Raw genomic sequence first — 72,089 nt, forward strand, 5'->3', positions numbered from 1 at the left:
AGGATGATAATTGATCTCACAATCATTATCCTTGGTCAACTCCAACCACCTTCTTTGCCTCATGTTCAGCTCCTTCTAAGTAAAGAAGTACTTCAAGCTCTTGTGGTCTGTGTAGATCTTGCACTTCTCGCCATACAAGTAGTGCCTCCAGATCTTTAAGGCAAACACAACCGCTGCCAACTCCAAGTCGTGTGTAGGGTAATTATGCATGTAAGTCTTCAGTTGGCGTGATGCATAGGCAATAACGTTGCCGTTTTACATAAGCACGCACCCTAAACCCTTTTTAGAGGTGTCGCTATATATCATGAAATTACCAGATCTCGTGGGTAATGCCAACACATGAGCAGTTGCCAAGTGCTTCTTCAGCACTTGGAAACTTACCTCACACTCATCCATCCAAATATAGCGAGCATTCTTCCTAGTAAATGCAGTGAGTGGTCCCGATAGCTTCGAGAAATCCTTGATGTAGCGTCGATAATAACCAGCAAGTCCTAAGAAACTTCGGATCTCAAATACGCTGGTTGGCCTCGTCCATTCTACCACTACGTTGACCTTCTCTAGGTCAACCGCTACACCTTCTCCGAAAATCACGTATCCGAGAAAAGGCATGCTATCCAACCAAAACTATCACTTCTCGAGTTTAGCATATAACTGCTCTCTTTGAAGCCTCTCGAATGCTTTCCGTAGATGCTCCTTATGCTCCTCCATCATCTTTGAGTAGATTAGGATGTCATCAATGAAGACCATTTTGAACTGATCCAAAAAGTCATGAAAGACTCTGTTCATCATGTCCATGAAGACAGCTGGCGCGTTAGTTAGTCCATAAGACATAAGTAAAAATTCGTAATGTCCGTAACGAGTTCTAAAGGCTGTCTTAGGAATGTCCTCTTCCTTCACCCCTACTTGGTGATAGCTTGAGCGCAAATCGATCTTGCAAAACACTTAAGCCCTTTGTTGTTGATCTAACAGGTCGTCAATCCTTGGCAGAGGATACTTGTTCTTGATCGTCACTTTGTTCAGCTCGCGGTAGTAGCTACACATCCTCATCGACCCGTCATTCTTCTGCACAAACAACACTGGTGCTCCCCACGGTGATGTACTAGGGCTAATAAATCCTTTATCCAAAAGTTCTTAGAGCTGTTCCTTTAGCTCTTTCAACTCTGACGGTGCCATCCTATATGGTGCCTTCGATATAGGATTAGTGCCTGGCACTGTTGTGCAAATATTTACCTAAATTAATAGGCAAATAATTATACGTTTAAACTCGCAAGTGCACAGGGTCAAAACAGTAGCATAGAGTGCAAGTACGAGCTCATTCCCACGAGGATTGGTAAATTTTGCTTAAAATTAATTTCAGTAAATAAAGCAAGATAACATGTTGATTTTGATTAAATAATGATAAAAGGTAGGACTTCAATATCCCCCACTAATTATGCTCAAATAATAAATCAATATGCCAATGCTTTAATCATATTATGAATACCTAATGTTTGCCAACCTAAGGGCATGGGTGTATACTCCTTATGCTATAGATTTCCCTAAGTAACAAGTTAGGCATGGGTGTATACTCTAACTCTTTTCTTTCTTAAAGGATTTAGCATGGGTGTATACTAAGTTGTTCTTTAAGAAAGCATAAATCTATGAAAATCGACAAACACACTGAACCTAGGGCATGTGTGTATACTCCCGGTTTTCCATGTTGATTAACCTAAGAACTCGTGAGGAATTCTTTTGTTACTCTATTAGACCTAGGACTAGGTCATCCAAATTAATTTAATTAACTAATCCATACCACATGCATATGTTGATTAGGCAAACACATATGAGGAATTCAATAAAACAGGAATTAATCAAATTAAGCATCACAATATGATTATCACAAAGGCACAAATATTGAAATATTAAATAAACATAATTAGGGCTTCATTCTGGCCCTACTTTGTAGTTTAGTTACACATGAGTTTGATGTTAAACATCTTCATAAAATAAAATAGAAAGGAAAAGAATAAACCCAAAAATCGAACTTGGAAAGCTCCAATTCTTCTTGGAATGTTGTGTCTATTTTAAATGTTTAAGGGTCTATTTATAAGACTTAGGAATACTCTAGAAACCCTAAAAATTGTAGGGTTTGAGCCATAGTTCGCATAGGACTTAAAACCCTAAAAAAGACACTTTCCAAAATAGGGCTGCGGCTGACTTGCCCTTCACGCACGGGTGCGCCTGATCCCAACCCGTGCGCGATCGATCACAGGATTGCGATTGATCTCTTGTGTTAGGCGCTCAATCGCAAATGTGATCGAGGCTACTTCTTGTGCGCACGAGCGCCTTGCTCGTCTTGGCTTGGACCTCTCTGGTAGTGCGCTCGAGAGCAGTGATAAGTGCCAAAACTTTCAGCTCAAAAATTGGATTAAGGTGATTCAAGCGGCATTGAAAAGCTAACTCAAAATGCTACAAATCATTGTGAAATATCGTTTTCCTAATTAAGACTGTCGCTATGCCAAAATTACCCCGCAAGATAGGAACGCAACTCTGGACGAATCCTATTCTGATTTGGACTTAGGTTTTCTTTATCCTAATTGGACTAGGACTTAAATCTCTGAATTTCCTAGGATTACTAGGGCTTCTAGGACTCTCCTAAGCCCTATCAATAGACCACTAAGCCTCACAATTCAATAGACAATTTCAAGGAGACAACTTTGGCGAGAGGAATTGGAGGCCACTTCTAGGAGCAGTTTTTGGTTCTTTCTTTCCCTTTTCTTTTTAGTTTATTTTAATTATGTGTAACTAACTCTTAAGGAGGGCTAGATTGAAGCCCTAATTATGTTTATTTAATATTTCAATATTGGCGCCTTTGTGATAATCATATTGTGTTGCTTAACTTGATTAATTCCTGTTTTCTTGAATTTTTCATATGTATGTGATTGGTCATTATATGCATGTGGTATAGATTAGTTAATTAAATCAATTTGGATGATCGAGTTCTTGGTTCAATAAAAGTAACAAAAGAAATCCACACCGGGTTCTTGGGTTAATCAACATGGGGAATCGGGAGTAGACACCCATACCCTAGGCCTCATGTGTTTGTCGATTTCCACAGATTTATGCTTTCTTAAAGAACAACTTAGTAGACACCCATGCTAAATCCTTTAAGAAATAAAAGAATTAGAGTAGACACCCATGCCTAATTCGTTGCCTAGGAAAATCAATAGCTTAAGGAGTAGACACCCATACCCTTAGGTTGGCAAACATTAAGCATTCATAATATGATTGGATCATTGGCATATTGTTATATTATCTAAGTAAGATTAGTGGTGGATATCAAAGCCCTACCTTTACCTTTACCTTATCGTTATCTTTATTTCTTTTCCTTAGTATTTATATCAATTTCGTGACAACTTTGATATTTTAATTAATTCTAAATAAAATTAACAATCTCCGTGAGATCGATCTCGTACTTGCTGCACTATACTATTATTTTGATCTTGTGCACTTGCAAGTTAAAACGTACTAAATATTATTTATTAATTTAGGTAGTATTTGGCATAATACGCAATAACCTTGCGATCAATCGCACTATCAGAACCTTTTGCTTGACTCAACGCTTCTAGCTTTTTCTCAATTTTATCCTTTAAGCTCAAGACTTCCAGAAATACTTTATTTTCTTCCAAAAGCCTACAAAACACAGTAAACACATAAAAGAACTAAAATATCATAAACTAACAAAACTAAGGAATTAACAAATATAAGCTAAGGGCTAAAATATGAATATTTTGGTACTTAACACACTCCTAAACTTACATATTGCTAGTCCCTTAGGAATACAAAACTAAAAACAAAATGAAAAGCAAAAAGATAAATCCATCTTTTGTGGGATATACGATTGCATTTAACATATGCAATAAGCCTTTTAAATCCCTCGGAATTCCTTAGAGGATGAGTGAAGTCTCATGAGGGTTTTCTAGGAATGTTACCCACAAACATTATGTAAGAGTTCATGTTATCCAAAACTTGAGTGTCACTTAAAACCATGATTCTCATTTATTAGCAATCTTAAAAAGGTAAACTCCATCTTCATAATGAATTGGAATTTTAAAGTTTAATTACTTACAAAAGACAGGTTAAGGCATCACATGTTGAAAATAGTGTAAAGTGAACTAGCACACAAATATGAAGCTTCCACTTATTTCCAATGTGCAATGCCTCACTATCTCAAAGTTAACTGAAATTCCCACTAGAATGAATAACTATGGCATAACTTTTTTTTTTTTTTTTTTTTTTTTGGGGGTCAGGTTGTGCAATGTTTAGTTCCCTTAAGCTTTCTAATTGACCCATGTAGTGATTGTTAAGTCAATGACTCCTAAGCCAAATGTTTTGGGGCATTAGGTATAAAACACACCTAAGGAGTTACTAACTCGAGTAAAAAAGGCTATAAAACCAAACTAACCATGACATTAACCAAATCAAAATTCTTCACCTTTTGACGTGAACACTCAATGCTTTGAGGCAAGAGGTCTAATTACATAGTAAAAGCTTATCAATGATCATTTTTTTTGATCATATATATATATATATATATATATATATATATATATATATATATATATATATACGCCAAAGTATCCATCTAATAAATCATTCAGTTTCACCCAAGACATAGAAACACACATAAGACTTTCATGTTATACACCACAAATTATGCGCTAACGTGCTTGTCTAAGATCAGATCAAACATGTGAACTATCAACTGCCGAAAGCAAGTAACCAGACTGAAAAACTTTATCATCAGATCATGTGTTCAAAATTTTAAGCTCACCAATGAAATTGAATCATAATTTTTTAAGATCAACCAAAATTTTAAGACAAACGATATATATATATATATATATATATTTCTTTTCACAAACAACAAAAACAAAATAAAACTGGGATAAAGTGTATGTAAATATCCTCCCATACCCCCAAACTTAAATTACATGTTGTCCCCAATGTGTGTGTAGTATGGAAAGATCTTACCCGGGAGATGGATGAACTGTCTGGACTAGCATGGCTCATCGTACACCCCCAAACTTGAATTTAAGCACACTTGTCCTTCAAAACAAACTACTAACATAACAATGGAAAACAAAAACTAAAATAAACATACAAAAATAAAATGAAAAATAACATTAAAATAAAAGGATATGATATGCGGTGCCCCCCATAAGCGCTAAGTTTAACATCTTCTGCCCGACTGTGGTTCTGCTTTAGTACTACTATTTTGCATCTTGGATAGACTGGAGTGCCAAATCTTCATCTCTTGGTACCAATTTCACTTCAAGATATGGCTTAACTCTGTGTCCATTCACCTTGAATGTCTCATTTTTTTTCTGGACTATGAACGTCCAAAGCTCCATGAGGAAACACCTTGGTGACCACACAAGGACCAAACCATCTAGACTTAAGTTTACCAGGGAAGAGTCTTAACCTTGAATTATAGATCAACACTTTTTGTCCTACATGAAACTCCTTCCTGACCAGTTGCTTATTTTGATAAACCTTGGTTCTTTCCTTGTAGAGCTTGGTGTTCGCATATGCATCATGCTTTAATTCCTCAAGTTCATTTAGCTGCAGCTTTCTCTTGTCACCAGCTTATTTCATGTCGAAATTGAACTTCTTGATGGCCCAATACCCTCTGTGCTCCAACTCCATTGGTAGATGGCATGCTTTCCCAAAGACCAACCGATATGGGGACATACCGATAGGCGTCTTGTATGCAGTCCGATAAGCCTATAGTGCATCATTCAAGCATAGAGACCAATCCTTCCGGCTAGGATTCACTGTCCTTTCTAGGATACTTTTGATCTCCCTATTGCTTATCTCCACTTGGCCACTGGTGTGAGGATGGTATGGAGTGCCAACCTTATGTGTGATCACATACTTCTTTATCAAAGAAGCAAATGCATAATTGTTGAAATGGCTACCTCCATCACTGATTATTGCCTTTGCGTCCCAAACCTAGCAACGATATTTTCTTGCAAAAACTTCACAACCACTATGTGATCATTAGTCTTTGAGGGGACAGCCTCTACCCATTTAGACACATAATCCATACCCACAATAATATATAAATAACCATATGAGTTAGGAAATAGACCCATGAAGTCGATACCCCATACATCAAAGAGCTCTACCACTTGAATATTTTACAATGACATCTGATTTCTGGATGAGATGTTCTCTGTCCCCTGACATCTATCACAAGAGCTGCAAAACAAAAAGGAATCTTTAAACATATTAGGCCAATAAAACCTAGATTGTAATACCTTAAGAGCTGTTCTCTTGGCCCCAAAGTGTCCTCCACATGCAAATTGATGGCAATGCTGTAATATGCTCAGGTGCTCCTCCTTTAAGACACAACTTCTAATGATTTGATTAGAGAAGAATTTGAATAGATAGGGGTCATCCCAATGGTAATGTCTACGTATAGCCATTTCTTTCTTGACTAGAAATACCTGGAGGAAAAACCTTGGCAGTTATATAATTAACAATATCTGTATACCATGGAAGTTGGACCTTAACTGCAAACAACTGTTCATCTGGGAAGTTTTCATTCAATGGAAGCCCATCTCCTTCTTCTTCATAAAGTAGCCTAGATAGGTGATCTACAACCACATTCTCACTGCCCTTCTTATCTCTAATCTCAAGGTCAAATTCTTGTAGTAATAGTACCCATCTAATCCATCTAGGCTTTTCATCTTTCTTAACAAACAAATATCTCAAAGCAGCATGGTCAGTGAATACTATAACCTTAGAACCAATTAAGTATGATCTAAACTTCTCCAAAGCAAATACGACAACTAATAATTCTTTCTCAGTAATAGAATAATTTAGCTAAGCACTATTCAATGTTCTAGAAGCATAATAAATAGCATGAGGTACCTTATTGATTCTTTGACCTAAGACAGCTCCTAAGGCAAAATCATTGACATCACACATAAGCTCAAATGGAAGGTTCCAATCAATTGCCATCATTATTGGTGCAAATGTGAGCAACTTCTTCAATATGTTGAAAGCATTCATGCATTCTTTAGACCATTCAAACTTGGCATCCTTGGCTAGCAATGCACAAAGGGGTCTAGAAATCTTGGAGAAATCCTTGATGAACTTTCTATAGAACCCGGCATGTCCAAGAAAACTTCTTACACCCTTCACTGTCATAGGAGGAGGCAGTTTGGAGATGATGTCAATCTTGGCCTTGTCCACCTCAATGCCCTTGTTGGAAATGGAATGACCCAACACAATGCCTTGTTGAACCATGAAGTGGCATTTTTCCCAATTGAGCACTAAATTGCATTCTTCACACCTCTTGAGGACACTCTTTAAATGATTTAGGCATTCATCAAAATTAGAACAAAAAACACTAAAATTATCCATAAATACCTCAATAAATTTCTCCACTTTGTCTGAAAAAATGCTCATCATGCATCTTTGAAAGGTGGCGGGTGCATTGCATAATCCAAATGACATCCTTCTATAAGCAAATGTGCCAAAAGGACATGTGAATGTGGTCTTCTCTTGGTCCTCTGGTGCTATTTCAATCTGGTTGTAGTCACTGTACCCATCCAAGAAGTAGTAGTATCTATGGCCAGCTAATCTCTCTAGCATTTAATCAATGAAGGGTAGAGGGAAGTGATCTTTTTTGGTCACCTTGTTCAGTCTTCTATAGTCAATGCATACCCTCCAACCAGTCATTATTCTTGTAGGTATCAGCTCATCGTCTTCATTCTTCACCACTGTGATCCCACTTTTCTTTGGAACGACTTGAGCTGGACTTACCTACTTACTGTCTGAGATGGGGTAGATAATGCTAACATCCAATAGTTTCAATACGTCCGCCTTGACTACCACCTTCATGTGTGGGTCGAGTCTTCTTTGTACATCCCTGGTTGGCTTTGCTTCGTCTTCAAAGAATATTTGATGCATGGATTTGGCTGGACTTATCCCTTTGATGTCAGCAATGGTCTATCCCAAAGCAGTTCTATGCTCTCTAAGAACTCTCAATAGCTTCTCTTCTTCCCCAAAACTTAGATTTGCAGCAATTATTATAGGTAGTGATTTGTTCTCTCCCAAGTAGGCATATGTTAGATGCTCTCACAACTGCTTCAAGTTCAATTTTGGTGCCTAGACAATAGAAGGGACAAGAGTAGTATTAGTAGGCACAAGAGTTTCAAAGGGAGGAATGTACTTACTTGAACGTGGTGGAGAGGCCTCAAGGAGGTGCACAGCTTCAATGATGTCATCAGTAACATCTTCAAGATCTGGCTTAATGTCCTGCTATGTGAAACTATGGGTGAGGGTGGCCTCCAATGGATCACTATGTTGGACCTGGAAAACTTGATCAACAACACTTTGGATCATACAAACATTAAAGCATTCTAAATCATCATGAGGTAATTTCAATGCATCAAATATTTTGAATTCTATTTTCTCACCGTTCACCTTCATACTCACAATACCCTTTTTTCACACAAATTTTTGTTTCAGCAATTCTCATAAAGGGTCATCCTAAGATGATAGGAAAAGGCAATAGCACAGGTGATTCTTCCATATCTAATACAATAAAATCAGCAGGTAAAATAAATTCACCTACCTTTACCAAGACATCCTCAAGTATACCTCTTGGTCTTTTAATGCTTTTGTCTGCCAATTGCAAGGTGATTGAAGTTGGTTGAAGTTCCCCCAAACCCAGTGTCTCATATATAGTGTATGGTAGCAAATTAACTCCTGCTCCTAGATCCAGTAGTGCCCTTTCAAAAAGATGGTCTCCTATTCTACAAGGAATGGTAAAACTACCTGGATCTTTTAGATTCGGTGGTAGTTTTCTTAACAACACCGCACTTACCTCCTCTGTTAAAGCCATTGTCTCATGGTCTTAAAACTTCCTTTTATGAGTGCAACAATCCTTTAAAAATTTAGCAAATGAGGGAATTTGTCTAATTGCATCTAATAAAGGAATGTTAATCTCTACTTTTTCTCAAAGTCTCAAAAATGTCAAGAAGTTGTTTTTCTTTCTTTGGCTTTACTAACCTTTGAGGGAAGGGTGGTGCATTCACCTTCTCCATTTTATTTACCTTGGATGTTAAGGCTTCATCTAGAGATGCTGGTGCTGTCTTTTCAGTTTTTATGACCTTGTCATTTCTAAGAGTTGTTACAGCTTTTAGTTGCTGGTGACCGCCTAGATTAGGTATTGTTTGGGATGGAAATTCACCCTGCTTTCTTTCACTAAGCTCCTTAGCCATTTGCCCCATTGGTACTTCTAGTCTTTGAATGCCTTGAGCGGTTATTTGAATGGCTTGATCGGTTCTTTGAATCACTTGATCGGTCTTTGCATTGACTTGTTTTTTGATCAGTCATAAAGTCCTGTTGCGTAGTCACCAGGGTGCGTACCATACTCTCCAGGTCATTCTTCTTTGACGCTTGAATTGATTGACTTGCTTGTTGGGAGTTCCTCTGCTGTCCTTGAGGGTTCAGAGCATTTTGATTGTTACTCCATGAGAAATTGGGGTGGTTTCGCCACACTGGATGGTAAGTGTTGGAGTAGGGATTGTTCTTGGGAGGATAATTATTCTGTCCCACATAGTTTGCTTGTTCTTGATCTGCAGATGAATACAAGGGGCAAGTCTCAGTAGTGTGATCAAAATGAGAACATATGGCACATACCTGGGGTTGGGCAGCTGGCTGAACGTGAGAGATGTTCTGAGTATTCATGGCGTTTACAATCATATTTAATGTCTTCTGCATGACAACCATCTGATCTTGCACTCCGCTATTTACTTCATACATGCCCTTGCTCTTTACTCCTTGCCTCCCTCTCGATGAGAATTGTTGGGAGTGTTCACTCAATGTCTCAAAGATCTCTATGGCTTCCTCACTGCTCTTTTCCATCAGCACACCTCCACAAGCTGAATCAACAACACCCTTGTTAATATCATTTAAACCTTCATAAAAAGCTTGTACCTAATGATCTTGAGGTAGGTTGTGATGTGGACACTTGAGAAGTAGCGCATTAAAGTGGTCCCATGCTTCGAAGAAAAGATCTCCATCTCTCTATTGAAAAGATTGAATCTCCCTTCTAAGTTGCCTTGTCTTTTGAGCTGGGAAAAACTTTTTTAGGAACTTATTGGACAACTCGTCCCAAGTACGAATGGAATCTGCAAGCAAGGAATTATACCATAACTTAGCATTATCCTTCAAGGAAAAAGGAAACAAGACTAACTTGATTCCCTCAAAATTTAGGCCCTGGATGTGCTGAAGCTTGTAAAGATGAAAGAACTCTCTAAGGTGCAAATGTGGATCCTCAGTAGCTGTGCCCTTGAAGTGAGTCAAGGCATTGAGTATTTGCGGGGATATATAGTAATTGCCTTCCGCCTTTGGTTGATAGGCGATGCATGATGGCTGGTTAGGGTTTTTTAGGATGAAAGACTGTTTTGTAACTCTTCGCGCTGGTGGTGGATTCTCTAGAAGATCTTCCATTGTTTCCTCAACTTCCTCTTCTTCTTTAGTGTCGGAGTTGTCTCTAGCCCATTGTTGAATGGTCCGCTCAATTTCTAGATCGAGTGGAAGGATGGTTGAGGCTCGAGATCGACGATCTTGCACAAGAAAATTTGTCTCTGCAGTCATAGCAGCTTTAATGCTCCTATCCGGATACTCCCTAGAACTGCGCTCGATCGTAGATTAGAGCGCTCTATCGTACTGCGCTCGATCGCACTCGGTCTCTGTTCGATCGCAGTAACAGAATGTAGGATGTCGTAGATGAAACAGAACAGAAAATAGATAAATAAAAACGAAAAATATTTTGGATTTTTGATAAAAACATAATTAAAATTAAAAATTAAAATAACTAAACTGCGGGAAAATAATTCTAAACAAAATTTGACACAATGCCCGGCAACGGCGCCAAAAACTTGTTGTACAAATATCTATCTAAATTAATAGGCAAATAATTGTACGTTTAAACTCACAAGTGCACAAGGTCGAAACAGTAGCATAGAGTGCAAGTACGAGATCATTCCCACGAGGATTGGTAAATTTTGCTTAAAATTAATTTCAGTAAATAAAACAAGATAACAGGTTGAATTTGATGCAATAATGATAAAAGGCAGGGCTTCGATATCCACCATTAATCATGCTCAAATAATAAATTAATATGCCAATGCTTTAATCATATTATGAATACCTAATGTTTGTCAACCTAAGGGTGTGAGTGTATACTCCTTAAGCTATAGATTTGCCTAAGCAATGAGTTAGGCATGGGTGTATACTCTAACTCTTTTCTTTCTTAAAGGATTTAGCATGGGTGTATACTAAGTTGTTCTTTAAGAAAGCATAAATCTATGAAAAATCGACAAACACACGGAACCTGGGGCATGTGTGTATACTCCCGGTTTTCCATGTTGATAAACCCAAGAACCCGTAAGGAATTCTTTTGTTACTCTATTAAACCCAAGACTCAGTCATCCAAATTGATTTAATTAACTATTCCATACCACATGCATATGTTGATCAGGCAAACAAATATGAGGAATTCAATAAAACAAGAATTAATCAAGTTAAGCATCACAATATGATTATCACAAAGGCGCCAATATTGAAATATTAAATAAACATAATTAGGGCTTCAATCTAGCCCTACTAAGTAGTTTAGTTATACATGAGTTTGATGTTAAACATCTTCATAAAATAAAATAGAAAGGAAAAGAATAAAAAAACTCGAACTTGAAGATCTCCAATTCTTCTCCTTGAAAAATTGTGTGTCTACTTTGAAGGCTTAAGAGTCTATTTATAAGACTTAGGAATACTCTAGAAACCCTAAAAATGTAGGGATTGAGTCATAGTTCGCACAAGACTTCAAAACCCTAAAAGAGACACTTTCTAGAATAAGGCTGCGGCTGACTTGCCCTTCACCCACAGGTGCGCTCGATCGCAAGACTGCGATCGATCTCCTGTGTTAGGCGCTCAATTGCAAATGCGATTGAGTCTGCTTCTTGTGCACACGAGCGCGCCTTGCTCGTCTTCGCTTGGACCTCTATGGTAGTGCGCTCGAGCGCAGTAACCCTGTGATCGATCGCACTATCAAAACCTTTTGCTTGACTCAACTCTTCTAGCTTTTTCCCAATTTTGTCCTTTAAGCCCGAGACTTCCAAAAATACTTTCTTTTCTTCCAAAATCCTACAAAAACACAGAAAACATATAAAAGAACTAAAATAGCTTAAACTGACAAAACTAAGGATTAACAAATATAAGTTAAGGGCTAAAATTTTAATATTTTGGCACTTAACAAGCACAACAAGCACTCACTCAATCCCAAATTCAACCTCTCTCTGTGGTGGCAATCTAGAGTAGTCTGTTGGAAAGACATTTGGATAGTCTCGCACCATAGGGATGTCTTGCAAGTCCTTCTTCTCTTCCTTCGCTGGGGTGGTAACGAACGCCAAAAACGCTTGCCCTCCTTCAAGAATAAGCTTTTTGGCCAGAATGGCCGAAACTGTAGGAGGTAAAGATCTCACTCGCGATCCAACGTATGTAACTTCTCCTTCTCCCCACGGCTTGAGCGTAACTTGCTTCCGAGCGCAGTCGATAACTGCCAGATGTGTTGTGCAGATTTTAATATACTCGCAAGTGTACGAATCAATTGTAGTTAATAAATTTCAAGTGCGAGGTCGAACCCACAGGGAATTATATTCTTGAAAGTAATTTTAAATCTAAATTAATTAAACCCTAATCTAGTTCCAAATTTTTGAGAGAATTTTTTGTTTGAATGAAAAAGCAAAAACATAAGCAATTTAAAGTGATTGAAATCTTATGACGAAGCACTAAGGTTTCGGAATCCGCACTCACAAATTCATAACAACATAATTTCATGATCTATAATATTCCCCAAAGTTCTCACATATAAATCTTAAGTTTGTTTTACTATTGCTTCAAAGAATTAATCAAAATATCCCATGTATCCATTCATAACCCAAATCACAAAAGAAATCCAATATTTGATCAAATCATTAACTGTATCCGTAAATCACAAGAAAATATCCAATCTTTATCAAAACACCAATTGTATCCAGAGAATAAATCACAGGGAAAATCTAATTTTTAATAAAGAAAACCAAGCAATCAATTGTATTGAATAATCTTAAATCATCAAGTGTATCCTTGAATCACAAAAGATATCCAAGAATTATTCAATCCAATTGATTAGAAGTAAAACATAGAGCAATTAAACTATTAAATTAGGAAATATTACATACATGAAACAAAGTTGCTAATCATAAGTGAGGCTTCATCTTCAACCTTAGTTGAAGGTTTAGCCTCTCATGTTATTGAAAGACAAAACAAGATTGATTGAATTCATAATGTAAAATTGAGTACTTACAAATAAGACTCACAAAGTTGAGATCCAAAAGCTAGGAAAACCTTAAACTCTCTTCTTTCTCCTTTGCAATCTTGAAATTCCCTATTTATAGACCTAAAACTTAGGGTTGTACAAGTTGAAATCAGATAAAATTCGTCCAGGTTTGTATCCTTTTATTGTGGGACGATTTTGGAATAGTAAATGTCCGAATTAGGAAAATCCTATTTTATAATGAATTGTATTATCTTGAGTTAGCTTTCCAATGCCGCTTGAATCATCTCAATCAGATACTTGAGCAAAAAGTTATGGTCAAAAGATTGAGACATGTGCAGAATCTGAATTTGAATCCAATCCGAAATTTTATCCAATCTGAACTTTAATCTAATTTGATCTTTAATCCGATTTAACCATTTCTTGGATTTGGTTAAACTTAACCACATTGTCTAGGTCTTCTCAAAGTATGTTTTCTTCTGAAAAGTAGTTTTTCTTCAACGACCTACAAAATACTAAAAACACAAAACTAACACAGAACATTAGATAATAACACAGCTAAAGGATTAACACAAGTAAATTAAAGGGTCCAAATATGCAATATTTGGCACACATCAAGATGCTTAGCAAACCAATCCATTCCGAGAATAACGTCGTAACTAACCATTGGGAGAACAACTAAGTTTGCAGGAAGTATCCTTCCACAGATACTAATAGGGCATCCGCAAACTGCATGCTTACAAACTACAGTCTTCCCTACTGGGGTAGCTATAGCAAGACCAGGTTCCAAAGTTTGTACTATAAGTCTAGACAATCTTACAAACATAACAGATATGAAGGAGTGGGTGGCCCCTAAATCAAATAAAACTAAATCCTCAAATCCAAGTATAAGGACAGTACTTGTCACTGCTTCCGATCCTCCTTCCGACTCTCTTGGAACATGCGCATAAACTCGTGCTGGCGCCAAAGGCTTCTGAGTGCTCCTCTTTTTCACACAGTCCTTGCTAAGGTGACCAAATATGCCGCACTGGTAGCAAGTCCCAGTTGCCATCTTACAAGGTCCCCAATGAACCTTAAAGCACTTCTTGCACAACTCCAACAACTGACCCTTCTGTGGCGAAACTTGAGGGTTTCTGGAGGTACGTCCTTGTGACCTCTAGGGTGGAAAACTCCCCAATGCCAACCTTTTAGCTGGTTTGGCTTCTACTACCGAAGCACCAGGTCCTTGAGCCCTCCTCTTTTGATCTGCATGCTCTGTTGCGTTCTCCTTCAGACTCTCTTCGTAGATCGAAGCTCGATCCACTAGTTGGGAAAAATCGTGAATGTCGAAGTAACTCATCATAATCCTGATACGAGAGTTAAGACATGTTAAGTGCCAAAATATTCATATTTTAGCCCTTAACTTATATTTGTTAATTCCTTAGTTTTGTTAGTTTGTGCAATTTTATTTATTTTTTGTATTTTCTTGGTCTTATAGGTTTTTGGAAGAAAAGAAAGCAATTCTAGAAATATCGGGCTTAAAGAGCAAATTTGGGAAAAGTTAGAGGTTTTGGTAGAGTAATCGATCGCACGGTTATTGTGCTCGAGCGCACTACCAGCAAAATGACCAGACAAGCGCACGCGCTCATGCACACAAGAAGCAGCCTTGATCACACCTGCGATCGAGCGCCCAACATAGGAGATCGATCGCATATATGCAATCGATTGCACACGAGCTACGATTGAGCGCACCCGTGCATGAGGAGCAAGGCAATAGCGCCCTATTCCGGAAAGTCTTCTTTTTCACCCCTTCAAAACCCTAGGCGACTTAGAACGCAAAAGCTATGATTTCTATTTTTAGAGTGTTCCTAAGGCCTATAAATAGACCATTAAGCCTTTAGAATAGACACAATTCCAAGAAAAAGAATTGGAGCTCTTCAAGTTCAAGTTTTTGTGTTTATTCTTTTCCTCTTTATTTTATGAAGATGTTGAACATCAAACTCATGTGTAACTAAACTACATAGTAGGGCTAGATTGAAGCCCTAATTATGTTTATTTAATATTTCAATATTGGCGCATTTGTGATAATCATATTGTGATGCTTAACTTGATTAATTCCTGTTTTATTGAATTCCTCATATGTGTTTGCCTGATCAACATATGCATGTGGTATGGATTAGTTAATTAAATCAATTTGTATGATCAAGTCCTGGATTTAATAGAGTAACAAAAGAATTCCTCACGGGTTCTTGGGTTAATCAACATGGAAAACCAGGAGTATACACCCATGCCCTAGGTTCCGTGTGTTTGTCGATTTCCATAGATTCATGCTTTCTTAAAAAACAACTTAGTCTACACTCATGCTAAATCCTTTAAGAAAGAAAAGAATTAGAGTATACACCCATGCATAAATTCGTTGCTTCGGGAAATCTATAGCTTAAGGAGTATACACCAATGCCCTTAAGTTAGCAAACATTAAGTATTCATAATATGATTAAAGCATTGGCATATTGTTATATTATTTGAGCATGATTAGTGGTGGATATCAAAGCCCTACCTTTTTATTTGTCTTTACTTCTTTTAAATATATCAATATCAATTTCGTGACAACTTTGATATTTTAATTAATTCTAAATAAAATCAACATGCTCCATGGGAACGATCTTGTACTTGCTGCACTATACTACTGTCTTGCTCTTGTGTACTTACGAGCTAAAACATACCAATTATTATCTATTAATTTAGGTAGTATTTGGCACAACAAGTTTTTGACGCCGTTGTCGGGATTGTTTGATTTTGTTTGAAAATTTTTTTTTCCTTAGTTTATTTTTGTTTTTGTTTTTAATTTTTTTTTGTTTTCTTTTGTTTTGTTTTTGTTTTTTGTTTTGGTTTTTTTTTTTTTTTTTTTTGGTTTTTTTTTGTTTTTTTTTGTTTTTTTTTTTCCTGTTTTTTCTAGTTTTCCGCAATTACTGTTCTGCTTCCGGAGGTGCGCTCGAGCGCCCATTCTAGGGTGATCGAGCGCACGAGCAAGTGTGATCGATCACACATCCAGACAGGAGCACAGAAACTGTTATAATTACAAATCTAATTTTTTATTTTCTTTTCATGCAGGGCAGTTGAGTCTGCATCTTCGTAAGTTTCATTTTTAATTTTGTTTTTAATTTTCCTTTTTATTTTTCCTTTTTGTTATTTTATTTCTGATTTCACACACATGGGGAGGCATTCCGACACCCCATGGACCATGTTCATTTTGCCATGATCCTTATCACCATGTTAGAGAATGTCCTTCAATAACACAAATTTCTAACAATTCTTTTGGGCATATGAACACATCGGTCACTAGACCGGGGAACAACCACTATTTTGATTCCTGTAACCCGTCATGGAGCCAACAGTCTAATCTCTCATGGTAAGCTCAAGCTCTTGAAATTCATGCTCCATAATTTCATGGACTGCAACATCAATCATAGCAGCAGTTCCATAATCATGCATATTCCCCTCAATCAGCTCCACAACAGCAATATCAGGCTGAGCCCCCTCCTCCTAAGGTCTCTGAAGAGTTGTTAGATAAGATCAGAATATTGACCGAGACTACACAACAAGCAATTAAGGAGATGAAGAACTCTTGCTTGCAAGCAATTACAAGGACGGAGGCCCACCTCAAACAAACCACATATTTTCTCATGGAGACCAAGTTACGAAAAATTAAGATGGAAACCATCCGATCAAGATTGGGGTTCCCAAACATGTTAGTAGTCGAGTGTTTAGGTCGGAGTGGTGGTCTAGTACTTTTATGGGGAGATGACATTGAGGTCGAAATCCAAAATTTTAGCCAACGCCATATCAATGGCATGGTAAAATTTCCGGCTGAGTAGACAATGCCATGGAAGTTTACGAGGTTCTATGGACACCCGGACCCAACCAAGAGGCATGAAGCTTGGGCAATGCTTAAATACTTGAAACAAGTACCCCCCTATCCATGGGTATGCATTGGGGATTTTAATGAAGTCATTTTTTCCTCGGAGAAGTGGGGGGGCAATGAACATCCAGTTAGCAAAATGATTGATTTTTAGTCGACACTGGCAAGCTGTGACTTATCTGATCTGGGGTTTAAAGGCCCCAAGTATACATGGTGCAACTTTCGGAAAGGGTCGAAATTCATAAAGGAGTGGTTGGACCGGAGTGTAGCAAACAAAGGGTGGAGAGACCTTTTTCCAGAGGCTGAGGTGTTAGTAGATGTGGTCACCTGTTCTGACCATTGCCCTTTAACTTTATGGTTAAAACTGGAGAGAACAGGAGGTGGGGGAAAAAAATCTTCTAGGTATGAAGCCCACTGGGAGATGGACGAGGGGTACCGTGAGGTCATCTCGGGAGTATGGCCTGGTAGGAGGGTGTTGGATGGGAATGCTTGGAATGATGTGGCCACGAATCTCTCAAAATGCAAAGCCGGGCTTGCTTTATGGAGAAGGACGCAGAATGGGTCTCTGTTAGGTAATATTGCTAGGATCCAAAAATGGCTTATTACCGAGCATGATAGTGAAGAGGCTAGTAGTAGGGAGTGGGTGCTTTCATTGCGGCGTGAGTTGTAGGGGCTTATGGCGAGAGCAGATATTTATTGGAAGCAACGAGCTAAAGCCGAGTGGCTAAGGAATGGCAATCGTAATACACGCTACTATCATGCATGCGCGTCCTCACGTAGAAAATCAAGTCGCATTTCTAGTATACTTGACGATAAGAACCATCAGTGCTCGACGGCTGAGGAGGTAACATGTGCATTCATAAATTATTTTCATGGCCTTTTTGCTGAGGTTCCTACAGAGGAGATGGAATCATGTGTTCAAAACATGAATAGAAGGGTGACAGAAGATATGAATGCTTCTCTTCTTAAACCTTTTATGGCCGATGAAGTATACCATGCGCTCCATCAAATGGCTTCGTCCAAGGCCCCGGGTCTCGATGGTTTTTCTGCTGGCTTTTATCAAACAAATTGGGAGATTATGGGCGAGGATATAACCCATGCCATTTTAGGTACTCTTAATTCCGGAATAATGCCCCCTTGGTTGAATATGACAAACATTGCTTTAATTCCAAAGGTGAAAAGGCCTAATAGTGTCACGGATTTTAGGCCTATTAGTCTTTGTAAAGTTTTGTATAAGGTGATTTCAAAGATTTTGGCTAACAGATTGAAGCTCCTCTTGCCCCAAATTATTTCTCAAACGCAAAGCGCTTTTGTACCCGGCCGATTAATTACAGACAATGTTTTGGTGGCATATGAGACTTTGCACACGATGCATGCTCGAATGAGGGGTAAGCAGGGATTTATGGCAATTAAATTGGATATGACCAAAGCATATGACTGGGTGGATTGGAATTTTCTCGTGATTGTGATGAGAAAATTGGGGTTTGCTAAACGGTGGATTGATTTGATTATGATGTGTGTCACAACTGTCAACTATGGCGTTCTCGTTAATGGCCAGGTTTGTGGGTCTATCAAACTAGGAAGGGGTATTAGGCAAGGAGATCCTATCTCCCTTTATCTTTTCCTCCTTTGTGCGGAGGTTTTAAGCACTTTGGTGGTCAAAGCCAACGAAGATGGGGTATTGACAGGGGTTCTCACATCGAAAAGGGGGCCTCGAATCAGTCACATTTTCTTTGCGGACGACAACCTTTTGTTTTGCAAAGCCAGCATGGTGGAATGGCATTCTTTGACGGAGGTGTTACGAAGGTATGAGTTGGCTTCGGGTCAACGACTCAATACTCACAAGGCCTCCATATATTTTAGCAAAAATACATCGTTAGAGAGCAAGGTTGCGATTTTGGATGAAGCGGGTATTCCGGCTACGCAAAGGTATGACAGTTATTTGGGATTACCGGCTTTGGTGGGGAAATTCCGTACAGCCGCATTCCGGGGTATTATTGACAGGGTGCGGAAACGCCTGCAAGATTGGAAGCTTAAGTTCCTATCGCAGGCCGGTAAAGAGATTTTACTTAAAGCGGTGATGCAGGCTATTACCACATATTGCATGAGCATCTTCCTTCTCCCAAAAGCTTTATGTGTTGAAATAAATACATAAATACGAAAATTCTGGTGGGGACAATATGGGAAAGAAGCTGGGATTAATTGGATGAGTTGGGATTGCATGGGTCTCTCTAAAGCTTCCGGGGGATGGGCTTTCGCGACTTCACTTGCTTTAATAAAGCGATTTTGGCTAAGCAAAGCTGGAGACTATGGAATAATTCGGACAGTTTAGTGGCCCACGTGATGAAGGGAAAATACTACTCGGATAGGTCAGTCTTGGAGGCTAAAGTTGGACGACGACCCTCGTTCGCTTGGCGTAGCATTCACTGCTCTTGTGCTCTTCTTCAGGAAGGGCTGATGTGGAGGGTGGGAAATGGTTCTACTATAAGGATCTGGAAAGACCGTTGGCTTCCCTCACATAGCACTGGTCGGATTAGTTCTCCCCCGGTTGTCCTACATTCGGATGCTACTGTCAGTGAGCTGCTAGACGGGGAGTCAAAGTGGTGGAATACCCAACTCTTGGCTTCAATTTTTGACCCAGAAGTTGTTCAACTGATTATGTCAATCCCTCCCAGCTATACCAACCAACCAGATACACTTATCTGGAGAGGCACGACCAATGGATTGTTTACGGTGAGGAGCGCATATCACATGCAGAAGGAGGTTCTCCAAAGGGACCAGGCTGAATGCTCATCAAAGGAGGGCTTTCTTATATTTTGGAAGAACTTGTGGGCTTTGCCGATCCCCCCTCCTGAAAAAAATTTCCTTTGGAGAGCTAGTCATGATATTTTGTCGACATGGGAAAATTTATGTTATAAGAGGATTATTTCTGATAACTCATGTCCCTTATGTGGTTTGGCGGTGGAGTCTGTTATTCACATCCTATGGCAGTGCCCGTCTGCTATGGATATGTGGAGCTTGGCATGTGCTAAGATACAGAAGAGTTCCTTTGAGGGAACGAGCTTCAGATTTGTGGTTGAGTCTTTGTTCAATAAGTGTTCGTTGGATGAAATGGTGCAATTTGCGGGGTTGGCCAGACGAATATGGTTGAGACGCAATGAAGTGGTTTTTGGAGGCCCGATGCTTTCCCCTCAGACGATGATTCTACGGACAACCCAGGCTATAGAGGAGTTCCAGTCTGTTCTAGCGCAGTGAGAGACGTTACAACCAGCTCCCATGGAGTCTCCCCCCTGTTCGTGGACTCCTCCATCCCCGGCATGGGTCAAGGCCAACTGGGACGCTTCCTTGGACACTCAACGAGGCATTATGGGGTGTTCAGTGGTGATTCATGGCCACAGGGGACAGTTGATTATGGCCAAATGCTTGTCTCACATGGGTTGTCCTTCACCGTTAGCTGCAGAAGCTCTCGCGGCTCTAATGGCGGTTTAGCTGAGTAAGGAACGAGGCTTTCAGCAGGTTCATTTTAAGGGAGATGCTAAATCTGTTGTTGACGCAATCAACTATGCCAAAGTAGATAAGAGTCGCTTGGGCCATGTGATGGACAGTTTAAAGATGGAGATCCAGTCTCTTCCCCTCTGGAAAATGTCTTTTATTCAGCGTGAAGGGAATAACATTGCCCATGTTCTGGCTAAGCATGCTTTACAGCATGTTTTGGAAAAAATGTGGGAGGTACCACCGGATTGTATTCGTGATTTATTATTACTGGAGCAATTTGCTCTGGTCCATTGATTTTAATGAAAATTCAATATTTATTCAAAAAAAAAAAAAAAAAAACATATTTTCTCAAAGAAGAAGCGCTCCAAAGTCAGTTGGTGACCAATCCCAATGGACACTACATGGAGGAAGAGAGTATTTGCTATCATGAAGAGGAACCATCTCCCATTTATGATCATTCAGATTCCTCTCCACATCAACAATATCACGAAGAGATACCTCCTCCGAAAAGTTCTACCCTAGAAGAAACAATGTTAGCTTATCTTAGCCAAATGGAGGAAATTAAGCGATCATTTGAAGGAACGAATAACTCTCGCACGCAATCATTTGACAGAATGGAGGCTCACCTCAAGCAAATAGCAAATATACTTAAAAAAGAAGAAAAAGAGTGTCAATTTCAATTGGTAGCCAATGCAATTGAGCACTACATAGAGGATGAGGGGACTTACTGTCATGAGCAAGCTGTCACATTGAGGAGTGAAGAGGTGGTTGAAAATTAGGTGGAAGAGAGGAAGGATGAGCAAAAGGAGATTCCACAAGAACAACATTGGGAAAGAGAAAAGAGCACTGAGAATTCTTCAACATCAACTCTTATTCCCGAAGTACCAAGAGTCCAGGAGAGAAGTCTGCTATAGCTACCAAATGAGCAAATTGAGGACATCAAGATAGAAAAGCTCCCTGAGTTTTCTTCTTTTTTTATTCCAATTCATGATTCCCCACCAGATGAGAAACTGTTTGAGAAAACTTTAGAGTGGTCCACCCTCATCTACAGACACTTGGAATCCCCCTGTTATAGAAAAAATTCATTCTCTTTGGTGCAAAAGAAGAAAAGACCGGTGTTTCAAGTTTAAACTTAAAGGTCAAAAAGCATCAAGTGCTTCAATGAAGGGGATTCCGTTGCTTGGCAGATCCCCTATATTTTGACTAAATGAGTCAGCTCCACAGGATCGAGCGCAGACACTACGCACTCGAGTCCTCCATCTGGGTCCATGATCTCCAACCAGGTTTTATCGTTACCATTGTTGTTCCAATTCATTCTTTGATTATATATATATATTTGTTTACAGCAATGTGTTGCACTTTACTAGTATTTGGTTGGAGTATCATCTAGTGTTCTAGTTTTATTTTGTTAATTTTAGATTTGTTGTTCTTTGTTTTAGTCTTTTTACCAAAAAAAAATAAAAAAAAATTGGCATTCTGTTTCTGCGACCGAGCGCATCACCACCATAAACTCACATCCCTACGCAAGTACAATCGAGCGCACTCGAGCAGAGAGTCACGTGACCTATTTTCAGGTCATCTCCCCCATTCCCCTCTCAATTTTTTTCCCCTGCGCCGTAACCCCTCTCCACCTCGCATCTGTAGTCATCTATCACCGCACCACCCCACCTTTCAAGGAAAGGATATTGAAGTGACTTTAGTCGACATTGCCATTACTCTAAAGTGCAATGATGAGCACCCTCCAGAGGAAGCACCGTTTGAGGCACAACCTCCCAGGTTCTACGTTGCAAATATAATTGCGAACATGTGTGGAGGGCAGTTTGCGGACAAGCATAATAATGTTGGCAGCAGGGCCAAGATACCTTCACAACTCTGGCTTATGAACTCTATTCTTCATTGCAATGCCTTTCCCTTGGGACACAAAACTCAAAGGCAAGATATATTCCTCCAAACACTTTACGCCTTTCATAAAGGTTTTTGGTGTTCCAATCCTGCGATTATTTGGAGCCAAATTCACAAGTTTTGGAGTGGGGTGCATTTAGGGGGGTTGCCCTTTCCATATTTACTCACTCACATACTTTGGAAAAAGGGCATAAAGGGCACCTCAGAAGTTGAACCAATCACCAAAACCCTACGGTTTGGCATAAGACAATGGAATCAAAGTTGTTCACACATGCAAAGGGTACCTCAAGCACCAGCAGCTGAGGCGGAAGAGTTTGAGGAAGAGCCTATGGAAGAAGATGAACCTGCAGCGCAGGAAGAAGAAGCGGAGGAGGAGACTGTCACTCTAGGCGGGCACCCTATCGTTCTATCAGTGAAAAGGTGGCAAAACTCCAGAGAAAGCTAGCAGATCAAAGATGAGAGGCTCGGGAGGAGAAAGTCCTAACAGAGCAAAGATTAACCAACCTAGAAGTACTGATATGGTCCATTCTAAACCGATTGCCATCACCTTTAGGAGCATCTTCTTCGGGACAGCAGTGAGAGGAGAACAATAGTCCGGCTGAAGACGTTAAACTTAGCCCTCATGGGAGGCACCTCACAGTTTATCCTGTTATTTTTTTTATTTGTTTTTCAGTTTATTTTTATGTTTATCTATAGTTTCTTTTTGTTTCCTTTTTATTTGTTTGAGTGTTTTGTTTTGCAGGGACAAGTGTGCTTCAGTTCAAGTTTGGGGGTGTGCTATGAGCCATGCTATTCCAGACAGTTCACCTATCTCCCAGGTAAATTCTTTTCATATTATAGACACATTGGGGACAATGAGTAATTTAAGTTTGGGGGTATGGGAGATACATTTACACACACTTTGTCCTAGTTTTATTTTGTGATTTGTAAAAAAAAATAAAAAATAAATAAAAGGAAAAAAAAAATGCATGTTCATGTTTGTCTTGAAATTTTGGTTGATCTTAAAAATTGTGATTTGATTTCATTGGCAAGCTTAAAATTTTGAACACATGATCTAATGATATGATTTTTCAGTTTGGTTACTTGCTTTAGGCAGTTGAGAATTTACATGTTTGATCTGATCTTTCTCACAAGCACATTAGCAAGAAATTTGTGGGGTATGACATGAAAGTCTGATGTGTGTATTTCTATGTCTTGGGTGAAACTGGATGATCTCTTAGGATACTTTCGCATATATATATATATATGATAAAAAATAAATTAAAAAAAAAAAAAAAAAAGATCATTGATAAGTTTTTCACTAAGTAGACCTCTTGCCTCATTAAGCATTGAGTGATCATGTCAAAAGGTGAAGAATTTTGATTTGGTTAATATCATGGTTAGTTTGGTTTCGTAGCCTTTTTTACTCGAGTTAGTAAGTCCTTAAGGGTCTTTTACACCTAATGCCCTAAAACCACCTGGTTTGGGAGTCATTGACCTAGCACTCGATACATGGGTGAATTAGAAAGTTTAAGGGAACAAAACATTGCACAGCCTGAAAAAAAAAAAAAAAAAGAAAAAAAAAGAAAAGAAAAAGGAAACGTTATGCCATAGTTATTCACTCTAATGGGGATTTCAATGAACTTTGAGATAGTGAGACATTGCACGTTGAAAATAATTGGAAGCTTCATATTTGTGTGCTAGTTCACTTTACACTGTTTGGAACTTATGATGCCTTAGCCTGTCTTTTGTAAGTGATTAGACTTTAAAATTCAAATTCATTGTGAAGATGTAGTTTATCTTTTTAAGTTTGCTAATGAATGAAAATAATGGTTTGGGTGACGCATGAATTTTGAATAACATGAATTGTGCATAATGTTTCTGGGTAATATTCCTGGAAAACCCTCACGAGACTTCACTCGTCTTCTAGGGAATGTTTAGAGGTTTAAAAGGCTTGTTGCATATGCTAAATGCAATCGTACATCCCACGAAAGATGGATTTATCTTTTTGTTTTTGTTTTTGTTTTTTAGTTTGTTTTTAGTTTTGTATTGCTAAGGGACTAACAATATGTAAGTTTGGGAGTGTGTTAAGTGCCAAAATATTCATATTTTAGTCCTTAACTTACATTTGTTAAATCCTTAGTTTTGTTAGTTTGTGTTATTTTATTTCATTTTTGTATTTTCTTTGTTTTGCAGGTGTTTGAAAGAAAAGAAAGCATTACTAGAAGTATTGGGCTTAAAGGACAAAGGTGTAAAACACCTATAAAACAAAGGTGTCCTTTAAGCCCAATACTTCTAGGAATGCTTTCTTTTCTTCCAAACACCTATAAAACAAAGAAAATACAAAAAGGAAATAAAATAGCACAAACTAACAAAACTAAGGATTTAACAAATGTAAGTTAAGGGCTAAAATATGAATATTTTGGCTCTTAACACACCCCCCCAAACTTACATATTGCTAGTCTCTTAGCAATACAAAACAAAAAACAAACTAAAAAGCAAAAAACAAAAAGATAAATTCATCTTTCGTGAGATGTACGATTGCATTTAGCATATGCAACAAGCCTTTTAAACCTCTAGGCATTTCCTAGAGGACGAGTGAAGGCTCGTGAGGGTTTTTCAGAAATGTTACCAACAGACATTATGCACAAGTTCATGTTATTCAAAATTAAGGTATCACTCAAAATCATGATTTTCATTCATTAGCAAGCTTAAAAAAGACAAACTTCATCTTCACAATGAATTGGAATTTTAAAGTCTAATTACTTACAAAAGATAGGCTAAGGCATCACAAATTCAAAATAGTGTAAAGTGAACTAGCACACAAATATGAAGCGTCCAATTATCTCCAATGTGCAAAGTTTCAATATCTCAAAGTTCACTGAAATCTCCATTAGAATGAATAACTATGGCATAACTTTTTTTTTTTTCTTTTTCTTTTTGGTCAGGCTGTGCAATGTTTGGTTCCCTTAAGCTTTCTAATTGACCCATGTAGCGAGTATTAAGTCAATGACTCCAAAACCAGATGGTTTTAGGGCATTAGGTGTAAAACACCCATAATGACTTACTAACTCAAGTCAAAAAGACTACGAAACCAACTTAACCATGACATTAACCAAATCAAAATTCTTCACCTTTTGACCTGAATACTCAATGCTTAATAAGGCAAGAGGTCCAGTTACGTAGTGAAAAAGTTATCAATGATTTTTTTTTTTTTTCACATATGTATATGCCAAAGTATCCATATAATAGATCTTCCAGTGTCACCCAAGATGTAGAAACACACACATCAGACTTTCATGTCATGCCCCACAAATTATGTGTTAATGTGCTTGTATAAGATTAGATCAAACATGTGAATTCTCAACTGCCTAAAGCAAGTAACCAAACTGAAAAATTTTATCATCAGATCATGTGTTCAAAATTTTAAGCTCACCAATGAAATCAAATCACAATTCTTTCAGATCAACCAAAATCTTAAGACAAACAAGAACATGCATATATATATATATAACAACAACAAAAACAAAAATGGGACAAAGTGTGTGTAAATGTGTTTCCCATACCCCCAGACTTAAATTATACATTGTCCCCAATGTGTCTATAACATGAAAAGAATTTGCCCAGGATATAGACGAAACTGTCTGGAATAGCATGGCTCATAGCATACCCCCAAACTTGAATGTTGGAACACTTGTCCTTAGAATAAATAAATGAAACCTAGCCTGATGGAGGACTCAAGTGCATAGAGCAAGTGTCATATGGAATAATGGCTAAATTCTGAGATTGATGACCTTGCATAAAAAAAGAAACCAATCAGATTTAGAATTTATAGCAGCTTCAGTATTGCTGGATGAAGGTGCGCTCGATCGCAGTAGTACGCTTGATTCCTCTGGTTGGGTGCTCTGTCGCACTGCTGCAGACTAGAAATACAGCAGCTTAGTACTGCTGTCTGGCAATGGTGCGGTCGATCGCAGTGGTACTTGTGCTCAATCGCACTGCCGCATGGTAACTCAAAGTTGCAGACATAAAACAGAGAAAAATTAAAACCACAAAATAAAAATAAATAAAAAATAATAAAAACTAACAGAATTTAAAAACAGAAACAGAAAACAAAAGGCAAAATAAAAGAAAACATAAAACATAAAACAAAAAATAAAAAATAAAAAATAAAAAATAAAAATAACAAAAATAAAAAATGAAAATGAAAAATAAAAGCAAAATTGAAATCAACAGCTTCAGTACTGCTGCCTGGCTGTGCACTCAATCGCAGACAATTGCGCTCGAGCGCCCATTCCTCGATCTCCCTGGAATGGGCGCTCAAGCGTATTATCGCAAAACATAAGCATATAGGTCTACCAGGCAGCAGTGCGCTCGATGGTAGTGAGACTATGCTCGATCGCATTGATGCAAATTAAATCAGATTTGCGTACAGAAACAGAAATGAAAAACAAAACAAAAAAATTAAACAAAAAAACAAAACAAAATTAAAAACTAAACAAAATAGAGAGAGAAAAAAAAAAAACAAAACAAAAAAGAAACTAAATTAAACTAAAGGAAAAAAAATTTCTAGACATAATTTAACACAATCCCCTGCAACGGCGCCAAAAACTTGTTATGCCAAATACCCACATAAATTAATAGGCAAATACTTGGTGCATTTTACTCGCAAGTGCACAAGATCAAACGATAGTATAGCAGGCAAATACTAGATCATTTCCACGAGGATTGGTAAATTATATTTAGAAGTAATTTCCTATTTAATTAACAGATAAAACTTAATTGTCACGATTGAATTAAAATAAAGAAATAAAATAAAAGATAAACTAGAACTAAAAAGGATTAGGGCTTTGATATTCACCACTAATCAGACTAATTAAGATAACAATATGCCAATGCGCCAATCATACCGGTATATTTAATGTTTGCCAACCTAAGGGTATAGTTGTTTACTTCTTAAGCTATTGATTTTCCTAAGCAATGAATTAGGCATGGGTGTCTACTCTAATTCTTTTCTTTCTTAAAGGATTTAGTATGGGTGTCTACTAAGTTGTTCTTTAAGGAAGCATAAATTTGTGAAAATCGACAAACACATGAGGCCTAGGCCTTGGGTGTCTACTCCCGGTTCGCCATGTTGATTAACCCAAGAACCCAGTGTGGATTTCTTTTGTTACTCTTATTAAACCCAGGACTTGATCATCCAAATTGATTTCATTAACTAATCCACACCACATGCATATGTTGATCAAACAAACACATATGAGGAATTCAAGAAAACAGGAATTAATCAAGTTAAATACACCAAAACATAATTGTAGCAAAGGCGCCAATATTGAAATCCTAAATAGACATGATTAGGACTTCAATCTAGCCCCAATTAAAATATAAACTACATAACAAAATAAAAGGTGGAAGAGAAGAAAAACTCAAACTCCTCTTGATCTAGCCTTCAATTCCTTTCTAGAGCTTGTGCCTCTTTCTCCACACTTTTTTCTAGAAGCTAAGAGGCGTATTTATAGGCCTAAAGAAATCCTAGAACCCCTAGTAAACCTAGAAAATTCGTAGGGTTTAGTCCTATTACAAGTGGGACTTAGAATATCCTAATATGGAAGGAAAGGGAATTTTGGCCGCAGCTGACTGTTCTCCAGCGCACGGGTGCAATCGATCGCAGCCCGCGTGGGCTCGATCGCATGTCTGCGATCTAGTCTCCTTGTGTGCGCACGAGCACAAGGCTGCACTCGCTCGTCTGGACCTCTCTGGAAGTGCGCTCGATCGCAGGTCCCCTACGATCGATTGCATTACCAGAATGCTTTTGCTTGCTTCAAATCTTCTAACTTTTTTCCAATTTTGTCCTTTAAGCCCAATACTTCTAGGAATGCTTTCTTTTCTTCCAAACACCTATAAAACAAAGAAAATACAAGAAGGAAATAAAATAGCACAAACTAACAAAACTAAGGATTTAACAAATGTAAGTTAAGGGCTAAAATATGAATATTTTGGTATTTAACAAGGTGCTGCTCTGTAAACGAAATGTCCACTGGTTCAGGGTGACCATCGGTCACAGGACTGCTGATTTCTAGCTCGTTAGGTCCGGTTGCTGGGTTGATTCAGGGCAGCATTCTATGCAACGAAGAGCAAAGTTTGAACCGACTTGTCTAGAACCGAGCGACCAACCTAGAGGTTAAGCCCTAACAACTTATCTATCCTATAATTTGGTGTGATAATAGCCTAGGTTCTCTTCTTCTTTTTACCCTAAAGTCTTTTCAAAGCATAAGGCTCTGATACCAACTGTAACGACCCCGATGAAAATTAGTTAACTGGTAACTATCTTCATGGTTCGATTCAGGGATCATAACCACTCATAAGCGAGAGACTTTAGCGGAAGACTTTTCTAGACTTTAGGAATAGAGAGTAATAATGAAACATTTACACAACATTCATGAGAGTAAACATAATTCCTCATAGATTAAAAGAAGTCACCAAATGTACCGGTCATCAGACCATCATCAAAACAAAAGGATTACATTCCTCAAATACATAGTTGTCTTACAAAAGATCAACAGATCAAATCCTAAGCTTAAGTAATGCTAATGAGATAATAATCTCGATCATCTCTGCCCAGGTAGTTCCTCTATCATCCCACATGGATATCAACCATACCGGGTCCATATCTTCAAAAACGACTCTAATTAGGTCCTAAGCAATCACCCAAGTCCGGTCCATAGGTATCACCGTCTATGCTAGCTCAACCGCGCAATTATTCATAATGAAGGGCGAAGACATAAAATAAAAAGAAAGGGGTAAGTCTAAGACTTAGTGAATATTAACACAGATAATACCCATGCCAGTTTAGTAATGAACTCTGGTTTTTATAAAATATGCAACAGTTTCATCATGACAATTTATTATAAGCGTGATATAGATATATGATATATGCATATGATATAAAGTAACAGTCATACTTCAATAGTATGATCTATCCGAGATATTACCCATTCTCAGCAAGGTTGGCGTTGTCCCAAGGAACCTATAATATAGTGCCAATGCCTCAGCCATTGTAACATCTCACCCCAATGACACACAATATTATCCGCTTTTGGCTCCACTCGAACCAGACTTCCCAAGAGGTCACCCATCCTAGTACTACTCCAGCAGAAGCACGCTTAACTGCGGAGTTCTGATGGGATCATGACCATCACGGCTTTAAAACGCGTTGTTGTCATTAAAGGTGTAGTATACATTTAAGCACATCCTCATCTCCATACCTAGGCAATGTGGGACGTCACAATCACCCCTCTTAGGACCCAGCGTCCCCACTGGTGACCCTCATGGGATTAGCCCATTCTTGGCGTCCGCCCCAGCGAGTGCCCGCTAACGACCTTCATGGGCTTGTGCACGCTCCCCCCATCTTAGGCTGGGCAATGGCTCTGATACCATTTGTAGCATCCCACCCCAATGACACATAATATTATCTGCTTTTGGCTCCCCTCAAACAAGACTTCCCAGGAGGTCACCCATCCTGGTACTACTCTAGCAGAAGCACACTTAACTGCGGAGTTCTGATGGGATCATGACCATCACGGCTTTAAAACGCGTTGTTGTCATTAAGGGTGTAGTATACATTTAAGCACATCCTCATCTTCATTCCCAGGCGATGTGGGACGTCACAGCCATTGTACGCTACCGTACATAACATTAGCGGCACGACCGAGTTTGACCTCGTGTGGCCCACACCGCTAATGATGTCCATCTAGTAGTAACCAAGTCATTTGGAAATGACTGCACCTGATCACGAAACTATTGGATCTAAAGCTCACATAACACTCACACATTTGACCATAAAGCTAACATGTATAGTAAGCTCAAGGCCATTATACCACACGTACCGGTGTACCATGTCATACGATGCAAATTATCTTGTTTGTATTTTACATGCATGTTTCTTTACAAGTCTCACTTTCATTAACATATTCAGCACAACATTTTTCTCAAAAATGCTAGAGTTCATGTGCAACAAGTATAAATCGTGAGAGTTGTAAATATGTATATTTTTTGGTACACAAATTAGACGTGCAGTTATGGGAAAAATAGTGCAGAGGATTATGTGAGTTAAAACTCACCTGGGTCTACTAAGTCCTCCGAGTAAACCTCCAAACGTTTCGGGTCCTCCAAATCTGTGGAAAACATTCTATTAGTCCTAATTCTATCTAAAAACAACCTTAGAAACATGAAAACCGAAGTTATTGGACAGCTTGGTTAAAATGGTGTTTCCCTGAATCGTTCCTAACCGTACGTCCGGTATCAAGACTGTACGTCCACCCAGAAAGTTTCAGGTAGAACCTTATTTGTTCCAAACGTCCATCTATCCTCTCAAATCGTTTCTAAACCCATCTAAATGGATTTCTAAGACCTCCTATCTCCAAACATGGCCCCCATGCAAAAGATAATACATTCGATCAAGACAAACACTAACTTTAACAAGATTAAAGCACAATCTAGCTAGAAACTAAAAACTAACAACTAAGCTAGCATTAGAACAACGTAACAACTAAGTAACGAGCTAGGTTAAAGAGCGTTACCTGTTTGAAGCGAAAATTTAAGAACTTCATCTCCTATTTCACAAAAGCTCACACATCTCACAAAACACACTCTCAAGGGTTTCTAGGAGCCTGGGAGCGTGAAATGGGTATGAAACAACGAAGGGGGGTAGGGGTATATATAGGTGAAGAAAAGCTGAGATGCTCACCAACTATTTTGAAAGTAGCGGATGTCCGATACTATTACATAGCGGTCCAAAGGTTGTATCATACGTCCAAGTATCATCTAGAGGTTTTTCAAAAAGTAGCATACGTCCAAGTGGTCCTTGGGCATACGTGCGTGTGGTCCCCAGTGTACCATTGTCAGCGTACGTACGATGGTCCCCCTGCGTACGTCCTCTACTAAAAACAGGAGTGTACGTCCGATAACCCTAGCTTATGTCCAGTCAGAAAGTCCAAAATTCCAGAAAGACTCTATAGCTGACCCTAGTGACCCAATACCCAAATTAACCCCTCTTTTAACTAAGTCACCTAAGCTTAGTTAATTATTTGGGTCACTACAGTATGTGTGTGGGGTTGTGAGTGTTCTTGGAGAAGAAGGAGGTCTTCTTGGAGAGCTTGCTCTGTTGAGGTAACCACTGCCTTTTCCCTTGTGTTTTGTTAAGTTGTTAAGTTAAGCCTCTTGTTTTGATAGTAGCTTAGTTGTTAATATCTAGAAGTTAAGCTTTAATCTCGTTATAGACTTTTCCTTTCCATTAGACTTAATCTTGTTGTTCAGAGGCGTTGTTTTGGATAGGAGGTGTTAGAAACCCTTTCTGTAGCCCTAGAACTAGTTGAGGAGGCTCGGGGGAGCATTGGACCAAATGAGGTTCCACCTGATCCTCTTTGACCGAGTGCTCGCCCCTAGGGGCATAGCACTCGCCCAAAGATGTTATAAGGAACGTCGTCTTGGCCCGACACTCTACCGCCTCTGTTTTTGCTTCTTAGGTTCGTTTTAATTGGACTGAGGACTAATAGTAGGTTTTCTACAGATTTGGAGAGCCCGAAACGTTTGAAGGAATACTCAGAGAGTTTATTCAACCCAGGTGAGTTTTAAATCACATAATGCTCGCAATTTATTTTCCCACTTTGCACGACTATTTTGTGTACCAAAACATGCATATTTACAACGCTCATGATATACACTCTGCTGCACATAAACTCTATCATTTGTGAAAGTGTGCTACTTAACAAGATAATGACACTGAGACTTGTAAAAGCATGCATGTAAAATACGGACAAGAGTAATTGCGTCATATGTCATGGTACACCGGTATGTGAGGGATAACGGCTATGGGCTTACTATACATGTTAACTTTATGGTTAAATGTGTGTGTTGTTATATGGGCCTTGGATCCAATGGTTGTTTCGTAATTGGGCAGCCTTAACGGGTGGTCACTACAGGATGTACATCATTAGTAGTGTGGGCCACCCGAGGTCGGAGTCGGTCGGGCTACTAGTGTTATGAACGGTAGCGTACAAGGGTCTGGTCACCGACATTGTATTACAAGTCCCCGGGACAGCATCAACCCAACTGAGAAGGGGTAATATCTCGGTTGACTGTCTATCACTGATTCTCATGATTATAAGCATGTACTATATCTATATTGCATCCATGGTTAACTGTCATACCTAAACTGTTGCATTCTTTACCAAACGGAGTTCATCACTAAGTGGCATGGGTATTATGTGCATTAACTCTCACTAATTCTTTGGACTTACCCTTTTTTATTTTTTCCCTCAATTATGTATAAATTGTGCGGTTTAGATAACGTAGAAGAAGATGCCTTCGGACCGGACTTGGGTGGTTGCTTAGGACCTAATACGAGTCGTTTTTGAGGAAATGGACCCATTGTAGTTGAAGGCCATGTGAGACAATGTAGGAACCATCCGGTCAGAGATGATAGAGATAGTGATTATGCTAACACTACTTAAACTTAGGCGTTGATTTTGTTATCTTATGTTCAGACAATTATTTTATGATTTTGGTTCGTAACCTATTTTGATGATTAGTCTGTTGACCAGTACATTTGGAGATCTATTTATGTTATGAGGTTTATCTTTACCTGGTGTTTATAATTGTGATACTTAGTTATTGCTTTCTTGTTTCTTGTGGTTAAAGTCTTCCGATGTATTCTCTCGTTTAGGAGAGGTTAAGATCCCTGAGCTTTGTCCCGCGAGGGGCAAGTCTGGGAGACGTACCATGGAGTCAATTACTAGTTAATTGATTTCCATTGGGGCGTTGCATATTTCATGTGAGACTTTATTTTCTATTGTATTATGTTCTTTTAAATATTGCATTATTATTGAATAAAATAAATCAAACAAGTAAATTATTCAGACCTTGTGTTTGTAAGAGTTGAGAGTACCTCTAATTGCTCACAGGAGGTCTTTGAAAATCCTACCATAGGAAGTCCAAGATTCCATGAAAATTCTATCATATCTATCATTTATGTAAGTTCTCATCCCATATTACGTAAGCAAGTAATATTTGTAGGGTTAAGTCGGTAAAAAAGTTGATCCATGACATGTTTATTCAAGTTTGTGTATATTGTCAATATTGACTTAGTCGGACTAAAATGGTCATACTTTTGAGTACGAACTCCGATTGAAGCAAACTTAATGGAGCTCAAAATTATACAAATTTTTATTTCATGAAAAATTTTCAATTCCAATCTTTACCCGGTCAAAACCGGATGTGAATAATGGGTAGAAAATCTGCATGTTTTCGGAACCGACTTTATGATTTTATAGCTATATTCTCAAGTCTATGTAAGAGGCTTTGGAGCATGAATTTGTGGGGATTGGAAGCAATATTTTGAGAGAGAAAATAGGCAATTCCTTCATATGCTAATAGAGAAAACTTATATTTTGTTACTCTCAATTGCTTCTTTCTTAAGTGTTTGTTGTAAAGCACAACCGTTCATCAACAACAGAAGCCTATTGGATTTCTAGTAAAGAAGATCAAGTATAGAAGTTGTCGAAAGGTTCTGGGGGAATGGCTGCGGTAGCGGGCAAGCAAGTTGTTTGCTTAGTACAAGGGTGTGTCTTTTACAAAGGTTTTGTAAGTATGAACATCTTGTAATTTTTCATTCTTCTATACTGGAATGATTTTTTGGTCAAGCTACCCTAGAGTGATTTTACATTTGAGGTGCTCAAAGAGTTTCCATTTTGTCACAAAAATCCTTGTGTTGACTGTGTGATGATTGATATTGTAACATCCCGATATTTCTCTTCTTTTATCTTGTAAATAAATTTGAATGTTGCGCTGAAATAATCTCATATAGCGGAAAAACTGAAATTTTGAATACAAAACAATACCGTTAAAATACTTTTCTTTATACAAAAATACCCAAAGCTAAGTCGTACAAGGCATTTATACAAATCTATCTGACAGTCTAAACTCTAGACAAAACTTAACCAACTTGGAATCTCTGTACATTTCAATATGAATCTCTAATCACAACTGCATAATTACCTTGATTTTCCATTCCTGCAAACACTACAAAAACTGTGAAGTAGTGAGTCAATTGATTTCCGACAATATAAATCATTGTTGAATCATATATATCAAAATGACAAACAAGTTATAAAACCACAAGAATCCGTATTATTGGATATCAATATCATACTCAGTAAGTAAGAATACTTACAGTGATTGTAGGAATGGATCATCAAAGGTAATTACTTGTTCAAACCCACTCTGCTGCAATTGATCCTTATCTAGAAATTTTCGATTCACTAACTCTTTTTTTCTCTCTCGCCCAAACTCTCATTCTCTCAAGTCTGCCTCTCTCGTTTGCTTTGGTTCAAAGGGATGAGAATAAATAAGTAAAGAAACAAAGAAGGGAGAAGCATTGTCGGTATAGTGGGAAAGCAAGAGAAATAATAAAATTGAAAGAATTCTTAGTGGTGCTAGGGAAAGTTGGCGTAAAAGTGGTTTAGGCCAATTACTCAAATTCATTAAAATAAACCAATAAGATGTCCAATACCTAATTTCCATTAATAATCCCACGATTTCCTCAACTGATAAAATCTCATTAAATCAATCACCAATTATTACAATCATACTCCCAATTATATTAATCAATCATCAATTATCAAATCTTTTAAATCTCCCAATAAAATAATCAAGATATAATCTCTCATATAAAATCAACATCATGATATAATAACCTCAAATCAATATTCATTCCTATAATATTCATATGATCTAATCAATTTTTCAAGAATAAATATCATTACCTAGTATGAATAATATATCATCAAATAAATATCTCTAAAATAAGACTTTAAAAATCTGGGACGCTACAGATATTTTGTGGCTTTGCGTTATTTAACCGTTGTAGAATTTTTATTTTTTAACATGCTGCATGATTGAGTTTAATTATGGTTGTTAATTTTTAAATTTCGCATTATATTGTCAATATCTATTCAACCCCCTTTCTAGGTGTTGTTTGGGGTCTTGGGCTATTATTTTTCACCTATTGTAACACGAGAATTAATGCTACAAACCCCAACATTTTTTTTTTTTTTTTGAAGAAAAGGATATTGAATTCTCATTGAAATCAGCAGGTGAGAGCATGACGCTCCACCATAACAAGTGCATTGATACAATCAGGCGGCTCAGAAAGCCAAAACCTATCCACTACACTCGTTGTTGCTTCTTTTGAGAGAACATGAGCTATACGATTCCCTGTACGCCTGACAAATGACATCCTCCATGGCTGTAAATCTGCAAGCTCCCGTTTAATATCAACCGCGAGAAGGCCCACTCTGCTCCAGTCCTCCTCCAGTGAGTTAACCGCAGCAACCACCACTTGCGCATCGCCCTCAAAATGGGCAGGCTTAAACCCCCGTGCTTTGCACATACGAACAGCCAACAGAGCCCCCCATGCCTCAGCCTCGGAAGGGTCAAGATTGCCAACAAGAGTCTTGCATGCAGCTGCAACCAACCGCCCCTCCTCATCCCTGACCACCACCCCAAACCCCATCAATCCCTGGGATGCTAGGACAGAAACATCCCAATTTACCTTCAACCATCCCGGTGTTGGTGCAGACCAGTACTCGGGATGAACAGGGTGTGTTGGTACAGGTTGGACATCCCCCGTAGCAGTCGCCAACGAAAACTCTTCCACAAAGTGAAGAGCGCCTTGAATCAAGATGTTAGGAGGTGTAAAAGCCCGACCAAAGACCACATAATTTCTTCTTAGCCACAGACGCCGGGCTATGCCAACAAATTGTCGAGTCTCCTCTGGATCACATTTTACAAAAACTTGATCAACCACCTGACTGAATTGGTCTCCATCGATCGACAGTTTTTGTAATTTAACCCCTCTCATACACCACACGTCCATGGCCGAAGGACACTGCCAGAGGATGTGTATGGTTGTTTCTTCTACTAGGCCACATATCGGACAGAGAATCTCATCTGTAATCTTCCTCCTATGTAGGTTTGTCCGTGTAGGGAGGATGTCGTGGCATGCTCGCCACAGAAAATTCTTTTCCACCGGTGGTACTTTCAGCCCCCATATACCACGCCAAAACCCTTGGCTTTCCCTCCCTTTTGAGCTCTCTGCCACCCCCTTTGCTTCTAAATCCAGCTGCATATAATAGGCACTCCGGACAGAGAAAGAACCATTTTGGTCCCTCTCCATATTTGCCTATCCTCTTGTTTTGTGCTACTGACCGGGATGGAATAAATCAATTGGATATCTTCCTTGGAAAAAAGATTTTCCAGCAAATCCGCTTTCCACCATGTCGTATCCTCATCGATAAGACTACATACTCTGGCATTTGGATCCAAGCCCTGCAGTGGAGATTGCACCATGAAGGTAGATGGTCGTGGAATCCATCGATCTTTCCAAATGCGCACTTTAGAACCATCACCGATCCTCCATATTAAGCCCGCCTTTAATAGTTCGCGCGAACTATGTATACTTCGCCAAGCAAATGACGGACGAGTACCCAACTTAGCTTCAAGAAAGTTACCACCCCGGTAATACTTCGCTTCCATGATTCGCGAGAGAAGACTATTCGGTGATTGCCATAGTCTCCATCCCTGTTTAGCTAGGAGGGCTTTATTAAAGCAACCCAAGTCTCGATATCCCAATCCGCCATTGGCCTTTGATGCACCCAAACGGGTCCAACTCATCCAGTGCACCCTCTTGGTCTCCTGGTAGCCCCACCAGAATTGTTGCATGAGGGAATTAATCTCCAAGCATAAGGATCGCGGAAGTCGAAAGACGATCATACTGTAGGTTGGAATAGCTTGGATAACAGCTTTAAGCAGGATCTCCTTTCCTGCCTGGGAAAGAAATTTCAGCTTCCAATCCTGTAACCTCCTCCATACCTGGTCTTTAATATTTTTAAACGCCGCCACCCGCGATCTTCCCACCAAGGCGGGGAGACCTAAATAGGTATCAAACCGCTGTGTAACGGAAATACCTGCTGCCTCCACAATCTTCTCCTTTTCAACCTGGGAAGAATTCTTGCTAAAAAATAAAGCAGTTTTATTGTTGTTCAACCGTTGCCCCGAGGCTTCTTCATATATATGGAGGAGACGGGTCAAAAAATTCCACTGAGATAGACTAGTCCTGCAAAAAAGCAAATTGTCATCGGCAAAAAAGAGGTGGCTTACACGGGGTCCTAGTTTAGAAGTAGGGACACCCGTGAGAGACCCCTCATTGTTTGCTTGGATCAGCAATGTACTCAGGACCTCAGCACATATAAGAAATAAGTAGGGAGAAATTGGATCCCCTTGTCGGAGACCCCTTGTTGGCACTATCTCCCCGCATGCCTCACCATTTACCAACACCGAATATTTCACAGAAGATACACACATCATTATCAAGTGAATCCACTTGTCTGCAAACCCCATTTTCCTCATTGTTTCTTCTAAAAAACCCCACTCCACCCGATCATATGCTTTACTCATATCCAATTTAACTGCCATAAAACCTCTCCTCCCCTTCATCCGAGAATTCATGGTATGAAGGGTTTCATAGGCAGCCAAAATGTTATCGGTTATAAGCCGACTAGGAATAAAAGCGCTTTGAGTCGGGGATATAATACGAGGCAAAATTTTCTTCAATCTGTTCGCAAGGACCTTAGAGATTATTTTATATAATACGTTACACAAACTGATGGGGCGAAAATCAAAAACATACTCAGGGTTCCTCACTTTAGGAATCAAAACAATATTTGTTGAATTCAATGTGGAGGGCATAACACCAGAATTTAAAATATCAAGAAGAGATTTACCAACCTCACAACCCATAGTCGACCAATGATGTTGGAAAAAACCCGTAGGGAGACCGTCGGGTCCTGGGGCTTTAAGAGGGCCCATTTGGTTTATGGCTATATCAATTTCTTCCCATTTAAATTCCTGCAGCAGATTTTCATTCATCTCATCCGATACCCGTCGGTCAAGAAACTGTAAACAAGATTTCCTCTCCACTGTAGGGCCTACCGAGAAGAGGTCAGAAAAATATTCACTAAAAGCACTCTGTATCTCCTCATGGGACTCACACACCGACCCGTTGACAGTCTTGATTTTCTTAATCCAGTTGGACTTCCTCCTTTGGCTAGCACAAGCATGGAAAAATTTTGTATTGCAATCTCCCCACTTGAACCAGTCCATTTTTGCCCTTTGTTTCCACATTATCTCTTCTTGGGTCTGTAGCAGGTTTATTTCATTTTTCAGCCTCCTAGCTTCCTCCCCAGCTCCTGCATCCTCCATGCCTTGTACAGCGTCTAGCCTTCTCCTCAAAGAAGATAATTGGCTTTTTGACGACAACAGAACCCCTTTCTGCCATTTAAAAATTCCAGCCTTACAGTTGTTCAGTTTTTGCGCCACTTGGGTCCATGTGTCTCCCACTGCCGAAGGTTGCTGCCAGGCACATGTAATTATCTCATTATACCCTTGCTCCTTCAGCCATTTAGCTTCAAAACGAAAGCTATTCTTTCGTTTAAAACCTAGTGGGGTCCCCACCAGACAAGCCGTCAAAACTGCATGGTCAGATGTTGTAGAAGTCTCAACGAAGATTTCAGCCCCCGGAAATAAATCACACCACTCCGAGTTTGCTACCCCCCTATCAAGCCTCTCTTTAATAAAAGTTTGGCTCTCTTGGCAATTACTCCACGTAAATTTGGGCCCGCGATACCCCAAATCGGAGAGCTCGCAAAACTCCAATGTCCTTTGAAACTCCTCCATTTGACTGTTCGGTCTACCCCTCCCACCCCATTTTTCAGCCTGAGATAAAACTTCATTAAAATCTCCTAGGCATAGCCATGGGATGGGGTTTCGCCCAGCCATAAATTTTAACAAATTCCACGCTTCTTTCCGTTTGTCCGCCACTGGGTGTCCATAGAAACCCGTAAAATTCCACGTGACTTGTGAGTCTGGAATTTGGATAAGCGCATTGATATGCCTCTGGCTAAAATTCTGAATTTCCGCTATTATATCCTCCCCCCAAAATAAAGCTAGGCCACCGCTTTTTCCCACGCTGTCCACCACAAACAGATTATTAAAACCCAATTTGTGCCGAATTACATCCATTCTCTCCCTCCTTAGTTTGGTCTCCATAAGGAAGACCATGATTGGGCGCTTCTCCTTCACCAAGCGGCAAAGGTCGTTAACTGTCCGAGGGTTCCCAAGCCCTCGGCAGTTCCAACTAAGGATCTTCATTGCGGTCAGCGGGGCTGCTCCACAGCCTCCGCCATCCCCGAACCATCAAAATGATCAGACTTTTCACCAAGCCCTTGTTTCCCTTCTGCCTCCACCTCCCTTCTTTTGCTGGTCCCCTGTTTTGGTGTATAAAGGGAATCTCCAAACAGCTCCTGCTCCCCCCTTTCCTTTCTTTTCCAACTTGTCACTTTTCCCCCACAAATGCCATTTGCAATCTCATTCCTTTCTTTCGAGAAACCCAGAGAGGCCAGCATTGTTTTTTCCACGTCAGCCAAAACAGGTCCGGTAAATGTGCCATCTGGACGTGAGTAAACATGTGGGGAAAGACCAACCTGACCTCCATTAGCCCCTCCCTTCGAATTCAATAAATTTCCCTCCTCTTTATCGCCAGCTACTGCATTTAATGCTTCATTGGTGACCCTTTGTTCCTTTCCATATGGAGTAGAGAAATCGTTCTGCATCTCGCCATTAAATGTAGTGTCACATTCCTTCTGTGAAAGCATTTTGCCACCCCGTCCCTGAGACTCTCGCCTAATATTACGCTGTCTGGCTTTTAATTCTTCAGTTTCTTTTTGGGCTTGGAAATGGTAGGATTCGCCCGCATTGCCATGATTCACGCCAAAATCCCCTCTGGTTTCCATAGGAAGTTTTGACTGATTACGGTTGTGGCATCCCCTCTCCGGCTAGCCGTGTTCTCCCTGGTACAGACCAGCGCCGTCAAAAAACCAGGTTTGGGACTGCCCCCTCTCGTCTTGGACCCCTTCAGACCCCCCTTTCCGCGTCACCGATCTTCCAAGACCCCTCACCGGCCTACGGGGTGGTGAAGGGACCCTCAACCAAGGCCCAAATTCTGTGGGTGCTCCTTGCCGTAAATTGTTCCTATTGGGGCAGCCTACTTTTCCATGGATGATGACCCCACAATGATAACAGTACTTGGCCAGTCTCTCATACTGGAAAGGGATCCACCGCTTTTCCCCTTGGATTTTGAGCATCCTCCCCCTTGCAAGGGGTTTCATGAGATCCATCCGGATTTTAACCCGTAGTGACTCGCCCCAACCTACCCCATTTCGGTCCGTATCAACCACTTCAACCTCACCAACAGAAGCGCCCAGCATTCGTCCCGTCTCCTTCCCCATGCACCCCAGTGGCAAGTTTACCATTCTCACCCAAAAGGCCTCTTCTCCGAAAGTGAGAATAGCAGGAGATGCCTTACCATCGAAATCCTCTATCACGAAGAGACTCCCTTCAAACACCCACGGCCTGCCCTCCAGGATCCGCTTCTTGTCCCCCTCCTCCGTGAATTCCACTAGAAAAACATTCTCTCCCAAGACTTTGAAAGAGAGATTTCCCGATGGTTTCCACCATTTTTGAAGGGTGGTTTTGAGCGTTTCCTTACTCACAAAATGATCCGCCATGAGTTTTCCGACCACACATGATCTTCCCCGTGTTGTAACTTCCTGCCATTCCAGAACCGGAGCCTCCCACTCCACGCATTCCTCCTCTGTCAACGACAGATTCTTCCACATTGTCACCAAAACGTCTGCCATACTATAGAAGCAAACTTTGTCGAAACCCCAAAATCACGTTATACTTTCACCGCCTCACAAAGGCATGAAAAACTATACTTCTCTACTAGGTGTGTTCTAGAGAGAAAACATGACGTTATCAACACATTCTTTCATTTCGCCGTACGGCTCGGGTTAGTTCTACCCCAACATTTTTTTCCAAATGATCTGGACTCCACATTCATTTAAAAAAAAAAAAAAAGGGGGAAAATCCAGTTTACCCCCTGAAGTTTCAGGAGTTTTTCAATTTTAACCCTGAAGTTCAAAAATTGGCAATCTACCCCCCTAAAGTTTCAAAAATTAGCAATTTAAACCTTCCGTTTAATTTTTCCGTCAAAATGGACGGAAATCTATGAAATTACATCATTGCCCTCAGGCTTTTTTAAAAAAATTTCCGTCCAATTTAACGGAAAAATTAAACGGAAGGTTTAAATTGCCAATTTTTAAAACTTCAGGGGGGTAGATTGTCAATTTTTAAACTTTTGGGTTAAAATTGAAAAACTCCTGAAACTTCAGGGGGGTAAACTACATTTTTCCCAAAAAAAAATCTAAACTTATTTATTTATTGAATGGACCAGATCATTTGAGGAAAAAGTGTTGGGTTCTTTAGCATTTCTCTTGTAACACATAATTAAGTCAATTTAAAGTGATCTCGTCCGGATAGGATTATTAACTCGTTTGGAGTAGCACAATACTCCTCCTTGTCCAGACCTATTCTGGATGAGATACCACACGACCACCTCGGATCTCCCTTAATTCCCCTCGTCTGGACTTGTTCCGAAGGAGATAGCGAACAAGCCTCTTGGATCTCCATTCTGAACAACTCCTCCGAGGCCACCCTTGGAGATGAACATAGAACTTGAATTGGAATTTCCCTGTAACATTAGCTCAGATAGCTCTGCAGGTACTGTAATTCTCAAATGCTACTACTATCTTGCCATATGAAACCAGAATGACCATGCTGTTCTATTGGAACTTGGAAGAATGCAATTGCATAAATTTCACACGTGTAAGCATTTAGATGAATTAGTACAATATGATTGGCGACATATCTCCCTTCCTAAATAAAAAAGTCTTGGATGTTAACATGCCAGTTGCTAGTATTTGCTATGCCGGCATGTGCTTAAATGCAAATGGTCTCGCTCCACTCTTGTACCCAACTCTTTAAAGACAACGAAGTCCCCTTTATCTCAAATTGGTGCAATATAGTGAAATTTCACAGCTCTTAGCTAATGTTTGATACCCGAAATAACTATTCCTTTAGAAAAATAAAAAATAAATAAATAAGGACTAGCTTTTGTTAGGAAGAAAAAAATGAGGTATAAAATAGCATTAGTGTTAAGACTATATGCTAAGGATCTAACACTTTGAGAGGAATAGCTATTCATTTTTTTAAGAAATAGTCATTCCCTCGTGGGTCATGAGAACGACTATTTCATTTCACATTCTTTCATTTTCAATTAAAATTATTCATTTTCTTGATTGAATAATCATTTTGCGTAGCAAACATAACCTTAGCCTAAGAAACCTCTCGCAAGCAGAACCAAGTCCACCCTTCTGTACATGGGAGTCATAAAGATTCTACTAGGGTAGTGAACTACATCAACTGCAATGCTTTATTTACAATCTGCATGAAACTTCAAAATTAAATGTTTGAAAACAAAACACAAGCTTTATACCATCATTATACAAAGTTCAAAGACAAAATATTAAAGAACAGCCAGTGTGCTACTACAAATGATGTTCAAAATAAGAAAAATGAGGTAGGCAAAGTTTATTTACTACTATTTGCCTGACTTGATTTTAAATATGATGAATCAGGCCAATGGCGGAGACAGCTATTTTATATTGGGGGTGCTGCTAAAATATTTTTTGCGCCCTAAAAATTTTTTTCACCTTAAAAATTTGGTAATTCACACAATATATGCATCACACAAAATATCTATAAAAGTTCATAAATATGTGCTGAAATTGATATATTAGAAATGTAACATGTCGACACTATATCAAAAAGATAAAAATGCAAAAAAAAAGTGTCTAGAACTGCACTTTACGGTCACTGGCCATAATCACTCCAAGAAGAACAACGGAAATTTGACCAACTATACATCATTTGAGATATTACATCAAACATGTGATGTGTGTTAAGTTTGAGGGTGCTGTGGGTTTTAAAAAAAAAAAAAAAAAATTAAATCCTTCCGTGCCTCCACCACTGAATCAGGCACACAACAAGTTCTTCTCCTTCAAGCTTTCAACAGTGTCCTTTAAACTCGCCTCCAAAGGAGTAAAGTTACGGCCTAAACTTTTTTTTTGATAAGTATCTGTGCATAAAGTTAAGGCCTAAACTTTCCGCCCTCTCCTTGGACACCTTGTAGGTTGACACAAAAGGCTTGTCATCTGCACATCTGCAATGCATAAAACATGAGTCAATTGTGTAGGATTATATTACAGTAGTAGGTGATATATGTTACACAACAGACTGTCCAATTAATAGGTCCTGGATTCAAATTGACTATCTTTGATGCTTGAGTTTGAAAATTCAAAACATTCAGTTTGAGGTAACCAAGCTATTCAGAAATTATATAATTTGTTGGTGTTGTAGTTTAGCCCACACTGGGACTATAAACACCAACACCAAGATATCAAACATCAACCAAAAGGAAGAAAAACCAAGACTACATTACAAAGGGTTTAGAAAAGGATCTTAAACACACTCTGATACCATGTTATAGTTTGCATGAAAAGTTTAGATAGAAGGTGGAAGCTCGTTACCATTACGTAGCCTACCTCACACATCTTATTATGTAGGTTTCAAGAAATATAACAATCCACGGTGAATGCCATTAGATTTTGCTCTTCACAAGTTTTGGCTGCATGTATAGTGCCGACTATAGTTGCTTGTTTTATCTGTACTACTTTGCCAGAGAATGAGTTCACTAATTGAGACTATTTCCTCAACAATTCAATAAATCTTTTATGGTGGGCGATGAGCCTCTTCACATGTAAGTATGAAACAAAAAAATACCAGAATGTTTAAAAAAAAAGTTAATTATTGGCAATTATAATTTGAGGGCTCAAATATATAACAAAACAAAATCCATTGAAATTGCAAATTTTCCCAGTAGCGCCCTTCACAATAAGCATAGACAATAAAGCCAGTCTATGAACACTTAAAAATTTTGCTACAATGCAGCCGACTTTAGGTTCTAGTTGTCACATCTCAAATCCCAAATGAGCATGGTACATGATACAATATCATCACTAGAAACCTCTCTAACACTTAAACCCAACCAAACATTCAACCATAGGGATTATGACCTCAATTTCATAATAGAACAAACAATTTGAAGAACATAAAAATGGACTGAAAATCCCACAATTCATGCATTCTTAAAACCCCAACTCTCAAACTTTATTCAATCAATTCCAATCCAATTCAAGTCAACCAAGATTGAAATTGTCCCAAGGAAGATAACGTTCGAAAACATACCCAAAGTGGTTCAATTTGACGAAAACCCTAAAACTAGAGCAGGACAGGGATGAGTTAAACCTCTGGCTTCCGGTGGAATTCCAGCCAATATGCGGTGGTTTGTGCGGTGGATTGTTGGGGTCACGTTCCTGGTTGTGACACTAAGTTTCTTTCCATCTTATTGTGTTTTGCTAGCTTTGTGCCCTGTACAAATAGAAGAACAGTTATCATTAAATTTCAAAGAGGCAGATAATATGCTTACTGTAAACTGCTATTATATATTTATATATGCACCTGTGGGCTATCGTGAACCACTCTTCTTGTTGGTATTTCTTGCAGCAGAGGACACCCATTTATCTTAACTCTTTTTAGTAAAGGAAGGTGGCCTGGTAACTTTCCCGACAGCTTGGGACAACTTTGAATAGAAAGCTCGCGTAGGTGTGGGAATTCTCCACAAGGAATCCAGTTCTCCCATTTCGCCATATTCTCGAAACATAAAGTCTCCAAGGATGCAAAAGGCTGCGAGACGCCTCCCTCATAAAACTCAGGACCAACCTTCTCCACCCTGTCCATACCTATGATAGAAAGGTCTTTGAGTGATGATAGTTGCCCAACTGGTGGCAATGATGTGCACCTTTTACAGTTTTCAAGCCTCAGGAGCACCATACTAGGAAATGAAGGAGGTCTTAACCATGTCGGAAATTCTGTACCACCAAATGACTTGATGGTGAGATCTTTCAAAGCCTTAGGAGGTTGTAACATGTTAAGTACGTCTAACTCACTTGTTTTGTCTTGCGGATCATCCACGTTGCAACTCCATTCCAACAACAACCCACCAAGATTGACCTTCTGAATTAAATTGGCGTATGTTGCATCCCTAGGTTGAATCACATTCTCTAATCTTGAAATGTGGAGTGTCCCTCCGAGATGCAACAAAGGCCCTAGCTCTTTTACACCGGAGCACGGACTTTTTCCCACAACGAAATCAGACAATGTTTGGAGACAAGTTAATTTACCCATTTGCGGAGGCATTTCTTTCAACCAACATGTTTTTCGAATATCAAGGTGGCGCAGGTTGACTAGGTTCCGAAACATTGTAGGTAATTTCTCTAGCTTAGAACAATTCTCTAATATCAATGCTTGTAAGTTGTAGAGAGTTGTTATTGATTTAGGCAATCTCGGGATACTAGTGTTAGAAAGGTCAAGGTATCGAAGATGCCTCAAGTCGCCAATTGATTCCGGTAAATCAATTATGTTGTATCCACCCAAAGAGAGCGCCCTTAAGCTCCGAAATTTCGGCAACAATTGAAGAGGAAATTTACAATTGAATTGACAGCCCCCTTGTTCTGGGCGCATAAAACGTAGGAGGGTTCGTAAATACGTGAGTTTAGAAATACCCTCAAACATTTGGCCATCAGATTTGCCGCCCATGTAAGACAAATGCCGAGCCCTTCTAGAAATTCGCCGCCCAAATCCATCCCCCAATCTAAAGCACGTATCTCCTGCAACCGATTGGGACAAATCGTTGACGAGGTCATGCATCACAAACCGCAATCGATGCCCGCTTGCCCGTTGGAAAAAGGACCTTGTCAACAGATCGCGAAAAAACTTGCTACCCAAATCTTCAACTTGCTTTCCGTCCTCTTGTGGGTGAACTACACCTTCTGCCATCCATAGCAGCACTAGCTGCTTCTCGGTAAACTCATAGTCCTTGGGGAGTATTGAGCAATACGCAATGCACCTCTTTAAATGTGAAGGCAGATAGTAGTAGCTCAACAAAAGAGCTGGAACAATTCCACTTCTCCCTTCGGGTATATCCCATATCTTGCTCTTCAATACAACTTCCCATTGATCACGGTTCAGTGAAGTGCGTAAGAGGCCACCGAGGGTCTTTGCGGCCAAAGGCAAGCCTTTACACTTTTCAACGATTTTTTCACCAATATCTTTAAGGTTTGGATATGAACTGAAGTTGCTAGCCCCCAGTGCATGTTTGGTAAATAAAGACGAACAAACGTCATTTGACAACTGTTTCAAAATGTAAGCTGGAACGGTACCCATCTTTGATGAAACCACGGGCTTGCGAGTTGTGATGACAATTGCACTCCCCGGAGCCCCTGCTTTTAAAGGAGCACGTAGGGTCATCCAGTCATGGTAGTTCTCATTCCAAACATCATCTAGAATAACTAGAAACCTCTTCCCCTTCAGATTCTCCCTTAGTTTGACATGCAAAAGATTTAGATCATTTTCATCAAAGTGCTCAAGGATGACAGATTCTAAAATTGTTTTTGCGACCCTAACAGCATCAAACTCTTCAGAAACACAAACCCATGCTCTTAGATCAAAAAAGTTCTTCACTTTTTCATCCTTGTATACAAGCTGGGCAAGAGTTGTCTTTCCTATACCCCCAATACCAAGGATAGGAATCACAGAGATTTCAGCAGGATCACCAAATTTTTCACCCAGCAACAATTCAAGTACAGCCTCTTTATCTTTTTCCCTACCAGAAACATGAGCATCAGTCATTACCGTATCTTTTTCCCAACCATAAACATGAGCATCAGTCATTACAGTATATTTTTCCGAACCATTTACATGAGCATCAGTCATTGCAGATCTTATTCTGTGTAACCTTCCATCAGCACATTCTTTCAATTTCAGTTGATATTTTCCAGTGATGAGATCATTGAATCGATCCGTGACCTCCTTTAACCTCAGCCTACTATTGATTTTAAAATCGCTTGCAGTCGAACGATTATAACAAGCAGAGATGAGGTTCCGTACCTTATATGTGCTGGCCAAATCTCCTCCCTTCAATCGGCGTTGCAAAGCTTCTGTGATGAATTCATCCAGCATGTCATCCAAATCGTAAGCCAAGTTTATGAGATCATCCAGCCATTTTTTCACAGGCCTCTCAGTAGGTTGCTTCTCCTCCGTATCATCAAGCACTGCCCGAATTATTGACAACGTTTTCCTCAACTGGTCCAGCTCTTTTCCGATTCCTTCTTGACGTGCAAAGTACAGTAGCTCGTGAGACGCCATTCTTTCAAACAGCCCTTGGAGAAGGAAGGACTCCATCGATTGCTTTGAGCAAAGAAATGAATCAGAAAAAGGATAGATGGTTTGTATGCTGCCTGTAAATCAGATCTCTTACCTGCACATAGTCTTGATTACCACATATATATAGGAGACATATGTTACATTTCCTTTCTCCTTTTGTGTTAAAGATTGTGGGGCCCTCTGCTGACATATGCTACATTTCCTTTCCCTTGCTCATTTTGTGTCAAAGATTGTGGGTTACATTTTACTGTTCCTTTCTCATTTTGTGTTAAAGATTGTGGGTTACATTTTCCTGTCCCTTTCTCATTTTGTGTTAAAGATTGTGGGGCCCTCTGCTGACATATGTTACATTTCCTTTCTCATGTGAAAGCAATTTCTTTAGTTTAGACGGCTGCGATTGCTTGATCCTGCGTTATGTGGGTAACCTTGACCTTTTAAGCCTTTTTTTTGACCGTTTAAGCTGAATTGATGGACCAAAGCTTTTTATTTGAACTAGTCAATACAGTACACAGATTAGTATTACCCGTGTAGTGGGATCCCGTAGATAGGGCCGAGGTAGACATCCAATAAAATAACTTTCTTTTATTCAATTATTTTTCTTTGATGAAGGATCTAGATTCAAAACATGATAATTGATATTGACTCGCAATTAATCGTTATTGCCAAGGTAGGAATCGAACAAAGTAAAGTAAACTTCTTCAGTTTTCCACCACCACAAAGTTCGAGCACCAGCGCCACACTATATAAATCTCGTTTAAATGTGCAATAGAGTTCCTTAAATTAAGGAAATTTAAGAGAATCAAAAGTGTTGTCATAGATTTATTTGAAATAATATTTAAACGACTTTATTTTTCTTTTATTTTATTTTTAACATTTATTTAAATAGAAATATACTATTTTGCATTCTATAATCTTTTTACCCACCGCCTTTTAATATTTTATAATACAATAAAATATTAAGAGATGGTGAGTAGAAAGTTTAAAGAATGCACTATAACATATCTCATCTAAATAATATTGAAAAATTAATTTAACTTTTTAAATTAAAAGTAAAAAATAAAATAAAGAAAAACTACTGCAAGTAAGTGCTCCTACATTCGATGACAACCATTTTCAAACTTGATGATATCCATCCAACAGAAGAAAAAAATTTGATTTATTTAATTAAATAATTCGGTCAAATTTCAGCAACTCCGGTGCCATGGCTTTCTCCGTAAAAAGAAAAGGATGAAAAGATAAGGAAGCATGAAAATTTCCTGTAGCCCTTTTTTTTTATTCAATTAAAAAAAAAAAAAAAAAAAAAAAAAAAAAAAGGAAGCATGAAAAAGACAAAAGCTTGAGCAATTTTGGATGTTCTTCTTGTGGACAGAAAATTCAAATGGGGATGATTGTGGGCCCTTGCTTACGCGCTTGTAGTAATGTGCTCGGTTATTTCCTTAGTCATGATTATCCTTCCACTTGAGCAATAAATTATAATGGGCCCTTGCGTGCGCGCTTGATAGTTTGACTCTTCGAGAGCAGACGAGGCAGACCTCCCATAAATTAACTTTCTTTACTCAATTATTTGCCGAAGGATATAGATTTTATATTTTATATTTTATATTTTTTTAGATCTACCTTGCTAGCTGTAGCCTGTATATACGAGGGGGAGTCGTGATTCAGAGTACAGCACGCCGTGCAGGAAAATAAAATTTTTAATATTTTAATGTAAAAAGAAAAAAAAAAAAAAAAAATTTGACGTGCTATTTTACTTCACCTTACGAGAGGATCCCACTGCACGGGTAATCTTGACTGTATTTGGCAATAAAATCGAAAAAGGAAATGAAAAGATAAAAATGTTATGATTAATTTTGATAATAATTTTTTAAAATTTTTGGTCCGATCCAGCCCTTCTTTGCCGAACACAGACCTTGTGTACGCTATTGAATAGTTCAAATAAAGAGTTTTTTATCCATCAATCAAGCTTAAATGGTCAAGGACACTCGCATAAAGCAGGATCAAACAATCTCAACCGTGTAAACCCGGAGAAAGACGAAAGCATTTTAATTTTTTCTTGTAATTATAGGCCTTGTTTGTTAAACCCTACCCCATTCCACCATGCTATTCATTTTATTTTATTTTAAAAAATATATATATATTTTCACTTTTATATCACATCATTTATTTTTTATTACTATTCAAATAAAAAAAAATCACTACAAAACAAAATTTTTCACTCAAGTGGAAGGAAAAAGACGAGGAATTGACAGAGCACATTTACCAGCATTGCAGCAAAGGGCCCTATATATTTATATTTAATTAATGGGTAAAGTTCACTTAACCCCTTAAATTATCACCTCAATGATAATCTACCTCCTAAATTATTAATTATGACAATTTACTTACTAAATTACCAAAACAATGACAATGTACCTCCCAATGTTAGCAAAATGATGAAATTACTCCTATAGAATTTTCAAGAAGACAAAAATACCCTTAAAATTTTGAAAAAAAAAAAAGAGTTAATTTTTAGTATTTTTGTTTTTATTTTAGCAAGGGTAGTTTCATCATTTCTAAAAAATTAGGGGCACATTGTCATTATTTTGGTAGTTTTGAGGGTAAATTGTCACAATTAATAGTTTGGGGGTGAATAATAAATTATCATTAAGGTAGTAGTTTGAGAAAGTTAAGTGGACTCCATCTTTATTTAATCTCTATAACAGTCAAAACATGGACTTTCTCGGAATAGCAATATCGGAGAATGGTCGGTTGTTCAAGGTTTCAGAGAAAAGCCATTTCTGCAATCCTGCTGGTGCTGGACATCTTTGTATCGTTTCCCGAGTCATCCCTTGCTACCCAGAAAACAATGGTGCTGTCAGAGGTCTTCATTGCTGTGTCCCTCCAAGCCCTGATTCAACTGCTGTCGTCTGGAGAGTTGCTGAAACTGGTATTCGGAGATGGACTTCGGAAAAAGCTGTACAAGTGGAAGGATACGCTAATAGTAATTCAGGAAGTCCTTGGTCACGCGGATGAGAAGCAACGTACTGACGGGGCGGTGAAAAGGTGGCTGGATGATCTCAGGGACTTAACTTACGATGCGATTGACATATTGGATGAGTTCGCCACGGAAGCATTGCGGGCCGAAAACCAGGCTAGCACAAGTAAGTTCATCCCTGCCTGCTGTACTCCTTTAGTTAAGACCAACATTAAACTTCGGCTAAAGGTACACAAAATCACTGCTCGATTCAATGAGATCATGAAAAAAAAGGATGAATTACAATTGATAGAAAATGTTGAGATGATGATAAGATGGACGACCTCAACTTCTTTAGTGGATGAGGGTCGTGTTTATGGCAGGCAGGGAGATAAAGAGGCTATACTTGAATTATTGCTGAGTGAAAGATATAATAATGATGCCAATATCTGTGTGATTCCGATAGATGGTCTGGGAGGGATTGGCAAAACATGTCTTGTCCAGTTTGTATTCAATGATGAAAAAGTGCAAAACCATTTTGATGTGAAAGTGTGGGCTCATGTTTCTGACAATTTTAATGTTCTTGGGCTAACAAAAAAAATTTTTACATGTGTCATCTATCAATCCTGTGAAGACAAGCATCTAGAACTGATGAAATTCATACGGGATAGCAATGACTTAAACTTGTTGCAAATCGAACTACAGAAGCTACTGTGTGGAGAGTCGTTTTTGGTCATTCTGGATGATGTCTGGACTTTTGAGTACAAGCAGTGGAAATTACTACTCATCCCTTTCCTAAAAGGGAATCCAAGAAATAGAATTATCGTCACGACTCGCGATCAAGGAGTTTCATCAAAGGTGGGTACCGTTCCAGCTTACCATTTGCAAGTGCTATCTGATGATGCTTGTTTATCAGTATTTAACCTACATGCCATGGGAGAAAGAGCCTTCAGTGCAGCTGATCCAAACCTTGCAGATATTGGTGGGAGAATCTGCCGTGAAAAGTGTAAAGGCTTGCCTTTGGCGGCGGTTTCTTATGGAGGCATCTTACACTCAAATGAAGAACCGGATCCTCGTAACTGGGAAGAAGTATCGAATAGGAGGATATTGGATGCGCCACAAGAGAGAGAGGAAATATTTTCAGATCTTATGCGGAGCTACGATGTTCTCCCTTTGCATTTAAAGAGGTGCTTTGAGCATTGTTCAATAATTCCTGAAGGTTATGAATTTGACGAGGGGTGGCTTGTTCGAATATGGATGGCAGAAAGTTTAATTCAACCAGAAACGGAAGATTTGGGTAGAGAGTATTTTCGAGTGCTGGTAAAGAAGTCATTTTTCCAAAAATCGAGCAACGATGAATCAAAATTTATGATGCATGACCTTGTCAACTGTTTGGCTCAATGGATTGGAAGAGGTACATACTTTCGGATGGATAATATATCTAAGGAAGATCTTAAAAAGGCTCGGCATTTATCCTACTTGTGTGACCACAATAGTTGTCCTCACAACTTTGAGGCTTGGTCTGAACTTACAGCTCGTTTACGAACCTTCTTACCTCTTGTGCCCCCAAATCATTGGGGTTGTCACTGCAATTGTAATTTTCCTCTTCCATTGTTGTTAAAATGCCAACGCTTACGGGTGCTCTCTTTGAGTGGATACCATATAACTGAGTTACCAGAATTAATTGGTGATTTAAAGTATCTACGATACCTTGATCTTTCTAACACTAGTATCAAGAGCCTGCCTCAGTCGATAACCACTCTCTACAATTTACAAACATTATTATTAGAGAATTGTCCTGACCTAAGGAAATTCCCTTCAAAGTTTGTGAAGCTAGTCAACCTGCGCTACCTCGATATCCGAAGAACATGTTTACCCGAAGAAATCCCTCGTCAAATGGATGCATTAACTTGTTTATTGACATAAATGGATGTCCTCTGCTATAATGTTGCAAGAAAGACCAAAGACGAGTGGTTCAAGACAGCCCACAGGTATACTAGTATATATAATAGCAATTTATGGTAAGCATATTAATTATCTGCCTCTCTGAAATTTAATGATTACTGTTCTTCTATCTTTCTTGTGATGATACCAATGCTAGTCGACTCGAATTGCATTGCGTTGGATTTAATTGATTAAAGTTTGACCTTGTTAACTATGCTTAAATTGTGGGATTTTCAGTCCAGTTGTATGTATGTTCTTACAAATTGTTTGTTCTATTATGAAATTGAGGTCATAATTTCTATGATTGAATGCTTGGTTCAGATTGATTGGGATTTGAGATGTAACAACTAGAACCCAAAGTCGGCTGCATTAATATTCTAGCAAAATTATATTAGTGCTTATGTAGACTAGACTCTTTAAATTTCAATGCTTATTGTGAAGCACACTACTGGGAAATTTTCCAATTTCAATGGATTTTGTTTTGTTATATATTTGATGCCCTCAAATTGTAGTTCAACTTTTCTTTTAAACTTTCTGTTAGTTTTTGTTTCATAATTATATATGAAGAGGCCCATGATTTGCCCACCATAAAATCTTCTGTTAAGCAAACAGTCTCATCAGTTAGTAAACTCATTCTCTAGCAAAGTAGTACATAGAAAAAACCAACTATTTTGGAGCCCTGTTCTGATTTTGGTAAAGTCATTCATTTTTTTTATTTAATGTCACATGAAAATGGAGCCTATTGTTGATTTTGGTAAATTAGTTTGGAGGTAGATCGAGGAAGTTGTTTCTTCGATTTTGATATGGGTGATTTTGATATGGGTAACAGGTTGTCGAACGGGATGATTTATGGGTTGAAGATCTTTGTTAAAATGGAACAAGTTTGAGTTGAAGATATTGTTTCAGATTTAGTTTGCTACTAAGGGTATGTTGTTCTTATTATTTAGATAGTGAAAGTTTTAGGAGAAACTGTTGCTTAATCCAAACCAGGGCAGCTTCTTGTATATATAGGATGTGCTGAGATGATGTGCATCTCAGCAGCAGGGGACAAGTCGTGAAACAGGGAGCTTGAAAAGGCTCCATGAATTAGGGAGAAAAGGCTGCTGCAGGGGCTGTCCAGTCAGCATGAAATCCTCTGCTGATTTCCAATGCTTAATCTGAGGAATCTTTTGGTGATTGTCATGCAGCTCATGCAACTCGCGATTGTGAGGATGTGTTAAAGTATGTGACTTTTTCAACCCATTAAAACGGTGGGCCCAGCATTAGTCCTTTTCCAAGTAGGAGAGGTTTTTTTTGTTTCAACCGGTTTTTCCTTGTATTCCTACACTATTGGTTGTGGGATTCCTATTTGTACTTGGACTTGGAGTTCTTGTGGTTCACCGACCTTGAGCACTTATATAAAGGCATTGAGCCTTGTGTTTTATAGTGTGCCAAAAACGTGAAGCACCAAAGGGAGGAGAAAAAAGAGAGAAAAAGTGAGAGTAAGAAAGAGTGTTTTTCCCTTTTTGTTATTATTCTCCTTTGGGTAAAGTGAGAATTGGGTGTATTTGGGGCTTTGGGTTTGAGTGGTTTTCTCGCCCTGTTACTCTCTTGTACTCATCTTTTGATAGTGAATTTCTCCGGGTCGTCTCCGCCAGTGGATGTAGGCTTGTTAAGCCGAACCACTTAAATCTTTGTGTCGTGTGTGATTTGATTGCCTAATCTTTGTTATTCCGCATTCTTCTTATTTTTCGCATCTCACGGGTCTTGGGAAATAGGATTAATTTCCTAACAACTGGTATCAGAGCTTTTGGTTCGAGTGGGAGCGATGGCAGGTGAAGAAGGAAAGATGGGAATCGAGAAATTCGACGGCAAAGATTTTGGGTTTTGGAAGGTACAGATTGAAGATATTCTTTATGGGAAGGATCTTCATCAACCTCGTTTGGAAGAACAACCCGACGACATGGATGATAGCGAGTGGGCTCTGCTTGATCGTAAAGCCCTAGCAGTTATCAGGTTATCACTGTCAAAATCAGTTGCACACAACGTTGTAAAGGAGAAGACAGCAGCAGGTCTAATGGCGGCTTTGTCAAGCATGTATGAGAAGCCATCGGCTAACAACAAGGTGCATCTGATGAAGAAATTGTTCAACCTAAAGATGGCGGAAGGAGCTTCGGTGGCACATCATCTCAATGAGTTCAACACCATCACAAATCAATTGTCCTCGGTGGAAATTAATTTTGATGATGAGGTTCGCGCGTTGATCGTCTTGGCATCTTTGCCCAATAGCTGGGAAGCAGTGAGGATGGCTGTGAGTAACTCTATAGGAAAGAGTAAACTAAGCTATGAAGACGTCAGGGATTTGATTCTCAGTGAAGAGGTTCGCAGAAGAGATGCGGGTGAAGCCTCTTGTTCTGGTACTGCTTTAAACCTCGAGACTCGGGGCAGAGGGCAAGACAGAAACTCTGGTCAAGGCAGATCAAATTCCAGAAAAGGGAGAAGCAAATTCAGATTCGACCGACAACCTGAGTGTTGGAACTGTGGCAAGACTGGCCACTACAAGAAGAGTTGCAGGGAACTGCGGAAGGAGACTGAGAGTGATTATGCAAATGAATTGACAGAAGAAGTATATGATGCCCTACTTCTATCTGTTGACAGTCCCCTTGATTCTTGGGTCTTAGACTCAGGAGTATCTTTTCATACGACAGCAATCCGTGAAATTCTCGAGAACTATGTTGGTGGAGACTTCGGGAAGGTGTATTTGGCTGACGGAACGGCGCTGGATGTTGTGGGCTTAGGCGATGTTCGCATTAGAGTTCATAATGACTCGGTATGGAAGCTACAGAAGGTCAGGCATGTTCTGGAGCTGAAGAAGAATCTGATTTCAGTGGGACAGCTTGATGAGGAAGGGCATTCAATTCATTTTCACGGTGGAAAGTGGAAGGTCAGCAAGGGAGCTAGGATTTTGGCTCGTGGTCATAAGACGGGTACTCTCTATATGACGACGAACAGCAGGGATACAATTGCTGTTGCAGATACAGATGCTGACTCAAAACTATGGCACCTAAGGCTTGGGCACATGAGCGAGAAAGGGATGAAGGTACTTATGTCAAAAGGGAAACTACTGGGGTTAAAGTCAGTTGAGTCTGATTTGTGTGAAGGCTGCATCATAGGGAAGCAGAAGAAGGTGAGTTTCGCGGAAGTTGGCAAAGCACCTAAGCTTGGAAAGCTGGAGCTGGTACACACGGATTTGTGGGGTCCCGCACCAGTGGCATCTCTTGGAGGCTCGCGGTATCACATCACATTTATTGATGACTCAAGTAGGAAGGTATGGGTTTATTTCTTGAAAAGTAAATCTGATGTATTTGAGACTTTTAAGAAATGGAAGGCCATGGTTGAGACTGAAACGGGCTTGAAGCTTAAGCGTTTGAGATCAGACAAGGGACGAGAATACGAAGACAGGGGGTTTAAACAGTTTTGCACAGTGAATGGGATTAGAATGGAGAAAACTATCCCGGGAATGCCGCAGCGGAATGGCGTGGCTAAGTGCATGAACATAACTCTCAATGAGCGTGCTAGGAGTATGAGGTTGCATGCTGGGTTACCAAAGACTTTCTGGGCTGATGCAGTGAGCACTACTGCATACCTGATAAATAGGGGGTCTTCCGTTCCCTTGAGCTATAGACTACCGGAAGAAGTCTGGAGTGGAAAAGAGGTAAATCTTTCACATCTGAAAGTTTTTGGTTGTGCTTCGTATGTCCAAGTTGAGTCTGATGCTATGAGTAAACTAGATGGTAAATCTAGAAAGTGTTTCTTCATTGGATATGGAGATGAGGCCTTCGGTTATCGATTTTGGGATGATCAAAATCGGAAGATAATTAGAAGTCGGAATGTGACTTTTAATGAGTGTGCTATGTACAAGGATGGGTCAAGTGCAGAACCTGAAGTTACAGAGCAGGAACCGAAGAAGTCTGAGTTTGTTAACTTAGATGAGCTTTCTGAAAGTACAGTGCAGAAAGAGAAACAATTCGTGGAGGTGGAGCTTGATGAACAGTATTCACTCACGGATAAATGTGATGACAAAGAATCTTCAAGAGACTTACAGCACCAGGAAGAGTCTTATTCTTTAGCAAGAGGCAAAGAGAAACAGGATCGAAAAGCACCAATGAGGTATGGCTTTGAGGATATGGTTTCTTTTGCTCTGACAGCTAGTAGTGGAGATCCATCATCTGTTCAGGATGGTATGTTGAAAGAGGTGGAGTTACTACGGAGAGGCAAAGCTTGGGAATCCGGAGAATTACCCAAGGAAAAGAAGGCTAAAGGGTGCAGATGGGTCTACAGGAAGAAAGAGTCATCGGAGAAAGCTGTATGGTCGACAGGACTGATAGGGAGGCATGGTGTAATGTCTAAATCAGGTCCTATGCTCAAGTTCAAGAGGCGCTTGGACTTGAGTGGCACTTGTGGAGTGTGATTGCCCTTAGGGGCTGAGGCGGAGACATCCGGAGGAGACATGTTTTGTTAGACTTGATGGGTTTCAAGTCAAGGTGGAGATTGTTAAAGTATGTGACTTTTTCAACCCATTAAAACGGTGGGCCCAGCATTAGTCCTTTTCCAAGTAGGAGAGGTTTTTTTTGTTTCAACCGGTTTGTCCTTGTATTCCTACACTATTGGTTGTGGGATTCCTATTTGTACTTGGACTTGGAGTTCTTGTGGTTCACCGACCTTGAGCACTTATATAAAGGCATTGAGCCTTGTGTTTTATAGTGTGCCAAAAACGTGAAGCACCAAAGGGAGGAGAAAAAAGAGAGAAAAAGTGAGAGTAAGAAAGAGTGTTTTTCCCTTTTTGTTATTATTCTCCTTTGGGTAAAGTGAGAATTGGGTGTATTTGGGGCTTTGGGTTTGAGTGGTTTTCTCGCCCTGTTACTCTCTTGTACTCATCTTTTGATAGTGAATTTTTCCGGGTCGTCTCCGCCAGTGGATGTAGGCTTGTTAAGCCGAACCACTTAAATCTTTGTGTCGTGTGTGATTTGATTGCCTAATCTTTGTTATTCCGCATTCTTCTTATTTTTCGCATCTCACGGGTCTTGGAAAATAGGATTAATTTCCTAACAGGATGTTTATTCTTAACACATAGTTCTTGGTTTGTTGGCCTTGAACGTACGTGAGTCTATTTTGTATGGACTGTGCTGTAATTTTAATTTTGTAAATGGGGAGAATATTAATTTGGACTGTTGGGAAAATCAAATCATGTCTGAGGGCTGATGATTGATTGTTGCTGTGGAAGTTTGTTTTGCGGTGTTGAGATTTATGTGATAAATGTATTCAAGGAAATTGGAGTTTTTATGTTTGGGAGATATATTTATGTACACTAGTAAAGTATTTATCAATCACTTATTTAATACTTTTTTTTTTTTTTTTTCAGAATAAGCAGTTGGTCCCTCGAGTTGAGATACTCTACTCAAGTAGCTGACCGTGAAAGATAGCGTTTAGAGTCAAATTAGAAGTGGAGGTTCTCAATCGTACTGTCAGTTTTTGTTCCGTTCGAATTTGAGACGTGCAGTTTATAGATTCTATATATTAGATCAAGATTATGTTGCTGTGGGAATATATCTTAAAGACAAATTGGGAATTTTTTTTGATTTATTGTATTTAACAGTTAGAGAGCATTTTAATGAGGAAGTATTTTTATATAAAGTTCTATCGGTTGTTTATATAAGTTTAAGGGTAAATATATTATAAATCATTGAGTCAAACTCGCTAAAACTATAAAATTCATAAGTTATTTTTAAAAAAAAATTTTTTACTCCCTGGACTAATCAAATTTCAAATAAATTAAATTTTTGTAACGCTATTTAGTCTCAATCAAAACGCATTGTTTTAGCACGTTAACATAATAATTTTTTATTAATTTAATTTAAAAAGTAAATCTAAAAACAAAACAAAAATTGAAGCGGTGACCAGCGGTTGGGGTGCCATCCCTGGTCACCCCCCAACCCCTATGGAGTGGCTTGCGGCCACCCCCAACCACCCATGGTTTGGGGTGGTTCCTGCCTCTCATTCCAGTCTCGCTGATACTAAGGAGCTTCATTTTGACGAAGAAGATCACTCCCTCAACAACCTCCCAGTAATCCAGGTTATTTTATCATATACGCCCTTTCTCTCCTCGGTTTCATTCCTCCATTTTCTGAATCATGTGTTGTCTCTTTCTTGGAGGAGGGCGTCACTGGAACTACCCCTCTGCAAGTCATTCCCTTGAGCAGCTCGTCTGAGAAAGAAGATGATTCTCCGCCTGACGCTGGTCTTTGCCAATGCAAGGCTACTTCTTGCAGCCGCTCCGTCTTTTGCAAGTACTATGGATGAGAAGATTGACGCAGCACATAACACGGTGAGCCACCTCATAGAGCTTGACTTAAGAAGCCTGTTGGCTAGCTCTAATCCTCTTCCTAAAGGATTATGGAGGGATATAAAAAGAAGCTCAATTCCCTCGCTATGCGATTAAGGCACCAGAGACAAATCCAAATCGATTGATGAAAATATACCCACCAACGAAGTTAGCCGCTCCACTACAACCTTCGCAGATTGTTGTCGCTCTGCACGCAAGATTTAACGCAAGGCCACCCCAAACCCCCCGAGCCACACCAGGGGTAGGCAAACCACACTTTGCCCACCCTTGAGGTGGCTTGCAGCTACCCCATAGGGGTTGGGGGTCTCTTAGAGCCCCATCGCTGACTACTCTTTTAATTTTTTTTATTTTTTTTTTAGATTTAATTTTTAAATTGAATTAATAAAAAATTATTATGCTGACGTGACAAAACGGTGCGTTTTGATTGGAACTAACAGGCTTTACAAAAATTTAACTGTAGGAATTTATTTGGTATTTCGATTAACCTTGAGAGTAAAAAATCTTCAAACAAAAACTTAGGGATTTTACAATTTTGATGGGTTGACTCAAGAATTTTTAATATATTTACCCTAAGTTTAATTGACGTTATAAATGTTTTAATTTGTTGGTATGAATAATCGATTCTTGGGCAAAACCTATTCCATTTATTCACTTTCAATAGTTGTTGGAGAGAAAATCGGCCCGCCAGGGGCTAGGCCGTGAGACACCAGCAGTAGGCCGCTCTTGGAACCCATGTCACCTAGTGGGTACATCATGGGGGCCCACTGTGCACGTCCCATTTACTGTGTATGGCGGAGGCTGTTTCCGCTATATAGGGTAACCACTGTGTATGGGGCCTAGCTCAAGCACGTCCCTCTTGTACGAGAGGTATGGGCTACGCCCTTCCTGTAGCAAGGATGGGCCCACTACGAGGCATGGCCACACTAGACCGAATCCCTAAGGCGCACGTATGAGGTGAGGGGCCAATCTAACAAGTACAGTCCCGATGCGACCAAACGGAATGCATATCACGTAACTTTCACGTGATTTTTTAGGGTTCATTTACCCCTTTTGCCCTTACACTCACTCACACTCACTCACCCTCACTCATCCTTACATTTACACTTACCCATATATATTAAATACACTACCTAAGCTGTGCAAGAAACCCCCGAGAACAAGAGAGTACGAAGACCCACTACCCAACCTGTAGAAAAAAAATCAATGGGTTCCAGCCATCCATTCGAAAAGACTAGGAAGGAAGTCAAAGAAACAAAGCTGAAGATCTGGCTGCCAACCTTGTCGACGACGTCATGACGGTGAAGAATCCCACACGACGATGATACCTAGTACGGTGAAAGTCGATTCTATCATCCACCGGAAAAATTACCCACTACCCAGTATCGGCGAGGTGACGACGATGAAATATGTGAGCACTCCGAGGGTGAGGTATGCGATTTAGGATCGAGCTATCCAATTTGCAAATGTGGGAGCAAAATAGTTATCAAAACTGCATCAACAACTAAAAATCATAGCAAAAGGTTTTATGCTTGTGTTAATTATTTGATAGGGAAATCATATACAAAATCCTTAGGCCAACGCGTTTTTTTAAAAAACTCTTTGAGTATTTTTTTTTTTTTTTTTTTGAAATTTAGTCCCTGGGTAACTTGAAACTACTAGAAACTCCCTATCGTCAATTTTTGTTAATTGCCATTAGTCCACTCAAAACTCTCCGTTTTATCTTATTAAAATATTAATTTTTTATTAATTTAATTTTAAAAAATTAAATCTTAAAAAAAAAAAAAAAAAAAAAAAAAAAAACAACCCCTAAGGGGTGGCCGTAAGCCACCCCTTTCAATTTTTATTTTATTTTATTTTATTTTATTTTATTTTTTTTAAGGTTTATGTTACCTATTTGACGAAAAATAGTAACAGAGGTCTCGATTTACAAATATTGGGTCTTGATTTCATCAAATTGAAAGCTAGGGTCTCAATGTCAAAAAGCTTGAAATCATGAGACGGTTGTGATGTAATTTCCCAAAAGAAATCTACGTATTCCAAAGATGAGGAAACCTTTCCTTTTGCTAAAAGAAAAACAAATAAATAGACCAGAAAAATGGTTTCTGCCGTCAATTTTTGTTGCTGAACTTCTATCCGCTATACCAAAAGTTACTATATACAATACTACAAAAGCATGATCTAGATGTTTTGCCACCATTTCAGTTACATTGTAATCAGATGACAAAAGTCTTAACCTTTAGTCTAATGGCAAACCTGGTACACTGTAATAAACAAGGTCCCTAGACCTATACCCATATGTCCTACATATGTCCTCTATATCAGAAAATTTCAATTTATTCCCATCATACGGGTCTGGATAATTACTAACATCGCCCCTACATAATTAATCATATATTGTCTGTTAAAAGTACCCCATGATGGACTTCAAACATCATGTAATGTGTACCCATGACATATCCTACCACATTTATTACAATCAAAGGTTTAATACAATACCTCAAACAATTGCAACCACAAAAAATTAATACAATATCTGAAAGTTATAAAAATACCAAGGAGCAGACATTTGCCATAATCATATACTAATGAGCAGACATTTGACAAACCACAAGACAGTGATAAAAAAAAAAAAAAAAAAAAAAAAAAAAAAAATCCATACACAATTTGAAACATGCCACTAAAATTTAAGTACTAGTAACTTTCATCAATCATTATTATAAAGTAATCCACCAAACAATTTCAGCAAAGTAAAAACAACACAATCATAACTGATGGCCAATAACTGGACACAATCAAATCATATATTTAATCTTAGTTTAATTAAAATCCATACATAACTTTTAAGAAAATTTGCCCCTAAACCATAAGAATATTCTCCATCTTACCCTTGTACTCAGAGCAGCCACCAAACAAACCACAAGACAGTGATAAAAAAAATCCATACACAACTTTAAACAACCCACTAAAGTTTAAGTACTAGTAACTTTCATAAATCATTATTATAAAGCAACCTACCAAACAATTTTAGCAAAATAAAAACAACACAATCATAAATGGTGGCCAATAACTAGACCCAATCAAATCATATATTTAATCTTAGTTTAATTAAAATCCATATACAACTTTTAAGAAAATCTGCCCCTAAATCTTAAGAATATTCTCCATCTTACCCCTGTACTCAGAGCAGCCACCAAACAAACCACAAGATAGTGATAAAAAAAAATTCATACACAACTTTAAACAACCAACTAAAGTTTAAGTACTAATAGATTTCATCAATCATCATTATAAAGCAACCCACCAACCAATTTCAGCAAAGCAAAAACAACACAATCATAACTGGTGGCCAATAACGGGACCCAATCAAATCATATATTTAATCTTAGTTTAATTAAAATTCTTACTCAACTTTTAAGAAAATTTGCCCCTAAATCCTAAAAATATTCTTTATCTTACCCCTGTACTCAGAGCAGGCACCAAACAAACCACAAGACAGTGATAAAAAAAAAAAAAAAAAAGGGAAATTATATCTAAAATCCTTAGGTAAATGCGCTTTTATTAAAAACTCCCTGGGTTTTTTTTTTTTTTGAAATTTAGTTCCTGGGTCACTCGAAACTACTAGAAAACTCCCTACCGTCAATTTTTGTTAACTTCCGTTAGTTTACTCAAAACTCACCGTTTTATTTGATTAAAATATTATTTTTTTTATTAATTTAATTTAAAAAATTCAATCTTAAAAAAAAAAAAAAAAAAAAAAAAAAAAGAATTTGAAGGGTGGCTTGCGGCCACCCCTTTCCACCCATGGGGTGGCTCGAGCCACCCCTTGGGTGGCTTGGGGTGGCTCGAGCCACCCCTTGGGTGGCTCGCGGCCACCCCTTTCCACCCAAGGGATGGCTCGCGGCCACCCCATGGGTGGAGGGGTGGCCTGCGGGCCACCCCAAACCCCCAAGGGGATGGGTCGCGGCCACCCCTTGGGGGTTTGGGGTGGCCCGCAGGCCACCCCTCCACCCATGGGGTGGCCGCGAGCCACCCCTTGGGTGGAAAGGGGTGGCCGCGAGCCACCCCATGGGTGGTTTGGGGTGGCCTAAGGGGTGGCCGCGAGCCACCCCATGGGTGGTTTGGGGTGGCCTGCGAGCCACCCCAAACCACCTGGGGGTGGGCGAACCATCCCTGGGGTGGCTTACGGCCACCCCATAGGGGTTGGGGGGGTGGCCAGGGCCTTCAATTTTTTTTATTTTTTTTTTTTTAAGATTGAATTTTTTAAATTAAATTAATAAAAAAATAATATTTTAATCAGATAAAACGGTGAGTTTTGAGTAGACTAACGGAAGTTAACAAAAATTGACGATAGAGAGTTTTCTAGTAGTTTCGAGTGACCCAGGGACTAAATTTCAAAAAAAAAAAAAAACTTAGAGAGTTTTTAATAAAAGCGCGTTTACCTAAGGATTTTATATATAATTTCCCAAAAAAATCTATACACAACTTTAAACAACCCACTAAAGTTTAAGTACTACTAAACTAAACCCTCATGATAAAAATAAAATAAAAATAAAAACCCCTAAACAAAGTAGTAATACCCTAAACAGTGATAAAAAAAAAAAAATAATAATAAAAAATAAAAATAAAAATAAAAAAACCAAGAGCATAGTACATTATGCTATACACTATGCATTGTGGTCCCGTTTGGTTATAGTAGCAAAGCACTGCACTAGTCATAAACTCTAAACAACAACTTCAACAAAAGGTTAAACCTATCTGCCAATGTATAAGCACATTTGTACCTTTTAAGGACAGCAACCAAACAAGTGGTAATGAAAGGGACCACTTGACCACTTTATTTAATGTAATAAAACTCATCTCGTTCAAATCACGTGTCCAACACAACTCCAAGCTAGGGGACCACACTTAGATCAAAAAAACCAAATCAGAAAAAACAACAACTTTCAAAAAAAAAAAAAAACTAATGACAAGCTGACCAAACATATGACAACTTTTAATGCCTTGTCAGAAAACAACAAATCTAAAAAACGACGAGAATATGACCAACTTCAAATAAATACTACTCAAAAACCCTAAACAAATAAATACTACTCAAAATCGCTTCCAGAGGCGTTACATGCAAAAGCCCCCCAAACATCCAACACAAATTATTGATCAACCACAAATTTCAAAAAATTTCGAATACAAACCCTAAATCTAAATTTTAGGGATAACGAAACTTACTTGATTATAGTGGATTCGAATTGATTTATATGGGATTTCTAACTAACACGGTGCAACTCGACAGCCAAACTTTAGCTACAATGGTTCGTTGGCGATGATGACGATGGTTCGCACGAGCAGTTCCTTCTAGAAGTGTTTCGCACTTTGTGATGTTGATTTTGAAACATTTAGGTTTAATTTTTGCCCCTTTTTCGAGTGAGGGTATTTTAGGTATTTCAATTAGTGAGTGTGAGGTGAGGGCAAAAGGGGTAAATGAACCCTAAAAAATCACGTGAAAGTCACATGATATGCATTCTGTTTGGTCTTAATGATTCAGATAGATGGAATGGTCCTATTTGAGAGAAAATAGAAGTTCAGGGGTCCAAAATAAGAGATTTAGAAGTTCATGGGGGTCTGTAAAATTAGGTGAAAGTTCAGGGGTCCAAAGTGAAGTTTCCCCTTAAAAAAAAATCTTTCCATTTGAACTATGAATCTTTCAAAAATAAGGTTGGACAAGTTGGAATAGGAAATGAAATGGAGAGTATCCATTTAGTGTAAAATGAAGAGTAATTTGTAAATATTGTTCTTCAATTTTAATGTTAAGACAATATTATCCATAAAAAAAAAAAAAAAAAAAAAAAAAAAAACTCTCTTCTTCTCGACAACAACAAAATATTACAAGAGATCTTCCCTCCTCCTCTTCCCCGGTAGCAGTGTTCGGTATCTTCTTTGTAAGCTCCTCTGGTGTCCATTTCTGGCGGGTTTAGATTTAGATCCAAATCTAGATCTGATCGTCTTCATTGGCCAATGTGTGTCTTCCTCGGGATGTCTACGATGCCATGCTTCTTCACTGCTGCTTGTGGGTTTTTTTGGTTTTTTGTTGTTGTTGTTGTTGTTTTTTTTTTTTTTTTTGTTATCTTGGCCTTCGGGTTGAGGATGTAGTCGTTATTCTGGCCTTCAAGTTGAGGATGAAGTAGATCGGATTTGGGGGCTTATCTCCCACGGCCAGTTTTTTAGTTTGTTTTTATTTTTGTTTTTGTATTTGGGCTACCTATGTCATATATCTAGTTTGCAAGAAACAGATATGCTCCTTAAATGTATTTGTACATGGGTAAGCGGAAGATTGAAGTCATTTTTATGACTTTATAATATAGCTTTTGGCTATGATTTTTCAGAGCTTTATGCTTTGTGTTGTATGAGCTTAATGCTCGTGAAATCTCATCAATGGATGTTCCCTTTTTTCAAAAAAAGAATTATCCATCATTTTACACTAAATAAATATTCTCCATTTCAAATTAAATGAAAAAAATATTACTTCGGAGAAGATATGGAGATAGCATAGTATTAATATCGATTTTTAATGGTTTAGTATCATTGATCCTTTTTATGGAATGATTTTAAGGACTTGAACAATGAGTTGGAAAATCATGAAATTGGAAAAAATGAGAATTTTCAAATGAGACTTTTCATCTTCGGATCATTTATTATTATTATTATTATTATTATGGTAAAAATATAATTTAGCCTTTTAAACTATCAGTCATTTTCATTTTAGCCCCTTAATGTTAAAAAAGTGATAAAGTAACAAAGTAACTCTTCAAACTACCAAACAGTTACAATTTGGCCACTCTGTTAATCATTACCGTCAAGTAGGATGAAAAATTCAAAATTACGTTATTTTGGCAAGGTTAAATTACTAAAATACCCTTTTAAAAAAAATATGCAATTTAAAAAATGCCCCATAAAACAACGTCGTTTTGAGGGGAAAAAAAAACAACAACAACGATTTAGGGGTGGCTCGGCCTGGCCTGTGGGGGTGGCCACCACCAGACCTGTGGGTGTGGCTGGGCGGCCACCCCAAAGGCTTGGAAGTGGCCGCCCAACCACCCCCATGGTTTGGAGATGGCTCGCCGCCCCCCCCCCCCATGGCCTATGGGGTGGCCGCTGGAGTGGGTTTTCGGCAGCGGCGGCTCTAGCCGTGCGTTGGTCTTCAACGATCTGGTTTGGAGACTCGGCGACGTGGCTTGGGTCTCCCGTTGGTTTGGCGAACGGCAGTTGAATGGGTCGGTGGGTCTGGCATGCGATTGGCGATCTACAGGGGTGTATGGCCAGCGATCTACAGTGGAGGGCAACCGGCAATTTGGATTGGTCGTTTGGGTCTCCGGCTGTGTGGGTCACGGGATCGGTGGTGGCAGATCAGAGGTGCTGGTCACTTGGAGCTCCGGCGGTCGTGCTGGGCTTGCTCCGGCAGTACAATCTGCGTGCTTGGAGTTCCTGCTGTCCTGAGATCGACGAACCAGAGATCTACGGGTCTGAGATGGTTGTGCTTGGAGGTTTGGCGAATGGCGGTGTTGGGGCGAGCCACCCCTAAACCACGTTCATTTCTTTTTCTTTCTTTTTTTAAGTAAAAATGACGTCGTTTTTTTGGAGGCATTTTTTAAATTGATTTTTTTTTCTTCAAAAGGGCATTTTAGTAACTTAACCTCAAAAAAGACGTTGTTTTGCATTTTCCATCCAATTTGACGTTGTTGAATAATGAAGAGGTCAAATTGCAACTTTTTTATAGTTTGGAGGACTACTTTATCAATTTTTGAACGTTAGGAGGCTAAAATGGAAATAACTGGTAGTTTGGGGGCTAAATTATATTTTTCCCTACTATTATTATTATTTTCATTTTGAACTATGAGACTTTCAAAAATCGAAGATTGGAGAAGATATGCTACGAATTAAATACTATCTTTTCAATAAATTCTTAAACAATTTTAGGAAGAAAAATATATTCAACCTGAAAACCAAGTAGGAACACTATAAGAAACAATTGCAAGTATAATCTTACAAGTAGAATGATAGGTGCTCTCCTAGTGTTTTTCTAGTGTCCTCCTAATCTTAGGTGGATATTATTTTTTAAAAACTAAGTAAGAAAAATCATCTTAAAATGCATCATTTACGAGCAGTAGCACAATCTTGCAATGCGTTTAATGCTATCAAATTAAACATAATGCTATTAAATTAATTATCGTCTAATGCTATCAATTTTCAAGAAGTTTTGGGTCTATTAAAGAAAATCATAATTAAAGATATCAACCCCTATTTATGATAGTGATGACAAATTTTTTCATGTCTTGTGTATATTATTAATATCATACTATAATTGGAGGCCTTAATTAAGAGTATTAAGCATTAACAATAATTAAATTGTTAATATTTATGATTATATTTAATTATGATTCTTCTAAACAAACACATTGTTGATTATAATTTTTAATATTATTATACTAATAGCTTAATTTGAGATTTCACGAATCACGATGTGACGTATCTAATGATAATACGTAAATCATATGATAATTATATGGTATTATCTAGTTATATTCATATTATATTCAAATTTTTTCTTCTCTTGTGAGGACATATCAAATAAATAAATAAGAAGTAATGAAGTATGATAATATAGATATAAATATTAATTAATGATTGAATATATATATATTCAATCGTTATCTAGGTCAAGCTCACGAGCTCCAAACGAGTCGGACTAGTCAGGCGAGACGAGCCTTAAATGGGCGGCGGAAAACCCGGATGGGGTTCGTTCTGAGAACCTCCCTACTAAGGAGAACTTGGAGATGAACATGGGTTACCCCCAAGGCAAGTGGAGCTTCGCTCTTCGCGCACCTCCTGTAGCGAAGAAGAACGCTGAGAGTAAGGGCACAGTTCTCGCATGCGACGACCCTCTGCGGCGAGGATCCTTCGGAGAAGAAGTCTCGCTTCGAGTCATCTTCTCGTCTGTTCAGCGAGATGTTGGCTCAAGGAGAGGGACTAGAGCTGAACACCCCCCAGCCCCGCACTCAGCCGAAAGCGACTCCCCAGGGCGATGTTGCTCCGCCAAGGGTAGACCCCGTCGTGGTGGACCTCGAGGCTCCACCCAAGACCGGGGATGCTGACGTTAGGGCCAGTAATGATCATGAGCTTACTTCTTCCCAAGCCGAGCAGGATGAGCCTGTGATTGATGCCACCCCTATCCTTTGCCGGTCCTGCGAGCGATCTACTGCCCTTGACGCTGGGAGAGGAGAGTCCGCGACCTGGTGAGTTGAGCACACCCTTGGCAGCGAAGGCAAAGAACGTGGCAAATAACCCCTCGTCCCTGCTTGAGGTTGATTTCGAAGTGGCGATGAATTCGCTCTCTCCCCTGGTGGAGGAGATCGCTTCCGGCGAGACTCTTGCCCAAGGGGATTCGCGCGAGCCGCGGTCCACTCGTGTGACGGGCATGGAGGACGAACAAGCCCTTCCGCGCGGAGAGGAAGGGGTTATAGGTGAACTACCAGGGCCAGAGCCCTCTACAGGTAAACAAACTGGCTCGGCGAGCTGATGGGCTTCCAAAGGGCTGCTGGCTGATCCATGTGCCGCTCTTGCGGCGATGCTTCCCATCGGGACCAGTAAAGCCTCGGTTCGTGCCAAGGATCTTCTGGAGGCGTGGCAACAACAATTCTTCCTTGTAAGTATTCCAACGATTTCCTTTTTTGTACTCTGTTCGCAGTTCATCTAATGTCAGATCCTTATTGCAGCAATCCGCAGAGTTGACTCGAATCTTCACTGCTCACGATTACCACCTCGCTTCCACTACTTTGGAGGTCAAAAAGCTGAGAGCAGAACTTTCCTAGTCCAGAGAAGAAGCAAAAGGACTTCGCGCGACTGTTAGCGAGCTGCAGGGAGAGCTTGATGCCTGCGGGGAACGAATATCTAAGTTTGACTGGGAACAAGCAGAAGCTTGCAAGAAGATGTCCAGACTTGAGCGAGCTGCGAAGGAGGCCCAAGCGTCAGAAGTGCGTATGGCCGCTGAAAACCTGAGACTGACAAGCAGGACAAACTACGCCATTCTAGCCGTGGTGGATGCTCTTCAGAAGGCAAAACGGGTTCACGCCTCTTCAAAGTTGGCTCAAGAGCATCTCGAACGCATTCAGGCTAGTCTGGCAATGGCAGAGGTGGCTCGCGAGGAGGCATTGGCATTGGCAGCGGTGAAGGCCATATGTCAAGATTATGACTTAGAAAGCATTATCTTTTCTTGCATTAAAATGCTTAGACGATTGTCGTCGAGGATACACCACTCTTTATTTAACAAAATATTAATTTATGGTGTATTAACGGAGACAACACCTTTTTGTTATGATTACTAAAATTGCACAATTATTTCCGCTACAATGAATCCATATCATACTAAAACTGTGAGGTTTACTTATTAAATCTTTAGACTTACGCAATTATTACCCTCTTAAGAAATTTGTTACTAGAACCCAGAAGTGGCACGGTTGCCACTATAGATCTTGCTTTGGAGATTTCATGTTGTTACCAAGTTTGCCTTTATTAATTAGCTGCTCCATGTCTTAAACATGAGGATTTTAATTATGCCACAAAGAATTATATTTTCTCTAAGATTGTATTTCACCTTCCTACGCATTACTCTGAAATACTTAGAGGGGTAATTCCTCATTTAGCCACAAGTTGGGTTAACTAAGGCAACTGCCAGTAACCCTGCCAGGTTAGCCAAGGCTAATTTTGGGGGTGTTACATTACATAATTTGATATCTCATGGTAAGTGGGCCATATCTTTCGTATGATCGCATCGGGACTGTACTTGTTAGATTGGCCCCTCACCTCATACGTGCGCCTTAGGGATTCGGTCTAGTGTGGCCATGCCTCGTAGTGGGCCCATCCTTGCTACAGGAAGGGCGTAGCCCATACCTCTCGTACAAGAGGGACGTGCTTGAGCTAGGCCCCATACACAGTGGTTACCCTATATAGCGGAAACAGCCTCCGCCATACACAGTAAATGGGACGTGCACAGTGGGCCCCCATGATGTACCCACTAGGTGACATGGGTTCCAAGAGCGGCCTACTGCTGGTGTCTCACGGCCTAGCCCCTGGCGGGCCGATTTTCTCTCCAACAACTATTGAAAGTGAATAAATGGAATAGGTTTTGCCCAAGAATCGATTATTCATACCAACAAATTAAAACATTTATAACGTCAATTAAACTTAGGGTAAATATATTAAAAATTCTTGAGTCAACCCATCAAAATTGTAAAATCCCTAAGTTTTTGTTTGAAGATTTTTTACTCTCAAGGTTAATCGAAATACCAAATAAATTCCTACAGTTAAATTTTTGTAAAGCTTGTTAGTTCCAATCAAAACGCACCGTTTTGTCACGTCAGCATAATAATTTTTTATTAATTCAATTTAAAAATTAAATCTAAAAAAAAAATAAAAAAAATTAAAAGAGTAGTCAGCGATGGGGCTCTAAGAGACCCCCAACCCCTATGGGGTAGCTGCAAGCCACCTCAAGGGTGGGCAAAGTGTGGTTTGCCTACCCCTGGTGTGGCTCGGGGGGTTTGGGGTGGCCTTGCGTTAAATCTTGCGTGCAGAGCGACAACAATCTGCGAAGGTTGTAGTGGAGCGGCTAACTTCGTTGGTGGGTATATTTTCATCAATCGATTTGGATTTGTCTCTGGTGCCTTAATCGCATAGCGAGGGAATTGAGCTTCTTTTTATATCCCTCCATAATCCTTTAGGAAGAGGATTAGAGCTAGCCAACAGGCTTCTTAAGTCAAGCTCTATGAGGTGGCTCACCGTGTTATGTGCTGCGTCAATCTTCTCATCCATAGTACTTGCAAAAGACGGAGCGGCTGCAAGAAGTAGCCTTGCATTGGCAAAGACCAGCGTCAGGCGGAGAATCATCTTCTTTCTCAGACGAGCTGCTCAAGGGAATGACTTGCAGAGGGGTAGTTCCAGTGACGCCCTCCTCCAAGAAAGAGACAACACATGATTCAGAAAATGGAGGAATGAAACCGAGGAGAGAAAGGGCGTATATGATAAAATAACCTGGATTACTGGGAGGTTGTTGAGGGAGTGATCTTCTTCGTCAAAATGAAGCTCCTTAGTATCAGCGAGACTGGAATGAGAGGCAGGAACCACCCCAAACCATGGGTGGTTGGGGGTGGCCGCAAGCCACTCCATAGGGGTTGGGGGGTGACCAGGGATGGCACCCCAACCGCTGGTCACCGCTTCAATTTTTGTTTTGTTTTTAGATTTACTTTTTAAATTAAATTAATAAAAAATTATTATGTTAACGTGCTAAAACAATGCGTTTTGATTGAGACTAAATAGCGTTACAAAAATTTAATTTATTTGAAATTTGATTAGTCCAGGGAGTAAAAAATTTTTTTTTAAAAATAACTTATGAATTTTATAGTTTTAGCGAGTTTGACTCAATGATTTATAATATATTTACCCTTAAACTTATATAAACAACCGATAGAACTTTATATAAAAATACTTCCTCATTAAAATGCTCTCTAACTGTTAAATACAATAAATCAAAAAAAATTCCCAATTTGTCTTTAAGATATATTCCCACAGCAACATAATCTTGATCTAATATATAGAATCTATAAACTGCACGTCTCAAATTCGAACGGAACAAAAACTGACAGTACGATTGAGAACCTCCACTTCTAATTTGACTCTAAACGCTATCTTTCACGGTCAGCTACTTGAGTAGAGTATCTCAACTCGAGGGACCAACTGCTTATTCTGAAAAAAAAAAAAA

At 39.2% G+C, this 72,089-nt stretch overlaps 6 protein-coding genes and 1 non-coding gene across 9 annotated transcripts in view; 2 read left to right on the forward strand and 5 right to left on the reverse strand.

The window, feature by feature from the left end:
• Positions 1–609, reverse strand: part of LOC148584172 (uncharacterized) — a 930-nt gene extending 321 nt beyond the window's left edge. The window contains exons 1-2 of the mRNA XM_088518777.1: positions 382–609; positions 1–75 (exon numbers count right to left, since the gene is read on the reverse strand). The exon at positions 1–75 is cut by the window's left edge and continues 321 nt beyond it. Of these exons, the coding sequence (XP_088374903.1) occupies positions 1–75; positions 382–609 (303 nt within the window). The remainder of the gene's footprint in view (positions 76–381) is intronic.
• A 9,403-nt stretch (positions 610–10,012) lies between these two features.
• On the forward strand, positions 10,013–10,119 carry LOC148584173 (small nucleolar RNA R71). The gene has a single exon (XR_015913055.1). It is a non-coding gene; the product is annotated as a small nucleolar RNA R71 (small nucleolar RNA).
• A 2,213-nt stretch (positions 10,120–12,332) lies between these two features.
• Positions 12,333–14,429, reverse strand: LOC148584174 (uncharacterized). Its single transcript, XM_088518778.1, has 2 exons — positions 14,120–14,429; positions 12,333–12,619 (listed from the first exon to the last, which is right to left on the reverse strand). Exons 1-2 carry the CDS (start codon positions 14,427–14,429, stop codon positions 12,333–12,335), a joined length of 597 nt encoding a protein of 198 aa, XP_088374904.1.
• Positions 14,430–40,600: 26,171 nt separating this feature from the next.
• On the reverse strand, positions 40,601–41,464 carry LOC148584175 (uncharacterized). The gene has a single exon (XM_088518779.1). It carries the CDS (start codon positions 41,462–41,464, stop codon positions 40,601–40,603), a length of 864 nt encoding a protein of 287 aa, XP_088374905.1.
• A 2,346-nt stretch (positions 41,465–43,810) lies between these two features.
• Positions 43,811–46,170, reverse strand: LOC148584176 (putative disease resistance RPP13-like protein 1). Of its 3 annotated transcripts, none has more exons than XR_015913024.1 (3): positions 45,246–46,170; positions 44,973–45,155; positions 43,811–43,887 (listed from the first exon to the last, which is right to left on the reverse strand). XR_015913024.1 is itself a non-coding variant. In XM_088519299.1 (2 exons), the coding sequence occupies exons 1-2, from the start codon at positions 46,044–46,046 to the stop codon at positions 45,093–45,095; spliced, it is 864 nt and encodes a 287-aa protein (XP_088375425.1). In that variant the 5' UTR covers positions 46,047–46,170; the 3' UTR covers positions 44,703–45,092. The 3 variants fall into 3 exon arrangements, 1 of the variants encoding a protein (XP_088375425.1); XR_015913025.1 differs by having other exon boundaries at positions 43,816–43,879; XM_088519299.1 differs by lacking the exon at positions 43,811–43,887 and having other exon boundaries at positions 44,703–45,155.
• Positions 46,066–48,026, reverse strand: LOC148584177 (putative disease resistance RPP13-like protein 1). The gene is made up of 2 exons (XM_088518780.1): positions 46,171–48,026; positions 46,066–46,078 (listed from the first exon to the last, which is right to left on the reverse strand). The coding sequence occupies exons 1-2, from the start codon at positions 48,024–48,026 to the stop codon at positions 46,066–46,068; spliced, it is 1,869 nt and encodes a 622-aa protein (XP_088374906.1).
• Positions 48,027–50,748: 2,722 nt separating this feature from the next.
• LOC148584178 (putative disease resistance RPP13-like protein 1) lies at positions 50,749–52,887 on the forward strand. Its single transcript, XM_088518781.1, has one exon. The coding sequence runs from the start codon at positions 50,749–50,751 to the stop codon at positions 52,885–52,887; it is 2,139 nt and encodes a 712-aa protein (XP_088374907.1).
• Positions 52,888–72,089: the final 19,202 nt, after the last annotated feature.

Source organism: Corylus avellana, chromosome 8 (assembly GCF_965113065.1).
Source record: "Corylus avellana chromosome 8, dhCorAvel1.hap1.2, whole genome shotgun sequence".
NCBI lineage: Eukaryota > Viridiplantae > Streptophyta > Magnoliopsida > Fagales > Betulaceae > Corylus > Corylus avellana.

Bases quoted from the DNA above. Each gene is read 5' to 3' on its own strand.
- LOC148584175 (XM_088518779.1), bottom strand. From the start codon at position 41,464: ATGGCAGACGTTTTGGTGACAATGTGGAAGAATCTGTCGTTGACAGAG.
- LOC148584174 (XM_088518778.1), bottom strand. From the start codon at position 14,429: ATGGCAACTGGGACTTGCTACCAGTGCGGCATATTTGGTCACCTTAGC. The intron at 12,620-14,119 runs GTAAGCATGCAG...CACATCTGGCAG, and splicing joins AGTAGGGAAGACTGTAGTTT to TTATCGACTGCGCTCGGAAG.
- LOC148584177 (XM_088518780.1), bottom strand. From the start codon at position 48,026: ATGGAGTCCTTCCTTCTCCAAGGGCTGTTTGAAAGAATGGCGTCTCAC.
- LOC148584176 (XM_088519299.1), bottom strand. From the start codon at position 46,046: ATGTTTCGGAACCTAGTCAACCTGCGCCACCTTGATATTCGAAAAACA. The intron at 45,156-45,245 runs GTGCATATATAA...CTATTTGTACAG, and splicing joins TGGTTCACGATAGCCCACAG to GGCACAAAGCTAGCAAAACA.
- LOC148584178 (XM_088518781.1), top strand. From the start codon at position 50,749: ATGGTCGGTTGTTCAAGGTTTCAGAGAAAAGCCATTTCTGCAATCCTG.